The 52787-nt window shown below is 34.3% G+C and overlaps 3 protein-coding genes across 3 annotated transcripts in view; 2 read left to right on the top strand and 1 right to left on the bottom strand.

Annotated features, from left to right (window-relative positions):
- Positions 1–3396: 3396 nt before the first annotated feature.
- Positions 3397–21983, top strand: LOC106056773 (ribosome-recycling factor, mitochondrial-like). Its single transcript, XM_056040622.1, has 7 exons — positions 3397–3416; positions 8142–8384; positions 8898–9044; positions 9762–9880; positions 13055–13146; positions 13777–13936; positions 20740–21983. The coding sequence occupies exons 2-7, from the start codon at positions 8153–8155 to the stop codon at positions 20821–20823; spliced, it is 834 nt and encodes a 277-aa protein (XP_055896597.1). The 5' UTR covers positions 3397–3416; positions 8142–8152; the 3' UTR covers positions 20824–21983.
- Positions 21984–22298: 315 nt separating this feature from the next.
- On the bottom strand, positions 22299–37094 carry LOC106056772 (uncharacterized). Its single transcript, XM_013213619.2, has 8 exons — positions 36836–37094; positions 33079–33238; positions 31606–31745; positions 27772–27957; positions 27300–27416; positions 26971–27057; positions 26153–26294; positions 22299–25428 (listed from the first exon to the last, which is right to left on the bottom strand). The coding sequence occupies exons 1-8, from the start codon at positions 37019–37021 to the stop codon at positions 25418–25420; spliced, it is 1029 nt and encodes a 342-aa protein (XP_013069073.1). The 5' UTR covers positions 37022–37094; the 3' UTR covers positions 22299–25417.
- Positions 37095–51976: 14882 nt separating this feature from the next.
- The window catches only part of LOC106079784 (probable G-protein coupled receptor B0563.6), a 1116-nt gene continuing 305 nt past the window's right edge, over positions 51977–52787 (top strand). The window contains exon 1 of the mRNA XM_013240989.2: positions 51977–52787. This exon is cut by the window's right edge and continues 305 nt beyond it. Coding sequence (XP_013096443.2) covers positions 51977–52787 — 811 coding nt within the window.

Raw genomic sequence — 52787 nt, 5'->3', positions numbered from 1 at the left:
GGGCTCCCAAATGAGTGTCCGAAATTTGTTTTTTAAATAAATTAAAAATTACGTCACTGTCATGAAATCTTGCTTTTCACGTTGTTATATAAGTTAGTGACCCTGTTGTAGGCCCTATGCGGGGTTACTCTCATTTTCAGAGGTAACTTCCATAGCGCTGACTATTATAGTGCCGTGTTACTCTCAGGAAGTAACTTGGTATATATGGTAGTTTATTTCATTATCCTTATCATTTAAGAAGAAGCGTGATAAGAGCACTGAAAACAAATAGGAGACCATGAGCATGTCGAAGAAAAGTATCACTATTCAGATGATTCATACAAATATACAGCAGTCGAAGAAGTGAAAATGTCTCTTGATGAGAGAAGTAGTGCTGAAGAAACTCCAGGGAAATACCCTTTTACCACAGTCAGGAAAACATCTGATGAGTCGTTATGGTCTTCCAAAATCACTTTCTCTAGTGGAAGAAGCTGTAATTAAGTACGAAGACTTCGGATATATCCAGCCTGGAATTTTATCTGAGGAATTGCGAGCAAAGTTTTTGTTAAAGGGTAGCTTATTTTTCCAAAACAAAGATGAACGGTATTGTTTCCAGTAGAGTTTAACCAAAATAAATTACTAAGTTTGACATCATGGTTCACTAGAAAGCTTCCAACAAGAGAAATTTGCAACCGATCTTGGCTCCTCTTCTCTCCACACTTGCGATGTCTGTTTTGTTTTGCACATGTTCAGTTTTCTGAGAAAAGACATCTAGTGCATTGAGCAAACCAGGAGTTGGTTTCACCAAATGAAAGAAACCTGAGAGACTGAAAGAACATGAAGAAGGAGTCCACCACAGACAAGCTTTTTTGAAGTGGAAGCTAGAAGAAGAAAAGCTTAAGGCAGAACCAGATGAACTGTCACATATGTTTCATGCGCAAATTTTGAAATATCAGCAGTATGCTATTGGAGAGATATTCTGAACCGTTTAGCAGCAGCTATTAAGTACTTAGCAAAACAAACTCAAGCTTACTTTGGTCACAACGAAAAACTGAATTCACCCAATCCTGGGAACTTCCCAGCATCTTTGAAATTTCTTGCAGGAACTGATGAAGTTACGAAACACCACTTACATAGAATCGAATATGGGTAGACAGATTATTTGTCACCAGAAATTCCAAATGAGTTAATTAATAAACTTGATAGGCAATAAAGTTAGGGAATCAATTGTTGGGAAAGTCAAGCAAGTTTGTTACTTTTCTCTGATGCTTGATTTAAGTGACGTGGCCCCATTAAATTTATGGAGGGAGAGGGTGGTACTCATGGCTTATGAGCGTTATAAAAGGGACGACTCTAAGCTACCCACCACTATATTTGTAAACCAGTGGAGAAAGAGGAACCGTATTAAAATGCTTTCGTTCCTACTCATTGCGGCCAAGTTGTCTAAAACAGCTGGGCTCTCCATTGATAGAATTCCCATTAGAATGATAAGTACTTATCCTTCGTGGAGGAGATAGTAAGCCCCACAAATTAACCTGTCCCTTATATGGCCCAATAGGCGATTAACACCTACCATACTCCAAAATTTGGCATCAGCTCCATTAAAGTCCTACCCATCAGATGCCATTTTCTGTTATACCGATGGGTTGGTATTGAGGGACCCCGATAGATCTGTGCATGGAGCCCTTATAGTCCACCCAGACCGGTCAGAACCAGATCGGCTCTCTGGTCAATGTGGCTTCGCTGCATGTTCCATTGACGCTGAATTAACAGGGATAACTCGGGCATTCGAGGCATATTATTATTATTTTTAATGACCCAAAATGAAACTAGCGCAACTACTGTAGTGCTAGTCACCGACTCTCGCTCCTGTCTCCTAGCTATGGGTGGCCGCGGGTGAGGGTTGCCCATAATAGAAGAGGCAGTCGGCGCCACAGATAACATCCGCCGAGGCATTGTAGCTGTAGTTTTTATGCAGTGGGCTCCCTCACATTACAGCGTGAGGGTCAATGAAACGGCAGACACCCTTGCACAAGAAGGAATTTTGGACTCCACACACCTCGAAGCACCAAGCACGATTTTACAAGCAACGGCAGAAATCTTAGCACTCATTCGTGAGAAGTGGTTAAAGTCCTGGGAGGAATCCGACAGAGCACGTAGATCGCGACGATCTGTGGTGGCGGTTAAGGAGGTCAGAACAAGCAATCATTGCACAGTGTAGGACGGAACATTGTCCTGTTGGGGCATACTTTGCCCGGTTCCGCACAAACTACGACTCTCGATGCGTCACTGTGGAGAGAGCGTCGAAATAGTGTCGCATATCTTGTACGAGTGTCCCCAGCTCCGAGAGCTAAGGGGGGACCTGTCTGAGCAGTCACTCGACTTATATGGTAGCTACGAGGCATTACGCCGAACGGCCAAGTTTCTTACCAGAGCTTTACGGGAGGATTGAGTCCTTCGTGATCTGATTTTTCAATAGGAGTTCATCTCATGTATTAAAAAACAAACAAACATATTCCGAGGTATCTACAGTGCATTATCCTGCTATTAAAAATTTTAGTCCAGATTTAATCTGCTATTCTTACTTACTTAGGACGATATACCTCCCTCGCCGTTCGGTGCATTGGTCGGCAAGCTGTCTCCACAAAAAATCTGTCACTGGCAATGTCTGAAGCCTCTTCCCACCTGGGGTCCACTGCTCTAAGGTCCTCCATGAAAGTGTGGCGCAAAGTAATATGCCTACTAGGATTTCTCTGTTTTCATTTTCCTCCACTGGAGGGGGATTATAAACTAAAAAAATCTTTTTTTTTTTTTAAACAAACCCAAAACCCCCTTAACTACGCTGATAGAATTTGGTGACAATAGTTTGCTTTAGAATAATATTAAAGAGGGGCTTTTCAACCTCAAAGCTAATTTGCTTTTTTTATATTGAAGAAGATCGAGGTTTTATCGTAAAAAAATAAATAAATTGGGAGGGGGTTTTAAATTCAAAATCCCCCTTAGCTATGCAATCACTATCGGAATTTGGAGATTGTCGTTTGCATTATTATTTTGTTTTGTTTTATAGAAGAGAAGGTCTAACTGCAAATAAAACCCTCCGGAAGGGGATTTTAAACTAAAAACTCCCCTAGTGTGCTAATAGTAATGAGTAATAGTGTGAGAAAGTAATTAACAGGAAGTGAGGCAATAAAAAAAAAGAGAGGGGTTAAAACTCAAAAAAAAGGATGGCTGCCTGGTCGTGCGGTTTGCACGCTGGACTGTCGTTCAGATTTATCGATGGTCCCGGGTTCAAACCCGGCCCGCTCCCATCCCCCGTCGTCCTGCGGGAGGTTTGGACTAGGAAGTAATTATTTTCAACTCTGAAGGAACATCCGAAACATGTAAAACAAACATTTTTACAAAACCCCCTTTGGCTACACTCATAGAATTTGGAGTTTGTAATTTGCTTTTTTTATATTGAAGAGGTATTTTGTAGCTTTAAATCCCGCTGGAGGGGGGTTAAAATTTAAACTCAAAACCCCTTTGGCTATATATGCTCATAGCATTTTCAGTGTGTAATTTGCTTTTTTATATTGAAGAGGGGTTTTTATAGTAAAGTTTGGAGGGAGTTTTAAAATCAAAATCTTCCTTAGCTATGCTCTTGGAATTTGGGGATTGTCGTTTGCATTTTCTTTTGTTTTTGTTTTATAGAAGAGGGGAATTTAACTGCAAACCCCCCTTGTAGTGGTTTTAAACTAAAAACCCCCTTGGCTGCGCTGGGGCAAGTGATGGTTTAGTATTAAAATCTCACCTAAAATAAACAAAATCAAAGCAAAAAAAGTCACCAAAGTAAACAAAATCAAAGCAAAAAACAACAACAACACCGGGGGGGGGGATTTCATTTCGGGGGGGGGGGGGGTTCCCCGGCTACGCCCATGTCTAATCATCTAGATTCTAGAGCTTTATAGATCAAGATCTATATAGATGCTAGTCAATGGTACATCTAAAAGGCAGATTTGAATGTGTATCGGCTTTAGTAAATTATGAATAAAATGCAAAAACGATTTATTTTCTAATACGAAATCTTAATTTTCACCTATTATCCTTATCCCTAACCCGCTTCGCATAGGGCCCCGCAATCTGCAGGACCGGCCCTGGCTACAATATTGCTAACATTTTAAGTAGAAATCTGCAGCCATAAAATTCTTGGCAGAAATAGTTTAAGTTTTTATTTAAAAACTAAACCCATTTAAGTTTATGCCGAAATCATGTTTGATAGGATATTTAGAGAAGGGTTTTAATAAGTCATTTCAATAGTAGGCATATATAGATATAGTCTATATATATATGTAAGTGAGAAAAAAAATATATGTAAGTGAGAACAAGAATAAAAGGGAGACAAGTATAGAATAGCGGAGAGCGGTGTCACTTGAATTTCACCAGAGTGACCAGAGCTAGATTCTAGATCTAGATCTACTATTCTTATTCTAGGTCTAGAATAGATCTACTACATATAAGACTGACAAAGAGGTCTACATCTAAGTGACTTGGATTTCTTTGAAGTCTATTTTAATTGCTCCAATTAGAATTAATTAGATCTAAATTCTATGACATATCGACATATGACTATTATGACTAGTTATACTTATACTAGTTAAGTATCATAGTAATAGGGTATGTGAATTGAATATGAATATTATATTGAATATGATTAGATTAGTAGTATTACTAGTAAATATCAGGTGACCGAGCCTCGCTCGGATGAATAATTTGTTAAGGAAGAATATATACCCGAAGTCATTTTGGGAATATTGTTGTAATTACGAAAATGAACGATCGGGTAAAGACTATCAGTCCGAAGAGTTGCTTTTTCGTTCTGTCAGTTCTCAATGTAGGCCTAATTGTACATGGCGATTAGAATAGAAAGCCCCCCCCCCCCTTACATTAGGCCTATAGAAAACCACAGCTCACGTCTTAACGTTTTACATTGCTTGTAGGCTTGGAAGAAAGTCTTTGCAGTGTAACTTCTAAAATGGTTACTTTCTGACATTTAATATTTCAATTAATATATTCATTATGGCTCTGAGATATGGACACTTTACAGAAAACAACTAAGACTTCTTGAGTGCTTTCACCAAAGATGCTTGCGCTCCATCATGGACATACGGTGGCAGGACCGCACTACAAACAGCGATGTCCTTGCCAACGTCGGTATGGACAGTATAGAGGGACTTCTTATGGTCCGACAGTTGGGTAGGGCACGTATACCGTATGGGAGACGAACGTATGCCAAAGGCAACAGTCTTTTTTTTTTTTTGGTGAGCTAAAAGGTGGTCGACGAAACAGAGGCGCCCCACGGAAACACTTCAAAGACCAGCTTAGGCGTCAACTTTCCTTGGCTGACATAAAAGAGAGCACCTGGTTGTATGCGGCCTCCGAACGAGACAGCTGGAGGTCACTCACGAAGGCCACGGGATACACATTTGAGACCAAAAGAAAATCTGCTGCCGAGGACAAACGCAGACGGCGAAAAGAAAATCTAAATCGACCACCTGCGGACAATAGTTATGCTTGCCCTGGATGTGGCAAAATATGTAGGTCACAGCTGGGGCTGCGCAGCCATGGGAAATACTGCATTCCTCACTCATCTTCGGACTCGAAGACAATGCAAAATCTCTACGTTATAGTGTAAAACGTGCACCTAGTAACAAAGTAAAATCCTTCGAGACTTAAAAACATCGCGTTAGTATTTTAGAAAGAAGCGTTATTCTGGGGCATCTCTGTTACTCCGACAACCTTTCAGCTTACTAAAAAAAAAACATTGCCAAAAATATGTTCGTCACCCATACGGAATAAGTGCCCTGCAAAGCGTGACTGTCGGATTATAAGAAGTTCATACCATTTTGCAAGAATATCGCTGTTTATATTGCGGTCTTTGGTGAAGTTGTTTAAGAAGTCATAGCTGCTTTCTATAAAGTACCCATGTCTCAGATCCACATAGAGGGGTTAAGAGAATCACTTGTTGACACTGATTTTTGTAGACAGGCGGAGCGATTTATTTCGAAACACTCTCGCTTGGAGGCGTCCAAAAGCACGACTATCCCTGATCACATATCAACCTCTCTTTAAAGCAATGCGTCATTTGATACTATGCTTCCCAGACAGTGAAGTTATCTACCACTTTAAGGGATGTCTATGTGCGGTGATCTTTGGGCTGAGTAGGTTTTATTGGGTGACTTCTGGAACATGACTTCTGTTTTACCGAGGTTTATAGGGTAACCAAAAAAAAGCAGCAGCATGATGAAAATTCGCTGACCGCGAGCTGGATATCATCAGGGCCAGCTTTAGGCCTATGCTGCCGCAGTGGACCCCGAAGGTTCAAAAGCCCCGCGCTAATTCTAGGTGTAAATTATTAAATTAAATCATTATAATTTATAATAGGGTTCCCGTGGTCTCCTTGTTTTCAAGGAGCTCCTGGAAATCTGAAACTCATAAAATGTCCTTAAAAAGACAAAATTGTCACTTTGGGGTGTCAATCAATATGGTAAACACCAGTCCTATGCGTGATATAAAAAAACGGCATCGTCAGCTTTCATTTAATAAAAATGTAATGCAAATACGAATTTATTTTCTAATACAAAATCTTTATTTTCACTTATTATCCTTATCCCTACCCTTACTGGTCCGCGCGCAATCCATTTCACATAGGGCCCCGCAAATGTTAGGGCCGGCCCTGGTTCTGCAAGTAAGGCATAGATAAGCTGTTTTATGACCATTTCCTATGTTTTGGTATGGGACAGTAGACTTCGAAGCTTTAACACATTGCAAAATAATAATAAAGTAAAAGCTACCTACGGGTGTAAACAATTTATAAAGCCTTTAAAACACAATAACTAATCATACATAAAGATATTTAATTTCATTATTTCTCTTCCATAGTTTCATAATGGATCAATGTAGAATTAGATGGTGCGCAAATGTTTAATTACACCAATTGAATCATTAAAACTTTTTCTTGTTTGCGAAGAAATGTTTTAGTGTACTGCTGTGAGCCTAGTGACGTAAGCGGTGTCAAGTTTTTTTTCCCGTTTACGTCATGGAAAATTTTCATTCATAAAACATTCTAGCCAAAATTAATTTTTCGATAATGAGGCATTTTCAAACTGATATAACGGTCGACCTCGAGTTTTCCCGATGTGGCCAATGAGTTGAGAATTTTTTTCTCACTAATATGCACATACCTTGAAATTTTAAAGAAAATCGTTAGAGCCGTTTTCGAAATAAAATTTATATATATATATAAATATAAATATATATACATACATACATACAAGAATTGCTCGCTTAAGAGTATAGGATAACTAGTATGACTAGATCTAGATCTCTAAGTATGAGTTACTATGATTGAATATGAAGTTTTACCTATGAATATTCTTATTGATACTATCATACTTAGTCATACTATAACTACGAATACTAGATCTAGATCTTATGATCATGATGGCATTGATGGTCTATAGATCTAATCTACTTATAATTATTTATAGTTTTTAATATAATTTATATTATACTTATGTTATTATCTTATAATTATAATTTATATAGATCTAGTTAAATCTAGTATAAAAAAAAATATATATATATATTCTATCTTCTAGATTATTAGATAAAAGTTTAATAAGTATTCAGTATAAATTTTGGTAAGAAAATCGTAATTTAATACAAACACCCTATTAATTTTTGTTTATGAAATTAAACAACTTGGCTTATGAATCAAATAAATATAAATCAGCTCCAAAAACAGAATAAATGCTGGGGGGCTAATTTGCATAGACTTAGCCTTAGCCATCCAAAAATATAGTCTTAACCCTAGGAAGAGGTAAAGTCATCCTGGTAACATTAGCCTAGACATAGGAAAAAAAACACCTGACTTAACAAATTTGAATTTCATTTTTTTTACATAAAAAGACAGGTTAATGGAAGGAAATTGGGTCAGAATAATTGGAAAATGGACATGCACATTAAATAGCGCTAGTTTCATATATATTAAATATCAAAATAAAGATTTAATGACCACAAAAACAGAGAGTTGTACAGATTCATGTGATGTCCTGAATAAATAAATTACTCTATATAGATTTAATAATACACTGAAAATCTATTTTCCATTTTTAAAAACTCAGGGGTCTCTGATATGGCTTTATGTATAAGATCCAGCAATGTTTTGTGTAATAGTCTCCTGCTTCAACTTATGAGAGCAACTAGCATACAGTCTTGTTTAGTTAGACAACACTGTTTGTTTACTGCTGATGCAAATAGGACAGAAAGTATACATCTTAAGAGAAAGATCCAGCTGACAAGGAACACATTGCCTTCATTGACATGGAGTATAGTTAGAGCTTATTCAAAGAAAGGGAAAGACAAAGGTCAGTAATATTTAATTTGAGTATTTTGTAAAAAAAAATTACTGAAAAAAAACAGCTTTTTTCCTTTTGGTTTTCAAATGATAATATTGTTGAAATGATCAGTTATTTCACCTTTATTTTTTACATGATGTCATTTTAATTTAATTATGTTTTACATTTAATAAACTGTCAATTATAATTATTGACCTCAAATACAAAGCGCCAAACACACTTATTGATTTAGTGCTGACAAATTTCAAGGTCTATTGATTTGCACCACATCTGATTCTCCACTGACTATGATGTCCTGCTGAGACCAATTCTTAAAGGAATGTGAATTAATGTGCTCTAGAAATCTTAAGAATTGATGGCGATCTCTAAGAGAAAATAAATCGATGTGCTCTAGAAATCTGAAGAATCCCAAGGAGACTCTGAAATAATGTGATCTAGAAATCTCAATAATTGATGTCAATCTATAACGGAATGTGAATTAGAGTATTTTAGAAATCTCAAGAATTGATTTCACTTTTACAGGTGGTAAGGGACACAAAAAGATTGACCTGGCTCCAGAACAACTGGAAGGCTTAGTCAACATGGAGAAGGTGAATGAGGAATTCAACCATGTGTTGGAAGATCTGCATGAGAAGTTTATTCACCAAGTGACTTTGAGAACATCTATAGGTATTTCCTTCTTATTGTTGTAGAACACTTGAAAACAAAAAAGTTGAGGATTAAAGCATGTGAAGATAATATTAAAAAACAAATGTATATCTTGTTAAAAGTTTCATTGTATTGGTTAAAATCAGTTAAGCTCTTTATTCAACACTCTATAGGGCTTCATTTACTGGAAAATGTTTAACAAAAAAAAAAGGCACTTTATGGAGCAAGTATTCTGTATCGTGGCCTAGCAACCAGTCTTTACTTTCCCAAAAAGACAAATGTTAGAGCTGGGTGGACTGTAGATCAAATTTCTAGTATCTTATGTCCTACAGAATTAAGATCTACAACATCTAGCTTCATGTCTTTATCTCCTACAGAGTTAGGATCTACAACTACTAGCTTGATGTCTTTGTTAGTTATAGTATGCAACATTATACTTTAGTTACCTATTCAGGTGGCAGTTTAGTTCACTTCTTACTGACTATTGTTGGATGCTAGATCACAATTTTCTGTCATGCTTGTACTAATGAAATCCTGAAGGCCTCTTGACATATTACATATTTGTCTGGTAACAATGCCTTGTAGATTATTTAACTTTTGTTTTTGTACTTTGAAATGTAACACTGTTTGATATCTATAAATTATGCTGCTATAGTTAGTATTTTCTGCAAGTTGAGAAGATTATCACATTATTTTTTTTATATATCTAACTGAATTGAACTTGTATTTCATTTCAAGGTGCTTTTGATAATCTTGTTGTGAAGACACCAGAGGGTAATTTTCCTTTGATACAACTGGGCCAGGTGTTACAGAAATCTCCTCAGTTATTGACTATAGACTTGGCAACTAGCCCTCAGGTATTCTTGCATTATATAACAGGGTTGGCAGCACTCCTAAAATCTCCTAAAAATGAAAAGACTCCTAAAATTCTCCTAATAATTGCCAGAATTCTCCTAAAATTTTGTCCCCTCTCCTAAAATTTTACCCAATTTTTAAAAAAAATATAATTTTGCTTTTTTCTTGCTAAAAATATGTGTGTGTGTGTGGGGGAAACAACTAGGCATTTTCATCGCATGACATTACGGGCTAACTGTGTTAATGAGCTGACCAGTGACTACATATCTACACCGCCATTCATCCACATGTGAAGCGCGACCTCATGATTGAAGTTGACCTTGCCTCAAGCAAGCATTTCACCTCAATCACCTGGCTTTATTTGTCTGAAGACAGCGTAGAAATGGTGATTCATTGTTTTGACTGAAGATGTGCTAGATCTAGTCTGTATTGACTATTGTCTATAATTAGAGCAATTACCAACCTAATGTGTAAACTTCACCCCTCCATGCACTCCCTCACCTAAACTCTTCTTGTAACATTAAGAGTGACTTCTCGTGGAAAGTCCGTAAATCATCTACCTAGAAATCAAATCTAGATTTAGATTTAGATATTAGTTAGATCTAGTGAAGATAATTTGCACCTAACCTGAAAACTCTGTGCCGTGAATTTTAGTCAATTTAATGATCTTGATACATGTAGGCCTAATGTCTAGATTACTCTAGAAATAGGCTAGATTCTAGATTAACGCTAAATCACTAGATTCTGATGAAGATAATTGGCACACAGCCATGAAAAGTCCAAGAATTTAAGTGACTTAGATCTATAGAGTCTAGATCTACACTAGATTCAGTGGAGATAATTCATACAGCCGTGAAAAGTCAGTGAATTTAAGTGACTTAGATCTAGAGTCTAGATTTTCGATAGATTCAGTGAAGTGAAGAGTAACAAAAAAACTAAAACAAATTAATTCCACTTATCTTATTCATGGCAAACCAGTAACACGGACTAAAAACGCAAAATAACTAGGTGTTATAATAAATGAAAAACTGTCATGGAATCCACATATTGATGAAACTACAAAAAAATCAAACAAAGCATTAGGGTTTATTAAAAGAAATTTCTATAAATCAAATAAGAACATAAAACTAAAATGTTATTTAACCTTGGTTAGGCCAATAATAGAATATGCATCCTCCGTTTGTGACCCCTCAACTCAAGAAAACATTAATAAACTGGAACAGACACAAAATAGAGCAGTGAGATTCATAACAAACGAATATTCACATTTGACAAGAGTAACACCTTTAGTAAAATAACTAAATTTAGAAAGCCTTCAGGACAGAAGACTCAAAAGTAAAGTAGCAATTATACATAAAACACTGAACCATAATCTTCAAATACAAAAACAAAATTTAATAAAATACTCTGAAAGACACAAAGATAGAGGCACATTCCTCGTCCCATATGCTAGGACAAATTTGTACAAATACTCCTTCTTCCCTAGTGCTATTAGAGCATGGAATGGGTTGCCTGAGCTAGCCAGGAAAACCAGTGACTTGGCAGAATTTAAGTCATTGGTTAATATGCATGACTAAATGCATGACGCGTAGGACATAATCATCTTCTTTTTTGAAGTAACGTCTGTATTATATAAGATAAGATAAGATAATTAATTTTTAAAGTAGATTTTCAAACTCTAGACAAGAAATATATGCATGACTAAATGCATGACGCGTAGGAGGTAATCATCTTCTTTTTTGAAGTAACGTCTGTATTATATAAGATAAGATACTTCTCACACAGCTATGAAAAGTTCGCTAATTTTAGTGACTTAGATCTATAGTCTAGATCTACAATAGATTCAGTGAAGATAATTCGCACACAGCCTTAAAAAGTCTGCAAATTAAGTGACTTAGATCTAGAGGCTAAATCACTAGAATCTAGTGAAGATAATTCTTTCACACCCGTGAAAAGTTCACAAATTTTATTGACTTAGATCTAAAGTCTAGATGTACTGTAGATTGAACTAAAATATTTCTCACACAGCTGTGAAAAGTCCGTAAAACTTATTTCGGTCATAAAAGCCAGGGAAACTACATAGTTGAAAAAGAAATTGTTCTGGAAAAAATGCTAATAGGTGAAATTCCCCCCCCCCCCCCCCCCAGCCATTATTTAGTAAGCAAATGTCAACTAGACATACTAGTAGGCTCTGTTTATAAAGAGGATTTAAGCACAGGTAACAAAAGAATAGAGCATTACCTCAAATGCACACCATGACTCTAGTAAATGTACATTTCCACCTCAGAGAATACACATTATGGAGACATCTCTAAGAATGTTTCTTATTTTCAAAAAAATGGAACAGCATTCATTTGTAACGTTCTTTAATAAATCTTTGAAAAAAAGGTTGTTTGAGTTTTTGGGATGACAGTCAAGTAGGTTCTTGATTAAAAGATAATTTTCATTACATTTTTACATTTTCTGTGGACATACCACAGCTGATGATACTGTTTCTGTTTTTAGTGGGATGTTAGCAAGATATTTCCAAAATCAAGTAACAATAACTGATTTGAAAAATAGTTTTGTATGTGTATGTATCACACAAACAGGAGGGACACATACACACATAAAATATATATATATATACACACACATCATACATTTCGTCCTTAAAAAAAACCTCCTAAAATGTCCTAAAATTTTGTCATTGAAAATGCTACTAACCCTGATATAAGTACTCTTATGCATAGCAAAGTTAAAAATTCTCTCTCTCTCTCTATATATATATATATTGTTGTGAAGAGAACATTATATTATTAATAAAAATGTGTCTATGACTTCTAGTTATATTTAAAAAAAATACTTAGTCTACTTTTTGGTATAATTCTTTGCTAGTTATCATTGAATGCAAAATTATAAATTAGTTATCTTTTCAGGTGGCATTATCCTAACTGTTAATAGTTTTTCATGGACTTGAATTGTGGTGATTTATCTACTTTATTTAAAACTATGTGATAGCACCACTATTGACATTGACAAAATTTGGCAATGGTTTTGATTTGCTTCACTGGTTAATTGAACTGAATACTAGACTTTTAATTTTTTTTGAACATGTTCTGATGTCGACTATAAATATCAAGCATATGAAATAAATATAAAAGACTATAAAGTCTTTGATCTTTTTTTTTCTGTAGTATATCACCAATGTGAAAGAAGCTCTCATGGGATCAGGAATGAATATTAACCCTCAGCAAGATGGAACTAGTCTTTTTGTACCTATTCCCAAGTAAGTTCTGTCATTTTTTTTGTTCAAATACATTGAAAGGAACCATATTTATAGTTTTCTAATCCTTAATTGTACAAAGTCTTTCATTTATATTGAGTTGATCTGAAGTGGCTAAAACAGTTTTTAGAAGTCACTTACAGAGATTGGGTCACAGACAAAGAAATCTGATGCCGAACGGGCATTTAACCACTTAATGAGTGCGATATGACTTGGCCTCCCATAAGGTTTGCGGGACATAACCTGCAACATAATGAATTGCGCATCCCTATGATAGCAATGACATGGAGGCCAATACGAGGAGAATGCTAACAGGGATTTCCTCAGATAACTTGTCGCTGCACTTTCATGGAGTACCTCAGGGAAGTTGGAAGAGGCTACAGACATTGATGGTGACAATGTGCCAAATGGCACCGGAGAATCTAAGTCTAAGTAAAAAAAAGAAATTTAATGTTTCAATCTAATTTCATCTTAAACTTCTTGGTGCTGTCATGACTTTTTAAATATAAGATTGGATACAACTAATTCTTTTGTCATACCCTTTGCACTATGCAGTAATAGATTGTAAAACTTAAGTTAAATACTAATTTATTTTAGTATTACACTAGAGATAATAAGATCACTTGGTTTCAGAGTAACTCGTGAACACAGAGAGAATCTGTCTAAGAATGCTAAAGCTCTGAGTGAGAAGTCTAAAAAACAATTGAGAGATATTTTCTCCAAGTATTCTAAGAAAATCAAGTCATCCAAAGAAGGACATTCAGCAGATGATTTACAAGCTGCTGAAGATAAGGTGATTAATTTGTTGGTATTTAAATGCTGAGATCTGTTGTATTGATCTTTTGTGATCAAAGCTGAGAAGAAAAAAAAGTTTAAGAATCAAGCTCAAGATACTTTGTGACCCTAATGTTTGATTTCTAAGATTTTAAGTAGATTATCATTTAATAATTAAAATATTTACTTTTAGATTTTAAAGTTAATTTTGTTTACTATGACCAACCAACATTCTTACAGATTTATCAATGATTCAGTTTGTCTCTTTTCTTGGTTTTGTTCACATTTAGGTCAGATGTATTGCAGTCAAGAGTCTATATCTCATAATTATTTATTTTTTTTAAACCTTTTCATTTTGAAATACACACATTGTCTGTGCAATAGAACACACAAATTGTATATGTGGGAAGAACACACAAATTGTATATGTGGGAAGAACACACAAATTGTGTCTGTGGGGTAGAAAACACAAATTGTCTGTGGGGTAGAACATATACATTTTGTATTTTAAAATTGTCTTGGGCATTAAATCAGGGTCTCTGTCTGTGGACTAGAGCCTTCATAAGTGCTGGGCATATATTACTTGAATCAATAAAAACATATGTGAGTAAAGATAGTTTGACACTTAAATTTGTTTATTTAAATACATTTTCATGCTAAAAAAGATGTATCATATAATTGCATACAAAGTTTTTACAAACAAATGAGGTTTAAAAAATGTATTTTACTCATGAACACATCATAATGGAAACTATGAACATACTGGTGTGTCTTTATAGCTTGTATAAGTCGCTGTGTGATTGTAAAATGCACATCTAAAAGCTTTATGAACATTTCATCATAAACCTCAAGAAAACAAATAGTGCAGATGTGGCAGAGAATCTTTAATGTACCATTAATCAATTGTGACCTATTTACAACTAGTCACGCTTTGCACATATGAGTCAATATAAGAGTGCGAGTTGTACCATTTTGCTTTTTACTTATTTGTAATTTATGCGCGGTAAATATTTGTGTGGGTTTTAAGTGCAAAAATATGGTAGTGGTACAGAGGTTGATCTAGTGATTAAAAGTTTTTGATTTGAGATGGAGATACTTGGGGGATGGTAGGTGAAACATTGATCCATTTAGCATTTGACATTAGGATGGTAGGTGAAACATTGATCCATTTAGCGTTTGACATTAGGATGGTAGGTGAAACATTGATCCATTTAGCATTTGACATTAGGATGATAGGTGAAACATTGATCCATTTAGCATTTGACATTAGGATGATAGGTGAAACATTGATCCATTTAGCATTTGACATTAGGATGATAGGTGAAACATTGATCCATTTAGCATTTGACATTAGGATGATAGGTGAAACATTGATCCATTTAGCATTAGACTTTAGGATGATAGGTGAAACATTGATCCATTTAGCATTAGACTTAAGGATGGTAAATGAAACATTGATCCATTTAGCATTTGACATTAGGATGATAGGTGAAACATTGATCCATTTAGCATTTGACATTAGGATGATAGGTGAAACATTGATCCATTTAGCATTTGACATTAGGATGATAGGTGAAACATTGATCCATTTAGCATTAGACTTAAGGATGATAGGTGAAACATTGATCCATTTAGCATTAGACTTTAGGATGATAGGTGAAACATTGATCCATTTAGCATTAGACTTAAGGATGGTAAATGAAACATTGATCCATTTAGCATTTGACATTAGGATGATAGGTGAAACATTGATCCATTTAGCATTAGACATTAGGATGATAGGTGAAACATTGATCCATTTAGCATTTGACATTAGGATGATAGGTGAAACATTGATCCATTTAGCATTTGACATTAGGATGGTAGGTGAAACATTGATCCATTTAGCATTTGACATTAGGATGATAGGTGAAACATTGATCCATTTAGCATTAGACTTTAGGATGATAGGTGAAACATTGATCCATTTAGCATTAGACTTAAGGATGATAGGTGAAACATTGATCCATTTAGCATTAGACTTAAGGATGGTAAATGAAACATTGATCCATTTAGCATTTGACATTAGGATGATAGGTGAAACATTGATCCATTTAGCATTAGACATTAGGATGATAGGTGAAACATTGATCCATTTAGCATTTGACATTAGGATGATAGGTGAAACATTGATCCATTTAGCATTAGACTTTAGGATGGTAAATGAAACATTGATCCATTTAGCATTTGACATTAGAATTATAGGTGAGTGAAACATTGATCCATTTAGCATTAGACTTTAGGATGATAGGTGAAACATTGATCCATTTAGCATTAGACTTTAGGATGATAGGTGAAACATTGATCCATTTAGCATTAGACTTTAGGATGATAGGTGAAACATTGATCCATTTGGCATTAGACTTTAGGATGATAGGTGAAACATTGATCCATTTAGCATTAGACATTAGGATGATAGGTGAAACATTGATCCATTTAGCATTAGACTTAAGGATGGTAAATGAAACATTGATCCATTTAGCATTTGACATTAGGATGATAGGTGAAACATTGATCCATTTAGCATTTGACATTAGGATGATAGGTGAAACATTGATCCATTTAGCATTAGACTTAAGGATGATAGGTTAAACATTGATCCATTTAGCATTTGACATTAGGATGATAGGTGAAACATTGATCCATTTAGCGTTTGACATTAGGATGATAGGTGAAACATTGATCCATTTAGCATTTGACATTAGGATGATAGGTGAAACATTGATCCATTTAGCATTAGACTTTAGGATGATAGGTGAAACATTGATCCATTTAGCATTAGACTTAAGGATGGTAAATGAAACATTGATCCATTTAGCATTTGACATTAGGATGATAGGTGAAACATTGATCCATTTAGCATTAGACTTAAGGATGGTAAATGAAACATTGATCCATTTAGCATTTGACATTAGGATGATAGGTGAAACATTGATCCATTTAGCATTAGACTTTAGGATGATAGGTGAAACATTGATCCATTTAGCATTAGACTTAAGGATGATAGGTGAAACATTGATCCATTTAGCATTTGACATTAGGATGATAGGTGAAACATTGATCCATTTAGCATTTGACATTAGGATGATAGGTGAAACATTGATCCATTTAGCATTTGACATTAGGATGATAGGTGAAACATTGATCCATTTAGCATTAGACTTTAGGATGATAGGTGAAACATTGATCCATTTAGCATTAGACTTAAGGATGGTAAATGAAACATTGATCCATTTAGCATTTGACATTAGGATGATAGGTGAAACATTGATCCATTTAGCATTTGACATTAGGATGATAGGTGAAACATTGATCCATTTAGCATTTGACATTAGGATGATAGGTGAAACATTGATCCATTTAGCATTTGACATTAGGATGATAGGTGAAACATTGATCCATTTAGCATTTGACATTAGGATGGTAGGTGAAACATTGATCCATTTAGCATTTGACATTAGGATGATAGGTGAAACATTGATCCATTTAGCATTTGACATTAGGATGATAGGTGAAACATTGATCCATTTAGCATTAGACTTAAGGATGGTAAATGAAACATTGATCCATTTAGCATTTGACATTAGGATGATAGGTGAAACATTGATCCATTTAGCATTAGACATTAGGATGATAGGTGAAACATTGATCCATTTAGCATTTGACATTAGGATGATAGGTGAAACATTGATCCATTTAGCATTAGACTTTAGGATGGTAAATGAAACATTGATCCATTTAGCATTTGACATTAGAATTATAGGTGAAACATTGATCCATTTAGCATTAGACTTTAGGATGATAGGTGAAACATTGATCCATTTAGCATTAGACTTTAGGATGATAGGTGAAACATTGATCCATTTAGCATTAGACTTTAGGATGATAGGTGAAACATTGATCCATTTGGCATTAGACTTTAGGATGATAGGTGAAACATTGATCCATTTAGCATTAGACATTAGGATGATAGGTGAAACATTGATCCATTTAGCATTAGACTTAAGGATGGTAAATGAAACATTGATCCATTTAGCATTTGACATTAGGATGATAGGTGAAACATTGATCCATTTAGCATTTGACATTAGGATGATAGGTGAAACATTGATCCATTTAGCATTAGACTTAAGGATGATAGGTGAAACATTGATCCATTTAGCATTTGACATTAGGATGATAGGTGAAACATTGATCCATTTAGCGTTTGACATTAGGATGATAGGTGAAACATTGATCCATTTAGCATTTGACATTAGGATGATAGGTGAAACATTGATCCATTTAGCATTAGACTTTAGGATGATAGGTGAAACATTGATCCATTTAGCATTAGACTTAAGGATGGTAAATGAAACATTGATCCATTTAGCATTTGACATTAGGATGATAGGTGAAACATTGATCCATTTAGCATTAGACTTAAGGATGGTAAATGAAACATTGATCCATTTAGCATTTGACATTAGGATGATAGGTGAAACATTGATCCATTTAGCATTTGACATTAGGATGATAGGTGAAACATTGATCCATTTAGCATTTGACATTAGGATGATAGGTGAAACATTGATCCATTTAGCATTTGACATTAGGATGGTAGGTGAAACATTGATCCATTTAGCATTTGACATTAGGATGATAGGTGAAACATTGATCCATTTAGCATTTGACATTAGGATGATAGGTGAAACATTGATCCATTTAGCATTAGACTTTAGGATGGTAAATGAAACATTGATCCATTTAGCATTTGACATTAGGATGATAGGTGAAACATTGATCCATTTAGCATTAGACTTTAGGATGATAGGTGAAACATTGATCCATTTAGCATTAGACTTTAGGATGATAGGTGAAACATTGATCCATTTAGCATTAGACTTTAGGATGATAGGTGAAACATTGATTCATTTAGCATTAGACATTAGGATGATAGGTGAAACATTGATCCATTTAGCATTTGACATTAGGATGATAGGTGAAACATTGATCCATTTAGCATTAGACTTTAGGATGGTAAATGAAACATTGATCCATTTAGCATTTGACATTAGGATGATAGGTGAAACATTGATCCATTTAGCATTAGACTTTAGGATGATAGGTGAAACATTGATCCATTTAGCATTAGACTTTAGGATGATAGGTGAAACATTGATCCATTTAGCATTAGACTTTAGGATGATAGGTGAAACATTGATTCATTTAGCATTAGACATTAGGATGATAGGTGAAACATTGATCCATTTAGCATTTGAACCTCCTCATCTTCATCTATTCCTTAGTCTGTTGGACTATTGTGGCTTCATATGTGATCTATTGACCATCTTTCTTTACTTCTCATGTCTTTCAACTTGAATAGAATCTTTTCATTGTCTTCTCATCACTTTTTCTGTTTGCTTTTTCTTTTCCTGGTACTGTTTTCTGCATGAAGGTCTTATGATATGGCTTTACAGAAGTATTGCATTTTCTGGCTATGGTCAATAGGTGATCATGGGGCCTGATAGCCATTGTGATCCTGGTATAAATTTTCTTATTTGTGGTGAGGTCTTTGTAGGCGATATCTGGGATCCTTCTAAGGCATCTTGAATCCTTTGCTAGGTTGATCCTCTCTAATTCTGCAGTTAGCACCCAAAATTCACAAGCTTACAAGAATGTCACCATGACCAAGGAGCACATCAGTCTGATTTTAATGCCAAGAGAGGCTATGCTTTTCTCTTTAATGATTGTCTTAAGCTTCACATGTGCTGCTGTAGACTGTGCAATTCTAGCCAGTAGTTTGGGTTGGGTTCCTGCATCTGAAATAATAGCTCAGAGGTATTAAAAATTTTGGACACTTATCAGCTTTTTGCCTCCTATACTGATGTCCATTTTGAAGCCCTGTTGGCTATTGATCTTGATGTGCATTTTTTTTTTGGCATTGATTTTGCATACCACATGCTTTGGAAGTCTTGTGTATGTGCATCACCATGTCAGCTAGCTCTTCCTCTGTCCCTGCCAGACCATCTATGCAAGTTTGTGATTCTTAGTCCACTAGTGCTAACAGTACCTTTGTAACCTTTAAGAGCATCCTCCAACATTCTTTCAAGAAAAAATATTGAAAAGTGTTGGTGAAAGAAGGCAGCCATGTCTCACTTTCACTGATTTTAAACCAGTTACGTTATTGTTGAAGTACACTGCACTACTGGTTTGGTCATAAAAATTCTGAATTTTTAAAGTTATGCTTTTGTTTATGTTGTATTTGTGTATTTCTCCATTGTCAGTATTTCTCCATTGTCACCCAGAGTGCTTTATGCCAGATTCTGTCAAAAGCCTTCTTGAAAACAACCAACATGAAATAGATTTTGTTGTTGCTGGCAGTATTTTTTGAAGATTATCCTGAGGTTTTGGATTTGTTCTGTTAAGCTGCAACCATGTCTTTAACCTGCTTGTTCTTCTGATACAATTTAGTCTTCAAAGAGAACTTTTTTGTTTGCTAAGTGTTTTGAATGTAATTTCGGTATGTTTGTGATATAAAGTTTCATCACTACGCTGTACCCCTGGTGCAAAAGCATTCATGAATGTGGTGGTGTAAAATGGGAATAACTGAGAAATCACCTGTCGGTATCACAATGTCTGTAAGATTATATGTCTTTTTTCTACCATAACCAGGAGTTGTGAAAGAAATTAAGAATATTAATGATAATATAAATTGTAGATAAAGAAACCTTTAAGTTAAATCAAGTCATTGACCTTTTTTTGTATATTTCTAAATGACTTGTTTCATTAATTGTACTCTAGGTACAAGAAATGATGCACCAAGTGTTACATAAAGTGGAGGAGATAACTGCTGCTAAACAACAAGAGCTTCTTGGAGGAAAATAGATTAGCAATTTTCATCACATGAATAGTTTCAGTTGTTTAGGACTCTCATCACATAGTACCATGTTGACCCAATAATCATCTATACAATACCTGCTTTTTTTTTAATCACAGTGTTAAGAATAATTTTTTTTTCCATTGTGTTTTGCCAGTAATTTGGGCATTAGTATGATAGGAGTGTAAGAGATTTGCAGGTCTTCGGTGAATAGCTTTAGTGGAATAAGCTTGAAAGTTGTACAAGCTGACATATTAGAGAATAAGTGATCTGTGAACTTTAGAGAATATGTTATTTTATAGATATTAGCATCAGAGAGTTGGACAAAAACTTAGAACATGAAGGAAATACTATTTCTAGTATGTAGTTAAAGTTTTGCAAATAAAATATGTGTATCAGAGACTTGGACAAAAATTTTGTTGGAGTCAGTGATCCTGGTACAATTTCAGGTATAAATACTTTAAGCATTGCAGTAGTCTACACATTACTTTTTACTTATGAGCATTTTTCTCTGTAACATTGATTTAGCTCTAAACATTTATTGGAATAACCTTTAAAATTATTATGAAATATTATGTTCATACTGTAAAATTTCTTCATTTCTAGCAAATATTTTATAAAGTAATTGTAAAGAATAAATTGTAATTAAAATTTGTTTATGTCCATGAGATTGTGCTCACACTTGCCTTCAAAGTAGGAACCAGGGCTGGCCTTAGGCAAACTAGGCAGCCATCTAGGGCCTCCGATTGATGGGGGCCTCGCACAGGACTCGAAATATTTTTTTTTAAGAGACAAAATAGTGAAACTTCATTAGTGCAGTAGTACACTAGGTTTTAAATGAAATTAATTATATTTTTTTTCCCTGTTTATTTTTCTATTTCATTTGGGGCCATCAAATTCAATTCACCTATCTAAGGCCGGCCCTGTTGGAACCTCAGACCACTTGTTGATTTGACATAGGTTTGTAGCATAGAATATCAGGGCGTCCATTCAATCCTATAATGTTTGACGAAATGAAGTGATAGATGTTCACCATGTTCATGAAGCTGAAATGTTACAAGATGTTTATGGAATAAAGTTTCTTGTTCTCTATCCTGTCATGAGATTTACTGTTTAAGGATTGTTAGTTGCGTTTTGACAATAAATAAATACATTTTATTTTTTAAAATTTGATTTTCAGTAGTCTCTATGAAATGTTCTACTTACAATTGACATTAAAATAATGCTATTCTCTTTGACTTAAAATGTGTAAGTATATTTTTTTTTTATTTAACACAAATGTCATCTTAGTTTTCATCTTACAAGGAAGGCAAAGCTCCTTTAAAATGAGCCAAGGTTGAAATCGTGTGGAAATTTTGAACATACAAGTGAGAAGTTGTAACCAAAGTCTTGAATAGAGAGTTGAAAACTGGAAAGAGAAGTTATTTTTTTGTTTTGATTTTTACATCAGATTTTAAATTTAAAAAAAAAACAACAAATAATCTATTGCTCCAAAAGTTTTAATTCTGTTCTCATCAATTATGGCAGTAAATTAAATAGAAATGCAGATAGTAAAGCTTAGAAAAATATATACAATTAGGCATATGTAAAATAAACATTAGGATTAATTTAGGCAAGTGGAAATAATAGTTAATAGCTAACAGCTGTATACAAGTAAATACACTTGAAGACAAAATAAAAACATTGCTAGAATTCTGGAAGAAATCAAAATTACTTTTTTTTTTTTTTAATTACTGTAAATTTTATTACTCTTAACAATGTAGAAGTAAAATATCACACAATATCTTATAAATACTTCTTCTTTTGTTACAAAGGAATAAATAACATCCTTTCCTCAAGAGTGGGTCTTATAATTGCTTTATCCCCTGATAAACATATGACAGATGAAATATTAAATCAATAAATCTTTATAAATATATAATTATATATTATACATGAATATACAAAATACATTAAAAAAAAAAAGAAAGAAAGACCGATTGTTATAGGAATGTCAGTGAATTTGAACAAAACATGGAAATAAATTAATGAACAAACTTCAACTTGTAATTCTTAATAACATAAGAGTACTTAAGTAAATTGGGTTGAACTGAACTACAGTTTTTTCTCCTGACACAAAAGCATACAGCTATACAAAAAAAAGCTGTCTACTAAAATACAGCAATAATTAACTTTCAGACAACAAACTAATCTCCAGATAACTTGATTTAACCAATAAAATATATATTTATATGAATATTATGACTTAGTAAAAAAAAAAAAGAATTTATCACCAATAGATAATATTTGAAACAATTAATAAATGAGAGAAAATTTCACACAATGCTAATGACATTCATAATTCATGGACATTTTTCTACGGTATAGGACAAATGCAGCAGCATCAAATTTCTAAGTTATTATTAATTGATTATTTAGGGCCATTGATGTAAAGCAAGGCTGACAAAGTTATGAGTTTTGAATTTGGAAATTCTATCACAGCACTGAGCTACCAGGTTCCAATGGGCTTCTAACATTTGTTGGCTTGTCAAGAAGATAGGTTAATGTGCTAGCAAATAACAGGCTCATTATTTTTTATATAAAAATGGATGAGCTTACTTAACAAGACCTGCACATGGATTGCTAGGCATCTAATTTATTACTTTCATATATTCATAATGCAGTACTACAATTTTTAAATAGATCAACTGAATTAATCTCAGACAAAAATTCTTTTACATTAAAAACATTCAATAAAAAGAATTATTTAACTTTGTACTATGTAAGTTAAAGCTGGCTCTACGTTCCAAGTTCTTGTACTTTGTACATATTATCAATAGAACCTAGACAGTGAGCATTGGCTCTGAGTCTATAGAATAGGGATATAACAAATGAAATGTAAAAAAAAAAGTAATTCATAATATATCTATGATACAACAGAAACCAAAAAGAAATGACTTAGTTTTTGGTTGGTTTTGCAATTTGTGTTTTACACACAGACATAAACAAATAGATTATGAAGTAAAACCAATAAATAACAATTTAAATTAAAATAAATAACAATTTCAATTGAGCACAGGGATTTAATTTTTGTAAAAGAAATACTAGCTTTTGTTTTTTCTTTTTTTTTTTAAATGATTGCAACAGTATGTATTTTATTTTTTAAATGTTGGAGAATTTAGTGCATATTTAATTTGTAACAGAGGTGCCCCGCATAAGCACTATAAGGATCACTCAGGCACTATTTTGCACTCACTGGCATAGAGGAAAGTAGCTGGCAGCAGATGGCCACTTAGAGGGACAGCTGGAGAAGCAAAGGCTGTGGGACAAACTTTTGAGACTCAAAGAAAAGCTGTTGAAGACAGACGCAGAAGACAGAAAGAAAACTTAGACAGCCAGCAGCTTTCTCTGCATAAAATGCGGGAAAATATGCAGTTCGCAACTAGGTTTGCATAGTCATGAGAAACAATGCACTCATTCATAATCTTTGGAATCGAAGACATTGCCATTAATTTGTCAAACTTAAGTACAATGTTGCTCAATTTTATACTTATTGATCTCGAAAGTACAACCAGATATGTTATAAACCAGTTTTCATTTGAATACTTTTATCAGTTGAGCATTGCCACAGAGAAATGTTTCTCAACAAAAGAGAGCCAAATAAACCTACTCTGGTGCCATGATAGAAAAAGCCCAGACTCTCTTATAATAGAACAAAAAAGTTTAAAAAAAAAATAAATTTGAGCCTAATATGGCTTTGTAAATAATGCTTAATAAAAAAAAAAAAAACTTTACAAAATACCATTTCATTGTAACTATTAATAGAAAACAGTATGGACCCTATAAATGTTTATACTTTTCAAGTGAAAAAAATATTTTAGTATAAAAAAAATACATTTAAAAAAGGTGTAAAATGTTGCGTTTTGATTAAAGCTAAAAAGCTGCATAGAAAGAATTAAACAGAGTGATCTATTTCTAAAATTGGTTTAAGTTAAAAAAATATATATATAAAAAAACAACAACACATATAGGTTAAATTATTCTGTGTAAATTAATTTAAAGTTTTAAAAAAAGTAATGTAATGAAATCTCACAACTTTTGAAAGGCTAAACTGGTTTTGTGACTTTATACCAAATTTTATATCAAATAGCAATATTAGCCAAAAAAATATTTTAAAAAAATGATACTGAAGTCATGAAAATATGATAATGTTACCCTATCTTTGGTAAATGCAAGTATCAAGCAAATTAATTTTTTAATGAGGGAAGGGGAGTGAATGTAGATTTGGCAATTAAAACCTCTTCAAAATTGTACAATCTTGTTTAATTTAAAAAAACAATAACAAAGAATCATTAATCCTTTCACATTATTTTGCATCTTAGGTAGAAGTAGGTAGTTTTTGAAGTCCACAGAAATAAAAAATAATCTTTTTAATAAATAAATGTTTAGAAAAATTCTTGCACAAAATCCTTGATACTATCCATGATAATCCTGTAATAATCACTCACATTCTCAATGGTTGCTACTCATAAATGAACCTCAAATACTTCTCTTTTCATTAATCTTGCAAGGAAAAATGATCTTGCAATTCTCTTCATGTTTAAAGTCTTTCTGTTTTATTATCTATGAGTTCACTAGAGAAATAATAAGACATAAAACTATAGTGGCTAAAAATAATTGAATATATTTAGTATTGTAATTTACTTAAGGTAATTGATGTAGATTAGTCATTTTAATACTAGTAACAGGAGCATAACTTGTCTTATAATAAAGAGAATAAATAATGAAAAAAAAAAAAATTTAATGCTATTAAAATGAAAGATCATTCATACAAGTTCTCTTACTTCCATTAGAGTATTAGAGCATGGAACGGGTCGCCTGTATCCACCAGGAATACTAATTACTTAGTAGAGTTTAAGTCCCTTATTAACACGCATGACTAGAATAACAATGGCTATGCATGGGAAGTAAATCTTTTTTGAAAGAACATCTGTAATTTATAGGATAAGATAAAAGTAACTTTTTTTTTTAGTTTTCACGCCATGTCTACAAGCTATATTGTGATCAATTGAATGGCTATATCTTTTATGTATATTGTCCTGCATAGATGTCATGTATCATACTTGTCAAGATGATTACATGAGATTTGGTTAGTTGAATTTCGGACTAGATTTCATTAGTCAAGAACAAAATTTGATCTGTCTAGTCTTATTATCCTATCTAGGACTAATCACTATACCAGTTTGTCATTCACACCATTCTTAATAAAATGTGAAAGCAACTCAAGTAGGGCCATAATTTCACAATTTCCAGAATCTGAAATACATGCACAGATAAAAGTAAATAATTTTAGCTTACATTTTTCTTTGAGTCCTTGCTTGAATTCCTTTACAACAAGGATAGCTCCAACAATTACCAGGAATCTCACAACAAGGGCTATAATTCCACAAGCAATTGTTGCCCCTGCTAAACCTTTTAGGCTGTTTATATAGCAGGAAACCTGGCATATAATAGAAGGAATGGAATCAGAAACTTAGTATATTTAATGAAAATTATTAAGCATGTATTATGAATTTTAAAAAAATTTGGTGTTTCATTATTAAATCAAATTACCTTCTTTTGAATGCATACTAAGGAGAGTCTGGCTGAGAATCTTCCCCTATTGCCTAAGATAATCTTTCCCACTCCTCATCTTCTTTCTTGTCTAATGCCTCTCCCCCATTTTAAGTCGTCATCTTAACCAAGTCCCAGCACTCATCATGCTGATAACATTAAGGACTTTTTTTTTTAATCATAAAAATATTTTCAATTCAAGATTATCATTACTGAATGTAATCAAATTTATTTATTTATATTTATGAATAATAAACTATAATCAAATATAATGTCTGCGGTGTGCACTATAGACTTTTGTTTAATGATCACAGTGGTCCCAGGTTCAAACCCTGCACTCCACCATCATGTGAGAAGTTTGGACTTGTATGTAATTATCTTCAAATCAGAGGGAACATCCGAAAAGTATATAACAAAACCATAATAAACAGATGTAGACAAAAAATAAGAAATCTAGGCTTGGTATACAATTTATTTTGCAAATAATGCCTACAATTACATAAAAAAATAAATTGTATTCTCACATATTACTGCTTCTAAACAAATAAATGTTGAGTACTCACATCATAAAGCTTATAGCAAATGTAAGCAATCTCTGCTGGACTAAACAGGAAGAATATCACAGCCAAGATTTTGTTTTCTTTTGGCATCTATATATTAAGAAAAAATATTTTTTTTTATAGGTTACTAAAGATTTGTTTATGTGTAATTTTGAATATCAGCTTTGAGATAATGATTTGATAGAATCAGCTAAAGCGCCATAAAAAAAAAAAGCAATGATTAATTTGATCAGGGTAGATGACAATTAGCACATCAAATCCCACTAATAAAAGATCTTAAAAATAAATTTAAAATAAAATGTTTTTTTTTCTTTTAAATAGTTGATACTTACAGCAAAATATCCAAGGATAAACCAGATAATTGTAACAGCGCCACCAACTGAAAGGATCACTATTTCTCTGACTAATAATTTATCAAATGAGAGAACAATGAACAAAACCATACTTCCCTGCAATGAAATCAGAAAAACATTAAACAATATATAATGGAATATTTCCAGAGAAATACATTTTTTCTACAACAATAAAAGATACATTTACAGAAAAGGTCAAGTTTAGTAAGTCACTTGTTATCCGGAAAGGTTGTGGGCAGCACAATAAATGCCTGATACACCTTAAGAGGATAGTGAATTCATCATTATTCTCAAAAATCTAAATTTAAAAAATCGGCACAGGACATAAACAATGCAACATAACAAGTAACATTTATTTATTTAACTTTATTCTTAGAAATGTAAGATTTCATTTATATAAAAAAGTCTTGAGCAAATATTTTATCTACCCTGTTATATATACTCTACTTACACCCAACTGAAGATCAAATTTCAGGAAATCCTGAAACGTGAGAAGATTCCTGTACAGTGTCTGAAGGTGTTCATTAGCCCCCACCACCCTGAAGATGAGTCTCTTGGATACATGATATGTCCATGCTATACGTAAACCAAATAAAACCAACAAGGGACTCAGTACACAGGCTGCTATCATTCTACTCTAGAAAAACAAAGAAAGCATTCTTAAGCTATTATATTATATACACAACCTTATTCTCTTGTATAAAATAATACATGTTACATCATATTATAGAGCAATATTAATCTCATCTGTCCCTTGACTTTTGTCTCAGGGGTGCTGTGACAGTTCAATTAACCACATCCTTCCACTTTTCCTGATCAGCAACTGTTCTAAGCATTCTCGCTATTGAGGTCTATATCATCAGCAAACTTGAGATTGGAAATAGGCTTTGCATTTATGGTCAAGACAGGAGTAAATCCTTCTAGAGTTTCAATCATAATATACTCCAGAAATAAGTTAAAAAGAGCTGAGGAAAATACCAAGATAAATGATTTAAAAGTAAAACCCCAGAGATCATTGCTGTATTAAATCATTTGAGACAGTTTTTTAAGAAATCGTGAAACATGTTTCTGGGTAAAAGATTCCTAGCCTATGATAGAAAAAACATTCTACTAAAAGAGCCTCTGACAAAGAGAATCTTGGATGTTTATATCATCGTTCTAGTCCTGCAAGTCAATGGAACAATAAATACAAATAAAAAGATAGTTGTAGAGATAAAGGTCAGCTCTTTTAATTGACTTTAAATAGGTACAGTAAGCATTGGAGGAGAAAGAATTACTAACTTGTGCTTTGCTGATGACATAGATGACCAAGCAGGGACAGAAGAAGAATTAGCTGACTTTGTGATGCACATTGACAAGACTTTCACAGCATATGGTATGCAAATAAATGCCAAAAAAATCAAATTATGACCAATAGCCAAAATGGCTTTAAAAGAGGCATCAGTATTGGGGGTGAAAAGCTGACAAGTGTAGTTTTAACCTTCTTAAGACGACGCGGCCGATATATCGGCCCAAGGCTATTTGGCGAAAAAGACGAGCCGGCCGATATATCGGCCGCGATGTTTCCAACCAAAGGATTGGCTTGCCAGTGTTTGTATCAGCCAATCAGATTAGTTCTTACTATTTTTACACATTAGTAGACTGTAATGGCGGCTTCCTTCGCTGTTTTAACGCGATAATTTTTTTAAATTGATTTTTTTAAGTTAGCTAGTGGGAGGTGAAAATTTTAACATGTCAGCCGTTGATATTGATGAAAGCTAACTCATTAACTCTGATTTTATTTTAAATATGCTAGAATTAATAAAAATAAGAGCAGAATTGAGGAAAACTTTAGATCTAAGTTTTTTTAGTTTACACTTATACTAGATCTAGATCTAGTAAGTATTGACGATATCTATTCTTGGTAACATGGTTTAGAAGTAAGGGTGGGTAGCTGGATAGAGAAGACCCATTTGAGAACCAAGGGATTAGCACCCAATAGACCGTTTTATGCTATTTTTTGACAATCAGTTTAGTTCAAACATTTGTCAGGGAGACTAATAAATATGATGTCAACTTTCTGAACAACAAACAGCTAAAAAAAAACGATCCCTGGGCCATAAATGAGTGACTGTTACTGTGACAATTATGAAGGTGTTTGTTTCCATGGTACCTTGGGGGGAGGGGGGGGGGGGGAGAAAAGTAGTAAAATAATGTGATAGAAGTGTTTGAAGGGTCTCAATGTGCCTTGTTTCTCTAAAGACATGTATTAGGGCTTATTCAAGCCTAAAACTTCTTAAAAAACTCTTACCTTTATAATTCTGTTCTGTTTTGAAAAAACTTTTTTGGAATTGTATGCGCATAAATTATGCAAATTAGCTTGGCTTATTTTAATAAATGTTAATATTTCAGATAAATTCCATAAGATTAAATTAGTTCATTCATTTCCCTGCAATAATATATATAGTTTTGTGTATGTAAAGTTGTTAGGAATTTTTTTGTAAGTGAAGTGTTAAGGCCGGAAATAGGGCTCCGTCTTTTTGGCACAAGACATGCTAAAATGCTCCGTCTTAAGAGGGTTAAATACCTCGAAGCTATTTTCTCAGATGATAGAAACAAAACCAAACTACCGGCCCGAATTGCACAGTCCACAGAAGCACTTGCAAAACCCAAAACAATTTGGAAAGACAAAGACATAGCCCTCGACACCCAAATCAGACTGATGCGCTCCCTGGTCATAGCCACATTCTTATTTGCTTGCAAGTCTTGGTCACTGACTGCAGAGGAGGATTCTAGCAATGGAATTAAGATGCTTCAGAAGATTCTTACATAACACATTTAAAGACCGCATCACAAGCCAAAAGGAATGTAGAAAGATGGTAAAAAAAAATTTGTGTTTTGCCCCAACAGTCCAATAGACTAAGGGATAGGTGAAGGTGATTTGAATTAACACAAAAATTAATTATAAAGGCCTGAACAAGCTTCTTAAGTTAAAATGTTATGGAGGTTGAAAAGTCTTGAATGATCAAACAAGAGTACAGTTGCTAATCTATTTTTAAACAAAAAAACATACAAAATTCTTTAAAAAAAAATTAAAGCTTATATTAAGTGTAATTGTATCAATTAGTTTGGATCTTTCATGTAATTATATGTGTGATTAACCTAGACATATAAATCTGTGCAATAGAAATATTTTTACCAATTGTTTTTGTTTAGCTTTCTATAAGAAGAGCTCATTATGTCTCATTGTGAATGAGTAAAGAAACTTAAACATTTGTAACAAGTCATTTTAGGTGTAAACCAGATGTGTATAACTTTTTTATTTCTGAAAATTTTACTTTCTTTGATTGAGTTAAAATATTTTAGCAGCCCCTAAAAGGGGAAAAGACATTATTTAGTTTTGTGTGGAATGTCTGTCCATCCGTCCCATTTAGATCTTGTAAACTAGAAAAGATAGTGAAAATCCGATATCATAATATTTTAGACCATTCACAGTTCTTTGTTCTTTTCTGAAAGCGAAAAATCTAATTTTTTAAATCACTTATGCAAGCAGTTTTTTCATAAAAATACACCACTTTTACAACTATTCACTATTAATAGTAACAAACACGGGAGGCTTTTTAGTATGGGAGATTTTTATCTACAATATCTTTAACACAATTATGCAAACGGTTTTAGATTTTTTTTGTAAAAAAAAAATATTTTTTTTTTACATTTGTATTGCTAAGTTAAGTAAGTTCTGTTTTACTAACTATTACATGTACACACAAAAAATGTTTACTCTTTTTTTAAAGAGAAAAAATCTATTTAGTATGCATATAAGTTGGACATAATTTAAAATTCCAATTAGTAATAAGAAGTATTTCATATGAACGAGTGAACTGCAGCACTACACTATACACATAAAACACTTAACTAAAGGGCAATTTTGTAATTTTTTTTTTGAAATGTTTTTTTCTCAAGGAATAAGAGATTGACCCTTTACAAAACAATTAGATCAATTAGATATTCACTATAAGACATTAGTTAGGCCAGGTTCACATTTAACTTCACATTCACTTTCACCTATCCTCTGGTCTGCTGGACCACTGGGGCACCACACAAGATCTGTCAACCTTCTTTCTTCTCTGTCATTTGTCATTGAAAGAATTTCATTCTGATGTTCTTTCTGAAAATATTGAAACCTGCCTTTTTACCTGCCTGGGTGGACCACTTCAGGGGTGGATTTTGAGTTTGTGTTTCCACACAAACTGTCTTTGTAACGTTGTTTTAAGAATGTCTTGCTTTTAATTTTCAAAGTACTCACTAATTTGATTTCATTTTGTGTTCCAGCAATATAGTTGACAATTAGATAACAAGTGATGATGACTGTAGCAATGGATAGGATAAAAATTTCTGAAGGCCTCTCTCGCAGAATTCCATCCAACACAAACCATACGCAGAATACTACATGAAAAATAAAATGTAAAAACAGTTTTTACAATCCACATGTTCTTACAATTAAATTATGATCATAATAAAAAAAGTCTTTCCTGTAGACTTAGTATCAACAGAAAAAAAAAATCACATAAAAAAATATAAATACCAGGAAGTCAAGTAATGGATTAGTCTAGATTTATGCAAGTACCCTTAGTACAGAATTGGCATGGAGGAAACTGATCATAGGTCTTCTTTGAAACCTATATAAGCAGATGGTAACCCTAAGCACATTGCTAGGTTGTGTTGCATTAGTCAAACAAGGCTTTCTGTGTGATTTTTATCTCAACTAAGAACTTCTGTTCATTTTTTTTTATTTCCTAGTGAAAATGTTCAACTAAAAAAAAACATTTAACCCTTCAAGCTGTTCAAAAGATTTCTGGAATGTGTGCGACTTTCCTGAGGATGCATTTTATTTAAATATCTTTTTCAAAGAACATTTTTTTTTTACTGCTTTCTGCCTATTTAAAAGAGGCATCAGCATATTCTAAGATAACATTTACATTTATTAAATTCTACACCATAAAATTGTTTTTGTTTACACAAAGAAATTCAATTGCAAGCAGAATTAAATCTTCAGCCTGAGACTTTGGGTATCAAGATAAATAACTTTTGCTCATAACTACTATATATATGTATATTGAATTCACTAGATCCAAGACTTCTGTGTTGGAGGACACATGATCTAAAAATGCTTGGCTGAAACATTCAGCATCTATAAATTGATTACCGGTATTTATAATTCAAATACAAAGACATAAGATATTCCATTACAGATTTGAACTCTTGCTCCTGCCTACCCCTGGAGAGGACTTGAGTAATATAAAATAATAGACTTCTATCTAAGTGGAAAGTTTAAAAAAAAAATAAAAAAAAAATAGCAATACAGGTTCAATAAAAAATATGATTTAATACTAAAATAAAATAATCAGTAAACTTCAAAGTTTTTGACAACAAGTGTTTCCTGGGATTTTATGCAAATTTCCAAACAGAATGTAAAGCAATGTTATTTTTTTTTAAAATTATTTTGGCTGCCCAAAAGTCTAAGTTTTGTTTCATCAACAGTCCAGATTTAAACCTAAGAGTTAAGAGAAAGTTATTATTTCAATGCAAATATTAGTAGGTTCTCCAATGCAAAGATTATCAAATACCCTAATGCACCAATATCAAATAGTACTCTAATACAAATTATTTCAATTCAATAAGTACCCTAATACAAATATCAGTACTCCTAAAGAAATATCAGTAGGTATGTGAAAACAAAAATCCATTTTCTAAAGTTGAATAAACTGAAAATGTTTACCAGCATTCCACAATAAAACCAAACAAAAAGTGAAATCTGGATCATTCAGCTGTACTTTTGTCAGTCTGTAAATAGTAAAACCTGCAGCAACTAGAATGGATACCAACATACAAATAATATAAAGCCATTCATTCCAAGTCACATCTCTGCAGCTGCGAGACTGAAATAAAAAAAAATGGTCTGTCACACATGATTTAAACTTTAACAATATCAAAATTCACAGTCAATAAACCTTCGTAAAAATAATTTAAAGTATTGTAATATATGTTCAATGGCATAATAATGATAATTAACCATAATAGGAATAATATGAGGTTGTGTTTAAATTATTTGTTTCTGAATCAACTAATAAGGCAGAAGATGGTGAAAGCAATTCAAATGTATGATACTAGGTCAAAACTGATGCAACATAAGCTACAATCCTTATATCTCCCTCCATATCATTATTTTGAAGCTTACTCTAACCCTTTGAATTGCACATTTCAGACAGACAATAAGGTACACCAAATATCTGAATTAATAAATTAGTTACAGCATGAAAATAATAATGCATACATTACTCTCCTTGAATATTCATGCTTGTAGCCAGAAATCACAATACTGTTTTAGGGACCATCATCATATTTTTTTTCCAAATCTTGTATAATTGCTAAATACAATAAGTGCTTGTACTTTAGTAAATAGTAAGTTCCCCTTTCAGACATTGCAATCTATAGGGCAGATGATGTAAAGGCCATCTGATTCTGTGGCCCACGGTTTTTGAGGTTGTCATGTGGCCAGCGCAACTTTACCCAACTAATGTCAGGTACTCATAAGAGCTGGATGGACTCAGAGGGACCCAAAGATCCCGAAATAAAAAAAAAGGTCATGGTTTAAAAAATAAACTTATTTGTTTGCCACTGGTGTATTTTGAGAACATAGAGTAATAGCACAGCAAGGCTGCAGTTTGACAAATGTTTACAAGTTAGTTTAAAACTAAAATAACAATAGGAAGTTTCCATACATGCTTAAAATAGTTAAGATAGTTCTTGCAAGATTGGGGGAGAGTATATAAATAGAAGCCTTGACTGTTTTTGGGTCTCAGTGACTGTTGTAAATCTGGGAAAGGTGTCTTTGTTTATTATATTAAAGTATCATGCGTGTATATTTAGGTAATTTTATAAAGTAAATAATTACCTGTATGATTGTTAAACAATGAATGTGTCAGTCTATGTAAAGTGCCATCTGGTTTGTTCATCATTCAATCATTTATGGACAACTTGTTAAATGATATTAACTTTTAACTAGATCTAGTCATCTAGTACTTGTTTAATTAAACAATACCTCACAGAATCTGTCTAATCTAGATTAAGACTATGATTTTATTCTACTAGAGTCTAGTCTAGCCTAAGACTTCATGGCTTAGCCCAGCTCTAGATTGGCTAGTCTAGATCTTTTCTAAGTCTAACTATTTTAAACCCTTTGTCTTTTACTTATACCCATAGACTTACAATTTATAGAGGATCTAGATCTGTATCATCATATACAAATATTAATATTATATATTTAGTCTACATCTAGTATAGAGTATAAAGGAAAGATTCCCGATAGATAGAGTCTAGTATAGATTATAGTTATAGACTACAAGATTAACACATTTCATATCTTATATGTTACACTACATCATATATCATATAGTATGATATAGTATAGTAAGTAGAGATCTAATAATTAATAATATATTCTAAGAGTAGAGTCTAGTAGTGACCATCAGATCTAGATAATCTAGCCATTCTGGATAATCATCTTCTTTTTTTAAGTAACAACACGTCTGTATTATATAAGATATATACAAGTATCAAGTATAAAAAGTATATTTAAGTATACTAGTCGACCGGCGGCATAGCATACGCCGCTATTTTGCATAGCCAGTCTTAAGCCACTGCAACCAATGTGACCGAAGGATCCGCACTTTCATGGAACCCGGGCTAATTCAAGGTGTATAAATTATTAAATTAAACCAATTTTATAACTTAAAACAGATTTCCCACGCTCTCCTGTCGATTTACCTAGAGCTCCTGGAAATCTCCCGAAATTGCAAAATATACAAAAAAGTCCTTAAAATATACGGGAATACATAGAAAGAAATTGTCATTTTGGGGTGTCATTCAATATGGAAAATGTCAGTCCTACGCACGATAAATAAAAACGGCATTATGCATTAGCCGTAATTATGTCATATGGTGAAAGTAGCTTCTCGCGCCTCAAACTAATGAAGAATTACTTGAGGTCAACAATTCTCAAAGATAGATTGAAACATTTGGTAATTCTTGCTATTGAGAGTGATCTATGTAGGAAACAGAATTATTATGATATACTGTATGACTTTGCTACACGCAAGGCTCGTAAAGTAAGGCCCCACAATGGTTAAGTCCGGCCCTGCTATTTAGTGATGGGTGAATATACATAGTAGATTTTTTGTTCACAATGGTTAAGTCCGGCGCTGCTATTTAGTGTTTGTAAAATGTTTTACACGTTTCGGATGTTCCTTCAGAGTTGAAGATAGTTTACTTCCTAGTCCAAACCTCCCGCAGTACGAAGGGGGATGGGAGCGGGCAGGGTTTGATAAATCCAAACGACAATCCAGCACGCAAACCACACGACCAGGCAGCCATCCGTAGTGACCGGTGAATACTTGTTCTCCCACCCCCCCTCCTTTTGTTTTTTTTTTGTGAGGTGACTATGCGCAGAAATAAGAGAGTGAAACATTTGGTAATTCTTGCTATTGAGCAGGATCTATGTGGGAAACAGAATTATTATGATATACTTTATGAGCCTTGCGTGTAGCAAAGTCATTATTGTGATATACTGTATGACTTTGCTACACGCAAGGCTCATAAAGTAATTCTGTACGTAGTAAAGAATGAATAAAATGGATAGACAAATTTATTTTCTAATACAAACTCTTAAATTTCACTTATTGTTCGCTTCCCTACCCAAACTTGGCCCCGCGAAATCCGTTTCGAATAGGGCCCCACAATGGTAAAGTCCGGCCCGGCTATTTAGTGTTTGTAAAATGTTTTACATGTTTCAGATGTTCCTTCAGAGTTGACGATAGTTTACTTCCTAGTCCAAACCTACCGCAAGGGATGGGAGCATACAGGGTTTGACAGTCCACCTCACAGACATACGTAGCGAGCTGTGAAAACGTGTTCTCCCCCCCGCAGAAATAAGAGAGTGATCTTTCCTTTACTTCTTGTTTGACCTGTTTAGGGAAGAAGAGAATTATATATATAGATAGATCTAGTCACTCTAGTACTCTAGTGACTCTAGTCTAGTTACAAGTATACTAGTGTATAGGATATAGTAATATAGTATAGTTCTATATTCTATAGTGACTATAGACTACTTACTACTATTATACTAATTATAGTACTTGATCTATAGTCTACTTACTACTAGAGTCTAGTACTAGTAGACGTAACTAGATAGATCTAGTAAATTAATTAATTATAATCTAGATCTAAATAAATCATAAGACATGATAAGATTTATTAAGTTAATTAAGATAGCTCATGAGATGATGCAGATCTATTTTTAATTATAGTAGTCTCAAAATCTAGAATCTAATCAACTAGTCTATGACTCTATGTCAATATATAGCCTCAATTACTATTATTAGTACCTAGCTTGTCTAGGCCTAGATCTATATTAATTATTATAGTCTATAATACTAAGACTAAGTATAATTAATATTAAGTCAAATATTTTGGCCTACCTTTCCAATGACGGTATCCTGCACATGTTCACTTGTTGGTATTCCCAAGTCTGCGAAAGTTAAAGGTGGATGAGACTCCGGTTCCCCAGGTTCTGAAATCATATTATACGATTCGTGCTCTCGATCTGTACTTTCCTTTTCTAATGTTGACAAACTTCTTGTACCCCCGAACGACGCACTATCCATTGATTAAATCAGGAGGTAACTCTTGACTCGCGACAGAAAAAGGGGGCGGGGCATACTATTATTAACAACAAAACAAAAAATACAACAACATACGAGAAGACAGTACGAGGAAAGTAGATCTGGACGTTCTAGATCAGTGGTTCCCAAACTTTTTTATCTCGTAGACCCCTTGCCATGTTTTCTGCTTTTCTGTAGACCCCCTGCCAGTGGCGTAGCAAGGTACCCGTGGGCCCGGGTTCAAGAACATCTTGGTGGGCCCGGGTTCAAGAACATATTGGTGGGCCCCCCTCCAGCCAGTAAGACAAATTTAGTGTGTGACAAAAATGAGCAATCTAAATGCAAAGACATTCTAATGTAAAGATCGTACCTTTTTAAAAAAAAATAAGTTATTCGAATGGATGGTTTTAAGGTCATACGATGTGAATGAGTGGACATTACATCGTATTGGTTTCAAAATCAACCACCACAAGAAAACAAAGAAACAAACAAACTTCGAATGGATGGTTTTGAGGTAATACGATGAGAATGTATGGGCATTGGCATCGTATTGGTTTCAAAATCAACCACTGCTGGAATCCGCTATTGGAATAATTTAAATAGGCACTCGCTGAACCTCCAAGAAAACATTTAACATCTTTATTTCATTTAGTATGGGGATCCAACCCAGGACTTGTGTGACAGGCTCGAGCTAAATGGGAGATGGCATAAACATGGCTTGGTTTTGTACCGAATTGATGTTGGAAATCAAGTGCCAGTGCTTCTTGTGACTGAATTAGTGACAGTATATTCTTAAAAGCACGGGATAAAACGATATTTTTAATTAATATCTATTCGTTTTAAGACACACTAGGAAGTAATAGGAAGTAACCACTGCCTGCTACACAAGTAAATATCACACCAGTACCGTTTGATCGTCTTAAGAGCTGAGCCGAAGGCTCTTCGAGCTCTAAGTTTGAAAAAAAAAAACATGCTTGAGCGTCAAACAGTAAAAAAAACAAACAAACTTTGTGAACACCGTTTTGTCTGGGAGAGACCCAAGTCAATGCCTATGTAAAGCATTGCTGTTTCTGATGCCTTTGGCCCCGGATGCATGCTTGGATGAACATGGCCAAAGGCTGAGAGCAACGGGAGCCTCCACCATTTTCCTTCGTTATACCAAGCTAACCGTGGGGGACTCGCCATTTATGTAACGGTCCCTTGAGGAACGGCGTATGGATTATCGACTGGACCATAAGGGCTCTCTTTCAACTCCTCTCCGTGCAATGGGTCGACTCTCGCCTACCCGTGGTCACCCTCACGGGAGTTTTGTTTTGCTACCCGTTTAGCCTAACCACTTCCTCTAATGGCCGTTTCCACACGAGCGCCACGATGAGGCAGAGTAGCATGCTCGCGTCACACCAGTACTGCGAGGACTATAGGACGTAAGCACTGCCTGCTACACAAGTAAATATCACACCAGTAATGCTAGGACTATAGGACGTAAGCACTGCCTGCTACACAAGTAAATATCACACCAGTAGGCCTACTGCTAGGACTATAGGACGTAACCACTGCCTGCTACACAAGTAAATATCACACTAGTACTCCGGGTTCAAGAATATCTTGATGGGCTCCTCTCCAGGCAATAAGCGGTTTTATGACGATATGAAACCAATTACGCTGGAGGATCGCTTATTTGACAAGGAAAGAATGAATCCCAATTTTAAATAATAAACGCTGTACAGTCTTCCTTTTTGTTTAACATTAGTTACATGTAGACAAAATTACGCTAGTGAAATAAGTATTGAAATTAAATGCCACAATTTTTCGTTTGAATAGCATGATACATATTTAAAGGATTAACTAAGGTACAAATCTTAGATTAGTTTAGTAAATAATTAAATTAGTGGGATGTGAAAATTCAAGTCCCAACATGATTAAATGAAATTTATTATCGTAGACCCCCTTAGACATCTCATAGACCCCCAATATATTTTTTCACTTTCGTGGACCCCTTGGAAGTCTTCGTAGACCCCTGGGGGTCTATATAGACCACTTTGGGAATCACTGTTCTATTATAGATTCAGTCACAGCTAGGGTTGAAAATTTCAACTCGCAGTTTTTCACTCTAAATTAAAATTAGATGTAGATCTTGGTCAATTTATATTAAATGATGATTATGTTTTACTTTTATCAAATTTGTGTTCTATTATTTACTCATTCTATTTATCAATTCCTTTTATGATTTCACAATAAAATATATTTCTTAAATATATAATAACTTTAAATTGCAATATGAAGATCTAAATTTAAAAATAGAATAAAATCATTAAAAAAAAATACAATTCGAAAACAAATATATTTCTTGTCTAGAGTTTGAAAATCTACTTTAAAAATTAATTATCTTATCTTATCTTATATAATACAGACGTTACTTAAAAAAAGAAGATGATTATGTCCTACGCGTCATGCATTTAGTCATGCATATTAACCAATGACTTAAATTCTGCCAAGTCACTGGTTTTCCTGGATAGCTCAGGCAACCCATTCCATGCTCTAATAGCACTAGGGAAGAAGGAGTATTTGTACAAAATTTGTCCTAGCATATGGGGCGAGGAATGTGCCTTTATCTTTGTGTCTTTCAGGGTATTTTATTAAATTTTGTTTTTGTATTTGAATATTATGGTTCAGTGTTTTATGTATGATTGCTACTTTACTTCTGAGTCTTCTGTCCTGAAGGCTTTCTAAATTTAGTGATTTTACTAAAGGTGTTACTCTAGTCAAATGTGAATATTCTTTTGTTATGAATCTCACTGCTCTATTTTGTGTCTGTTCCAGTTTCTTAATGTTTTCTTGAGTTGAGGGGTCCCAAACGGAGGATGCATATTCTATTATTGGCCTAACCAAGGTTAAATAACATTTTAGTTTTATGTTCTTATTTGATTTATAGAAATTTCTTTTAATAAATCCTAATGCTTTGTTTGTTGTTTTTTTTGTAGTTTCATCAATATGGGGATTCCATGACAGTTAATTAGAGCTTATGCCGTCCGAGCATCGATCTATAGGTAATGTTACGAGCAGATGAAACTCTTAATTATGCACCAACATTTTTTTTTATTTCGACTAAACATATTTATTTTTTTTTAATGAATTTTTATCAAAAGGTTTAAAATGCTATATTACTAATATTAGCTATATGATAGTATATCATACTTAATATAGCAAAGAAAACGTGAAACCTTACTTTCAGCTGTATACCAGCTGCATGTAAATATCGGAACTCTAACCCTAACCCTTGCACCCCAAGAATGATCAAACTAGTGTTAAATTATTAAGCTCTGGCTCTCCTATCATAATGTATCGAAGAGATTTTTTGTACTGCGTGAGGAAATTGTATTGTTTCTGAACATGAAAAGTGAACCTGTTGAACATTTCCACACTGACGAATGGGTTCAGGATTTGGCATTTGCAGTTGATCTCATTGGTCACCTGCAAGATTTGAATTTGAAAATACGAGGTAAAGACAATATTGTCACAACTGCGTGTGATGATGTGAAGGGCTTTCAAGCCAAATTACGACTGTGGATAAGCTAAATATCAAGAGGAAACCTTGTTTCTGAACGTGCCAGGAACTTAAAAGATTAAATACGGATGGCTGCAACATTTGGTGAATATGTCCTACACCTGGAATCGTTATTAGATGCTTTCAATGACCGTTTTCGTGACTTCGTTTCACACGAGCAAGAATTTTCGTTGTTTGTATCTCTATTTTCAGTTTCAGCCTAAAATGCTGCTGGTAATGTGCAACTAGAGCTGATAGAACTGCAGTCAGATCCTTTGTTGGAAGCGAAGCAACAGAAGTGTCTGTGCCAAAAGTTTAGCTATTTACCAGAACAGTACGTTAAATGGCGGACATTTGCAGCCAGAATTCTTGCTATGTTTGCAAGCACTTATCTCTGTGAGCAGTTCTTTTCCATAATGAAAGCTACAAAAAAACACTTCACCGTTTGAGATTATCTGATCAAAATTTGTCATCAGTGATGAAAGTGTCAGTGACTGACATTAATATCCTTGTATCCCAGAAAAGATGTCAAGCATCAGGACAACGAAAATAATACGCTATCATAGTAATTTTTAATTAACAAAATAGTAGGGCCTACTACAAATTTAGCTAAGTGACAGGTGTTCCATTAATTATTGTATTCTATTGTAGTGTTTCTAATTTATCTTATCTTATCTTATATGATACAGACGTTACTTCAAAAAAGAAGATGATTACGTCCTACGCGTCATGCATTTAGTCATGCATTTCAACCAATGACCTAAACTCCGCCAAGTCACTGGTTTTCCTGGCTAGCTCAGGCAACCCATTCTTTGCTCTAATAGCGCTAGGGAAGAAGGAGCTTTTGTACAAATTTGCCCTAGCATATGTAACGAGGAATGTGCCTTTATCTTAAATTTGTGCCTTTCTGAGTATTTTATTAAAGTTTGTTTTTATATCTGAAGATTATGGTTCAGTGTTTTATGTTTAATTGCTACTTTACTATTAAGTCTTCTATCCTGAAGGCTTTCTAAATTTAGTGATTTTACTAAAGGTGTTACTCTAGTCCAGTGGTTCCCAAACTTTTTTGTCTTGTAGACCCCTTGCTATGTTTTCTGGTTTTCGGTAGACCCCTGCTCAACTTGCAACTTGCTCAACTTGCACATTTTTTCAAATTCATTAACAAAAAAGTAATTTAAAACTACACAACTACGGATATTATGTTTCATATACAAATTTATCGTTCTATGAAGTAGTCTTTCCAACATTAAATACTAATTAATTAATTAATATGCCTTAAGTATAATTGTAAAAGTTTCGCAATGAGCAGTTTTGAATCTGCGGAACTGTTTTCATTAACAGGGTCGAAGGCAAGTAACTGGAGCCTAAACCAGGAAGCTTCGAGCAGGAAGGGCTCATTAACCTTGGCTTGCTACCCACCTAGCAGAAGGAAAACTGAATTCAAACCTCTGCTGCCTTGCTACTATACCCAAACATGGGAAAGGTCTCGTGGGTCAACCCTATGGAAATATAAGGAGACGGTGACCATTAGCACCATGTATTCCTGGACCGTCCCCTCTTTCTCTTTCCTTAGGGCTTCCTGGTTAGGGCTTGCCTTGTTATGTTGGATGCAGGCTTGCGAAGGGTCTGTCTTATCCATCTTCAGCGTTTCTGAAGGATATCTACTTCAATAGGCTGCTGCTTTGCTCTTTGCCACAGTTCCTCATTCGAGATCTTGTCTGGCCAGCAGATTATAAGAATCTTCCTCAGGCAGGTATTGATGAATACCTGGTCTTTTTTTTTCATGGTGGTGATGATGGTTCTCCAGGTCTCCTCGATTCGGAAGCAGATGGGCAAGACACGGGGACAGTTGGAGAGATTCGCTCTGAACCGAGATGCCTGGAGGAAGCTGGTTGGTGGCCTATACCCAGAAGGGACCAAAGGCATTGATGATATGAGATGGTGACCATTAGACAGTTTGTAGCACACAGCGCCACACCTTGTCAGACCAAACTGTATTTATGTCTTTTGCAAAGATTTACAAAAGAAGCTTTTAATTTTATAACTCATGCCACCGAAGCGACCATTGTATTGTTGCTTAAAGAAATTCTTTAGACAATAACAGATGTAGGTTTGTGTAAAACTGCTGGTAGAATCAATGTTTGACATTTGCTGTTTTCCGTATTTTGCTATAAGTAAAGAAATCTTGTAAGACTCCCACAAACCATCATCTTCTCTACATGATGTCGAACAGAGATTTTGTGGGTCTATTCTGAACTTTGAGTGTTCAAAAGTTTTTCAAATCTTAATTTTTGTCAAGGTGACATTGTCTCAAATGATCCTCCAGCGTAACTGGTTCATATCGTCATAAAAAAATCACTTAGGCAACTGCTTGTTTGACAAGGAAGGAAGGAATCCGAATTTTAAATAATTAAGGCTGTACTGTCTACATTTCTTTTTTTTTTTTCTAAATATTAGTTACAAGTAGACAAAATTAAGCTATTTAAATAAGTATTGAAATTGATTACAACAATTTTCCATTTGAATAGCAGGATAAATATTTAAATGATTAACGAAGGTACAAATCATATATTAGTGTATGAAATAATTACATTAATGGAATGTGAAAATAAAGTAACTCGACCTGCTTAAATGAAATCTAATATCGTAGACCCCCGTGGACATCTCATAGACCCCCAATTTATTTTTTCACTTTCGTAGACCCCCGTGGACATCTCATAGACCCCCAATTTATTTTTTCACTTTCGTAGACCCCTTGGAGGTATTCGTAGACCCCTGGGGGTCTATATAGACCACTTTGGGAATCACTGCTCTAGTCACATGTGAATATTCCTTTGTTATGAGTCTCACTGCTCTATTTTGTGTCTGTTCCAGTTTCTTAATGTTTTCTTGAGTTGGGGGGTCCCAAACAGAGGATGTATATTCTATTATTGGCCTAACCAAGGTTAAATAACATTTTAGTTTTATGTTCTTATTTGATTTATATAAATTTCTTCTAATAAACCCTAATGCATTGTTTGATTTTTTAAAATAGTTTCATCAATATGGGGATTCCATGACATTTTTTCATTTATTATAACACCTAGGTATTTTGCGTTTTTAGTCTGTGGTACTGGTTTACCATGAATAAAATAAGTGGAATTAATTTGTTTTAGTTTTTTTGTTACTCTTAATAACTGACATTTTTCTGGGTGGAAAGACATACTCTAATTTGATTCCCATTTATGTAATTCATCTAATTCTCTTTGTAAAATTTCTATGTCTTGTGTTGTTTTTACTGTTCTATATATTATGCAATCGTCTGCAAATAATCTGACTTTTGTTCCTGAACTAATGCAATTTGGTAAATCATTTATTTATATTAAAAATAGTAGTGGACCTAAGACTGTTCCTTGAGGTACACCTGAGTTTATTGTTGTTGGTGTTGATTTAGAGCCATTTATTATTACAGTTTGTTCTCTCTCTATAAGGAAAATCTTTAAGCCACTGATGTAATGGATCATTAATGTCAAAATATTTTAATTTTTTAAAGCTAACTATGGTGGTGAACTTTGTCAAAAGCCTTGGAAAAATCTAGTAAGACAGCATCTATTTGCTCACTATTATCTAAACCGTTTGAAAAATCATCAATTAGTCCTATTAGTTGTGTTTCACATGATCTAAATTTCCTAAGGCCATGTTGGTATGGAGTAAGGACATTATGTTTGTCTAAGTGGTTTATGATATTGCTACATATTATGTGTTCTAGGATTTACATGTGGTGCTGGTAAGTGATACTGGTCTGTAGTTTCCTGGGTCAGATTTTTTAAATGGGGGGTGACATTAGCTTCTTTCCAGTCCCTTGGTACTCTGCCCTGGTTAAGAGATGCCAGAAAAAGTATTTTGAACACTGGTGCTAGCTCATTGCTTAGTTCTTAGAATAATCTAGCTGGAATACCATCAGGTCCAGATGCTTTATTCGGTTTGATGTTGGCATATAGTTTTTGGATTCCCTTTTCTTGTACTACTACTGTCTTTGTCTCCTGGGGCTGAGAATGCTGATGCAAAATATTTGTTTAGATAAAACTAGTAGGCTATGTTTTTCAACTTATTTTGGCTGCGGTCATAGTAAGTTTTTTATGAGGCCCAAAGATTCTAATGAGTTTGACATGCCTGATTTTAATACCAGTACCACAAAACGTTTGTGACACTGTCCCAGTGCTGAATCAGATGTGCGTGTGTTGTAATCACTCAATGTATTTCTTTCCGTATCGTGTCGGTTGTTTTTTTTTCTATGGATTTTTTTGTTACCAATTTCTCTCCTAATTGACGATGACAACATTGATTTGACTCCCATTAAACTAAATTGATTTTCGGATTTATAAACTTTAATTTGTGTTGAGTATAAAGAGCATGCATTCTCCTATTGCCTAACTCAATACTAAATATAACATTTTCTGATAACAAACAAAAAGTTATTGAAGTCAAGTCATAACAGGATAGTGAAATACAAATGAGCAAAACGAATAATACTATTGGAACGAGAAAAATAATTACGGGGAGAAAGAGTTAAATTGAAAAATCGTCTTATGCAATAATATTACATCTCGGTCTGAGACGTTTTGGCGACGCAGTGGTTTGGCCCCAGACTGTGTTAGACAGATTATAAATGTTCATTTTAATATGCCTTTTAAAAAGAATCATAGGGCTTTCTTCTTATTTTTTTTTGCACATGTGTTAAAACATATTTGCTTTAGGGAAGAACACACATTTATAGTCCATTAGATTTTGGATGTAATTTTGTTGTGTAATTACTGTTATGCCACTTTACACCATACTAATGTATGGGTTCTAATATCGTCCATTAAGCCATGTGGCTTATCATATATATAAGTTTGCAAAAAAAAAATAGATATGTATTTTTTTAGAGATAAAATAAATGCATAGCCAAAACATCATGTTTCGTCGCATCTCCACTGAGAATCAATACGACTGCTGTAACACAAGCTACAACAATGACGACACACGAGATAGACACAAGAAAGAGAAATCACAGTTCAGTTGTTTCAAGACGATGAAGCAGGTTTTTTTTTACATTAAATATTAAATATTACGCAAAATGGAGGGGCCCCAAAATAGGTCAAGCTGCCAGGCCCCAAAATGATGGCGAATTCATAGCTACGCCACTGCGATGAAGTAAACTGGACATTGATAAATTATGTTTCAATGGCTACGACACGATGAGATGTCCGGTAAGTAAACTGGACAACCAAACTTTTCTATAATCTAAATCATCAAATAATCATAACATAGCAGACAACATCATTTGAGAAGACAAGGTTGCAGCACAACAAAATAAATCCTAAATTTCAGAATACTTAGTGGACAATATCTCCAACACCAAGAAAATCTTTTCCATGTCTTTATTGACTTCAAGAAAGCTTTCGATTGAGTATGGCATGGGGCAATCTGGGCGACAATGGAAAAGTACAACATAAATAAAACATAATCAAAGTTATCCAGAAACTCTGCAAGGATGCCACCAGTGCGGTGTACTTCAACAATAATATTGGGGACTGGTTGAAAACCACAGTTGGAGTAAGACAAGGCTACTACAGAAGGATCCTAAGTATCACATTGAAAGACCGCATCACAAACCAAGAGATTAGAGACAGGTTACTGCAGCGATTGGACCCCATGATGACTGCTAACTATCGTAAAAAAAACGCAAGCTTAATATCTATGGCCATATTGCAAGATCTTCGGGGCTCGCAAAGACTTTCCTTCAGGGAACATTACCAAGAAAAGAAGAAGAGGCATACAGAGAAAGCGATGGGAGGACAACATAAAAGAATGGACGGGCCTGCCATTAAAAGAGGTTCTAACTAAGGCAAAAGACAGGGAGGAATGGAGAAAGACGGTCGACGAGTCTAGCATAGTGCCACAACGGTCCAATAGACTAAGGGATAGGTAAAGGTAAAGGTAAAAAATCATAACATAACCATAGGCTATTTGATTAAACTCAACATGTGACTTCAGGTTTTGGAACTTGGCGCAAATAATCTTCCACACAAATCCAACTCTTAACATTTGCATAGGCCTGTTGAAGGCAGTCATTAAAATGCACTTACTGTTCTTATTTACACAATTTAGTTTGTTAGATAGAAAACAGTTTATACCTTTTTCATTGGAAAATAATGTTCTACATTTTAAACAAGTTTTACAAGATGTTTCAAAATGATTTCTCGTTAGAGCCGTTTTCAAGTTTCACACTGTGCCCAATTTCCAGTTTCCATGTTGAACCCATGAAGAGTTATCAAGCTATTAGGGGGGAATTGTAAAAGCGTGACTTTTAATAAAAATTGTTTATAAATTACAGACATTAAATCTCAAAGTAAAAAATATAACATATAAAGTTAGTTTATTAAAAGATGCCTAAGCGATATAAATAAATAAAACCAAACTCATATAATACTCTCTGTTTTATCTTACAACATTTACACTTCTTTATGTCTGTGTCTCATCACACGTCTTTATGTCTGTGTCTCATCACACGTCTTTACGTCTTTGTCTCATCACACGTCTTTACGTCTCTGTCTCATCACATGTGTTTACGTCTCTGTCTCATCACACGTCTTTACGTCTCTGTCTCATCACATGTGTTTACGTCTCTGTCTCATCACACGTCTTTACGTCTCTGTCTCATCACACGTCTTTACGTCTGTGTCTCATCACACGTCTTTACGTCTGTGTCTCATCACACGTCTTTACGTCTGTGTCTCATCACACGTCTTTACGTCTGTGTCTCATCACATGTCTTTATGTCTCTGTCTCATCACACGTCTTTACGTCTGTGTCTCATCACACGTCTTTACGTCTGTGTCTCATCACACGTCTTTACGTCTGTGTCTCATCACACGTCTTTACGTCTTTGTCTCATCACACGTCTTTACGTCTCTGTCTCATCACATGTCTTTACGTCTGTGTCTCATCACAAGTCTTTACGTCTGTGTCTCATCACACGTCTTTACGTCTGCCTCGTCTTACAAGTTTCCCTTACGTTTCTACCTCCTTTCATCAGCCCATCCCCTTTTGTACTTTCACATCCTGAGTAACGCCTCGCAGCCTCAACGTGGCGCCAGGCTGGAAACGGTCGTTAGAAGAGACGATTAGGCAAATAGGGAAGCAAAACAGAACCTCCGTTGGGATGCCTAAGGATCGAGTTCGTTGCACTGGCGGGGATGGAAGAGAGCACCAACAAACATGCCGCAATCCACACACAGTTCCTTAAGGAACAGTTTCATTTCTGACACCAGCACGACTGATTTAGTACAGAGAAGGAATGTGGTGTCACGCCACTACCTCGAGCGTCTTGGGATACGAGTAATCGGTAATAGGGATGTAACAAATTCACGTCTTCTTGGATCTCTCCCAGTCTTCAGACAGAACAGTTGTTCAGACAGGCAGTTAGAGAGGCGCTTCCATTGGCTAATAGTCTTCGACTCAACTCTTATGACAACTACAAAGAAGAATATACTGAGATACTCCTATGCCGTCAATCTTTTTTAAAATTACATTAGTAAACACAAACACACAAACACACACCATATAAATGGTAATTTTGTTTGTTGTTGATCATAATATAACCTCAGCTTCAGGGATTACGATTTCCAAACAAGTAGAATCTAGATAGCAAATGTAAATGAAATTTATGTAAATCTTATATAACAAATGACAAACTGATGTGCTAATATGTTTACATGTTTACATTACGTCATTGTTTGTTGTGAATGTTTTTGTGAGAAAGTACTTGAAAGGATGTGACGAAATAAAATGGTAGTCTTCAATGTCAACTTAAATCAACACAAAGTCTCTGTTCATTAATTGTTATTATTTATGTCTACAATATTTTATTTATTTCTCTGTTACAACAGAACAAACGTTAGATTCAGAACTCTGGAGGGCACGACATGGCCTAAATTGTGCCGATGTGCCTAAACTCAAAACTCAAACTCAGAACTCTGGGACTAGATGTAGCTGTCTTTTCAAATGAAATGTAGGATATATACGCACCGGTACCGGCATACCGGCACCTTTTACAATGTGTGGAAAAATATTACTTTTCTTGTATTTTAACGTTTATTATTAATGTATCAGTAATTAAACGTTAGGCGATCCATCACATAGTACCATCACCTGTATATATACGGTTCCCGGTCATTTCATCCCCGGTCACTTCATCCTTGGTCACTTCATCCCCGGTCATTTCATCCCCTGGTCACTTCATCCCCTGGTCACTTCATCCCCCGGTCACTTCATCCCCGGTCATTTCATCCCCTGGTCACTTCATCCCCGGTCATTTCATCCCTTGATATTTTCATCATCTGATCTTTTTTACCTAACAAATTGTAATTTTAAAAATCATGAAATGAGCAATATTTAATGTATTCATTTTTTTTATTTAAATGGCAAAATTGTAACACGTTAATGTTTAAAAGGAATTAAAACAAAACTTATACAGGCGACATGATATCACGAGGATGGGTGAACTCCGCCTTTATTAGAAAAAAAATAAAACCTTATTTTAAGGCTAAAAATGACGCGCCCTTTTTCAAGAAATAGCGATTGAAAAATAAAATAAAGTGAAATATGGTCGTACTTTCACCACACCTTGTCCTTTGATGATAAGTTATCGGCGGCATGATCACAATTAGTCTAATCGCACTTCTATCTTTCAAATGATTTTTTACTACTTCCACCAAACCTTGGCCTTCGATCCGGATAATATTATGATAATATTATGATATTACAACCCCCACATCCAATAGAAGCGCTATAGCTAAGTACACACCCAGATTTACAATATAATATAAGATTTCTCATTAAGAAAACAAAGTGGAAGAGGAAACACTATAAACGCATTAGTAACAAGTCATAAAATGTCAAAAAGCATTCTACATAATCATATTTATATATAAAATATTTATTTGGGGATGAAATGACCGGGGATGAAGTGACCAGGGGATGAAGTGACTAGGGGATGAAATGACCGGGGATGAAATGACCGGGGACGTAGTGACCGGGGATGAAATGACCGGGGATGAAGTGACCGGGGATGAAGTGACCTGGGATGAAATGACCGGTCACCATATATACATATCAATTCATTACATTTGTCACGGCAACCTACTTGTTATCACATGATCTCTTCACGTGCACATCTTATTCGGCCTATAGTTGTTAATCCTTAGATTCCCATTCCCAGGCTATATAGGCAAAAAGGTCGATGGTATTTGAAGGTGGACCTATAATTTATCGACCTTACGAGTTTGTTCTGACTATAATAACAGCCTACAGATAAGCAGTTATAGAATATAACTATTACCTTGAGTAGTTTATTGCAATAATAATGAATAATTATGCAAACAATTTTTAAAAGTAAAAAATAATGAAGACACCAAACTACCACTTAGGCCTACTTTCAGTAAACGAAACATTGTCACCGTAATTGTGAGTTCCTGCAGCTTCACGTTAATTATATACCTCCCTGTTTGCTAGAGCATATAGATCTGGTTCTTGGGATGTTTATAAACAGACAATGGTAAACACTAGACAATATCTCGTTAAGTTATAGGCTATCTAGATGTATTCTCTATTATTTGATAAAAGGATATTTAGCTTTCTAAGTTTACTTTTTTAAAAAGTATCAGTATGAATCGGTCGATTTGTTCTATACCGGTATTTCAAGAGAGATAATTAAAACAATCTCAATAATCTGCTATAAAGACATCAATTAAAATTAATTACTTTCGAAGAAATAGATTAGAAGTCATTAGATCTAGATCTATAAATTCAAAGGTTCAACTGTGCATGCCTTGAAGAATACAGATAAGATTGTAATGATAGATTCTTTGTGGACCAGAAATACTATTGTAGAGTTGTAAGGTGTGCCAACATGTAGGTCTGTGGACATGCCTTGTATCATTGAATCATAGCAAATACAAGTTTGTATTTTTATCAACACGTCAATGTGGCAAGTATCAAGCTCCTTACTGTGTCAGTAGAATTCTTAGTTTTAGAAAGCACAATATATAACTTTATTATAACCATTGATACAATCTTTGGGCATCGTCACATATGAAAGTAAAAAAAAGTATAGAAATGCTGACAATTTTTTAATGATAATTAGTAGGCCTATTGTAATTTACTAATAATTTAGATAAAAGCCTGAAGCAGTTCAGTGAATATTGAATTTTTGTGATTAGCCTATTAGTCATTTTACTACTACCTAAGTGAAATAGAAGAAAATTATAGCTTGCTACGAAAAGAAGTAAAGGCACGAGAGAGAGAGAGAGAGAGAGAGAGAAAATGAGTGAAAAATGTTTCATTGATTTACACAGATAATGGATTATTTACTTTGCTTATAGGCCTAAAACTCGAAAGTTTGTTGTAAAGACGAAAAATGATTATATGAAAGCTCCTCGTTCAATAATTAGATCTATTGACAACATCTTAAAAAAAAAACTCTGGCAGCTTCATAAATGGCCTTAGTTTTAAGTTTGATATTATAAACATGGCTCATTGTCTAATTCACTTACTGTAACTTTTGTAACTTAAAAAAAATAATTCTATGACCCGTTAAAAATTGCTCCTTTAATATGTGGCATGCTCTTTAATACGTAGGCCTAATCACTGGTCATTAGTGCAACATTTTCATAAAAAATAAAAAAATAGAAAGTAAGTTGTTTTCTTTTCTCTCTCTCTCTCTCCCCTATTTTAAGCAGTGATATTTTGAATGTGATTGTTAGTCATATGACATCCCACGAGATGAACTGCTGAGGTCCCGCTGTTACCCGCTAAAAAAACATTCACATAACTTATAGCATAGTAAGTGAGCTTGATGAGGAAGTTTATTAATACTAAATAGGAGATAGAATGTGGTTTAGTTTAGTTAATCATTGTTACATTGAAAGGTATGAAACTGTAGTTGGTCTGATCGTAGGTTTAGGCTAAAGATGTGTCTTGTTTGATTGATGTAATATGGGCTGTGTTTATGCTTATGTGTCATCGTTTTTTAAATATACTTCAAGGGAGTACTCAGATGTAAGCGGAACGAGACGGGCATATTAGAGAGAGGGAGAGAGAGAGATAAAAGGAAAAGCTACATCTATTCATTAAATCATACACACAATGATGATCAAACCATTTTTTTTCTTTTTATGATACTCTGTTTCTTAAATTAATGTGTTACTAAGGCAACAGATAAGTTCGATAACATTTCTATAGTCAATAGACTATATAGTCATAGTTTTCCTTCTACTGCAATAGAAAATTAAGTTAAGTAATATTTCAGAATCAACAAAAGACAATAATACTATTTTCTGGATATCAATCACTAATATCCACCCAGCCTAGAGAGGTCTATGTACCAGAACATGAATAAAACATCAATACAGTTTCCAGACATTCTGTCCTTGCATGACATTCCCATATCTGCAGTCAGCAATGATCAACTAAGTATATTCTTAGTTATAGTCAGAGTTATTGTCACTCAAGGACTCTGTATCCTCGGTGTCGTGACCAATGTTCTCTGCATCGTCACCTTTGTAGCCCAAGGTCTTCGCGACACGGTCAACACTGGGCTTCTGGCCCTAGCTGTGTCCGATCTGCTGTCCCTCGTCACTCTGTCCTGGCTCAGCGTCTTGCACACCCCTGACTTTAGTTCTCGTGACCTTCCGTTCATACCGCTAGAGATGGGATACCTGACCGCAGGATGGCCTCACGTGTTCTTCACGCGCATTACCACGTGGATCACTGTGTACATCACATTGGAAAGGTGTTTCTGCATTGCTGCTCCTATGAATGTCAAGGCTGTGTTCACACCGAGGCGTACGGTCATGTACATTGTTGGAGTCTACCTTGTCATGTTGGCCAGCGTCTTTCCAATCTACTACACTGCCAGATTCGCCAACAAATTTGTGCCACAGAAAAATATAACTCTGCTGGGGATAGTTTTCATCTCAGACAGAAATGATATTGAGACCGTATCGTTTCACATCAACAATATACTGCCTTTGACAGCTTTCATATTAATCATTGTAGGTACGGCCATTTTGACAAGAAAGCTGCTACAAATTTCAATATGGCGTCTTAAAACATCTTCGGTAAATAGATCAGAAGAGATGTTGTCTAGAGACACAAAAATTGTGAAAATGATCGTTTCTTTGTCAACAATATTTATTCTCT

The sequence above is a fragment of the Biomphalaria glabrata genome, chromosome 9 (genome assembly GCF_947242115.1).
Source record: "Biomphalaria glabrata chromosome 9, xgBioGlab47.1, whole genome shotgun sequence".
Lineage (NCBI taxonomy): Eukaryota > Metazoa > Mollusca > Gastropoda > Planorbidae > Biomphalaria > Biomphalaria glabrata.
The sequence above is the reverse complement of the archived record's forward strand: the minus strand, read 5'-3'. Positions and strand labels throughout refer to the sequence as shown.

What these genes read in the sequence shown, in the direction of transcription:
- LOC106056773 (XM_056040622.1), top strand. Translation starts at nt 8,153, where the DNA reads ATGGCTTTATGTATAAGATCCAGCAATGTTTTGTGTAATAGTCTCCTG. An exon ending in GACTTTGAGAACATCTATAG is followed by an intron (nt 9,045 to 9,761) that starts GTATTTCCTTCT and finishes TTTCATTTCAAG; the next exon opens with GTGCTTTTGATAATCTTGTT. An exon ending in ACTTGGCAACTAGCCCTCAG is followed by an intron (nt 9,881 to 13,054) that starts GTATTCTTGCAT and finishes TTTTTTCTGTAG; the next exon opens with TATATCACCAATGTGAAAGA.
- LOC106056772 (XM_013213619.2), bottom strand. Translation starts at nt 37,021, where the DNA reads ATGGATAGTGCGTCGTTCGGGGGTACAAGAAGTTTGTCAACATTAGAA. An exon ending in AATTTGATCTTCAGTTGGGT is followed by an intron (nt 27,417 to 27,771) that starts GTAAGTAGAGTA and finishes ATTTCATTGCAG; the next exon opens with GGAAGTATGGTTTTGTTCAT. An exon ending in TTATCCTTGGATATTTTGCT is followed by an intron (nt 27,058 to 27,299) that starts GTAAGTATCAAC and finishes CTTAATATATAG; the next exon opens with ATGCCAAAAGAAAACAAAAT.